The sequence below is a fragment of the Triturus cristatus genome, chromosome 2_2 (assembly GCF_964204655.1).
Source record: "Triturus cristatus chromosome 2_2, aTriCri1.1, whole genome shotgun sequence".
NCBI classification, from domain to species: Eukaryota; Metazoa; Chordata; class Amphibia; order Caudata; family Salamandridae; genus Triturus; species Triturus cristatus.
In genome coordinates, this window is record NC_140582.1 from 983,725,472 (window position 1) to 983,797,560 (window position 72,089).

Consider the following 72,089-nt stretch of genomic DNA (forward strand, 5'->3'; position numbering starts at 1 on the left):
TTATTTATATTCACTAGAATTTGTAGAACTTTGTTGAGCTAGACATTGTTTGCAAAAGATGAGCAGAAGACTAGAATAATAAAAGGATTACAGTGCGTGTTTTAATTATAAACTTGATATCTCACCTTGAAAAAACGTGAGAAAATATTTTATTTTTATCATTGTACTCGTTTGGGTCTAGCTGAGTGCTGCTATACATACAAACTGTTTCAAATTGTGCAATTATATTGCAGATGTGCGAAAAATACAAGCTCTTAAAATTAGACAAGCAGTTCGCCAATTTGAAGTGAAGATGTAAATTTAGAAATACATATCTCACAGAAATTTATTTTAAAAAGCATCACATCATGTAACATCCCATGGTCTAATTTAGGATACAAATTCGTTTTCTGAGGTTTACAGTTGTTTTCGTGATGCCTGCGATTCAACTCAAACTGTTCCACAACTAATTTATCATCAATAATCTATCATTGTAATGTACAATTATGGCTTGACAATTTCATTCTACAGTGGTTTCTTGTGAAGCCCTTTTCCCCAACCAGTCACCTCTGAGCAGTTGGTGAGTGAGTTGCTTTAAAGCTAAAGTACAGCACCACGCCTGGTGCAGTAGTTGCTGTGACTGACTCACTTCTTTACTTCCTCAGACTGAGGAATAGGGCCTGGGCCAGTCAGCTCTGCGCATGTGCAATGCATGAGTGAGTGGGGCGCCCCCTTGTGCATCATCTGATCTCCAGTTGCTAACTTCTTTAGGGGCGCAAGAACACACATGGCTCTACGTTCGTTGCTCATTTGTGTAGCCTAGAAATGCACTCGTTTCCGTCCTGGTAAAAACACTTCTCACTTCCGTAAACAACGTGTTGGAAGTTGTCAAGTATTGGGGTGAGCCGAACTTAACTGTTTCTTAATCTGCCTACTATGAGCTATACCTGCCCCCTACCATGACCAATAAGTAAATAAAAGACATAAATTGCTGCACTCTAATCCGTGCATATGTTCAACACTCACAGGTGTGCAACAGTTGTGGTGCCTGCTCTGGGAGGAGGGAAGCTTGCATAGGTGTCTTGCGGAGGCTGTGGCTATGAAGAAGTTTTAACTGATAATGTCGCGACTGTGTGTGAGCCGATCTTTTACTGCTTGGGCCCGTCCAGTAGTATCTTGCTCGTGAGGAATGTATAGTTGCCACTGAAATGTCAGTCAGTGAGCGATGATTACAGTGCTGATGACGTGCGCAGTCTTGTGGGAGTCATTTGACTATCTGTGCCATTTTGGTTCAAGGATGCACTCCTGCTACCTGGGTAGTGTGCTCTTTCAGTGAATGAAGGGGAGTTGGATTAAAGGTTCCAGCGCAGTGCCCTTCTGTGTCACGTCTGCACTTCTGTGCTCTTCTGTGAGTGGTGAACTCTGTGCTGTTCAGTCTTTGACGGATGTCACGTTGGATGCTTGCTGTCTCAGATCCATGGTGGTGTCTGATCTGTGAGGGATGCTTTAGTGCTGATCTCTTTCACTGCTTTGTTTTCTCTGAGAGATAGCTTCACTTTTGGCGGCAACGCTATTTATTCCAGGAGGAAGTCTTTGAAAGCAGTTCTGTTTGAGCTCTCCTCTTCTTATACAGAGTTTTCTAATTTTGACCGATCCTTGGCCTCCTGCTCCCCGCCTGTTATCTGTGTTGTGTTTAATGTAATCATGTTGCTGCAGCTAGCATCCACGATCTGTCCTGTGCCTGAGGGAAACGTGTGTTACTGCTGGTGACAGTGCAGTTCAGATTCTGTGAAGGAAACCTGCACTGAGGTATCCGTGCTGTGTTCTTTTACTAAGGGAAGCTCAAGATGCTACACGAAATAGACCCGGCCCAACAAGCGGCCATGCAGGTTCTGTTTCTGTGCGGTGCCCTCATTGCTGTTAAGGAAGCTTCTACCACTCCCTCACACTGTCATGAAAAGTCATACATAGAAAATGTGAACACGAGCATGATTGGAGAGATGGTGCCAGTAGATTTGCTAAAAGACATCCAAACTGTAAGTATACATTTTACCACAGCATGCGGGGAAAAATCCACTAGGAAGACGGTCAAAGGTGGCAGCTGAGTGGAACAATGGATTCTTTAAGCTGTGGTTAGTGGAGTAAGAATGTGAACGGCCACATATGTGGGTGTTTATCATCATTCACAAACTCCTCTCTGGAGTAAGTTGGCTTATTTATGTAGTGCACCAATGTAGGGGTATCAGGCACAAAGTCCAGGCGACCCTTTTTGATTTACAGGGGCTTACTTTTTAATCCCAAGTGCTGTATTTGTGGTAAAGGAGAGGAAGGGTTAGAGTCATATGCTGTACGCGGTGGCGCCTACTCGTGTGTACGTCAGTGTAAAGAAGGTCTAAGTGAATTACGGTGCTACAAGCGGGGGGGATAACTCTGAACCCCCAAAATAGACACAAGGTGAACACATTTTTTGTACAAGAGGCCTGTGCACACATAATCGTAGTCTGCGTATCCAAAATTATGAAATATTGGGAAAAACACAACAAAGACAGTAGAAGAGGTAATATATAAGAGCACTCCAAGTGTCACGTGTTCCCTGTATTTAATGTAGATCGATTGCCCAGCCAACACGTGCCTCGTCAGGCAGGGTGGAAAACCCACATCTTCTTCAGGGCTAGTAGGCAAGATAGCTGAGTGGTGTTTGATCTCTCCGCCGTTTGAACTTCCATCCTGGCTGGCCAGGGAAAGGTACTTCAGAGCAGTGGTATATATCTGGATGAATGGAACCGTTTCAGGTCCGGTAGGGTATCACTCCAAAAGGTAGCCTGGAAAATTGCAGCGTAGAAGTTGATAGGAGCCAGGTCAGGCTCAGTTCAGGGTGCGTGGTCCTCCATGGAGTCTGCAAGGAGGCAGCGAGTACGCTGCTGAATCCGTGGACCTGTAGTGATAACCGACTTTCCTGAACTGAGCCTGACCCTAGGCCATAAAATAGTTTATTTCACAATTCTCCTCTCTACTGTGTTGTGTTGAATATTTGGTATATTTTATGTATACTTTCTTTTTTTCATTTCAAGACATCATTTTACCTGCTTATATATTTATTTTCTTTTTCCTTGCAGGTTGCTTGATTTTTTGGTTCAAACTCATTTGAGGTATAAACCAAACTTTTATAACATTTTTTTAAATTTATAATAGGTCTAACACACAAAGGGACCGATTACGATGTCGGTCAGAAAGCCTCCGACCGCTAGTCGGAAGCTTTCCGACCCCAGTGGTAGGCTTTTCTGTGCTCTGACCTCCAAAGTACGGTGTTGGCGTTCGAAGCATGAACCAGCTGTTCATTCTGACGCGGTTCGACCGGCTATCGGAGTCTTCCAGCTAGTCGGACCGGCACTGTAATCCCCTATGGACGATTGTTCTGCTGTCGGGATTACGATGTTGGTTTCCGACAGCCTTTCCGTGCCTGCCTTTCAGGCATGGAAAGGCTGTCGGAAAGTGATTTTGTGGGCCCTGCCACCAGGGCATCCAGTTGGAGGCTGAGGGGGTACCCAGGGTGCCCCCTGTAAATTCCGGCACTCTGTGGCTGCCACAGGCTGCATGGTTTTACACACATATCCATTTCTTTATGGAGCTTGTATTACAGCTGGTTTACGTCCGTAGCACAAGCACCAATAGAGATATGGGAGTATATGGGAGTATGCGACCGAACAGTGTTCGGTCACATCATAATCAGGCGGTCGGAACCGCCGACCAGTGGTCGGTCATTCACTCCTTTTTCTGCTACGGAACATCTGGTCTGCCTGGGCAGACAGCTCCAGTGAGACTCGAGAAGAGATGGAGCAACAACAAAACCCCGAAAACACACACAACCTTCAAAACCGCTGTAAACGCACACCACCTCCTCTTCAAAACCACAAAGAAAAATGGCCTTCTGAGACAGAATCAACACCAATGCACACAATAGCAAAGAACTCTACGCAATCGTCAAGTAGTTCGCCAGTCCCAACAGCTAGACCACAGATGGCTACTCCTCCCTAGACCTCTGTAAAAAACTCAGTACCTTCTTCCACCACAAGATCAGGCAAATCCATGACAGCTTCAACACCCAAAACCCTGCCACAACACCCGTCACCACAGCACGCAACCATGCAGCACCCTGCAAATCCTGTTCTATTGGACTCTTCTCACCACAGATGACACACTCAAGACGCTGAAGAGCATCCACTCCAGAGCCTCATCGGACCCCTGCCAGTATTACATATGGAGCAACCACCTCCACCGCCCGAGAGCTTTGCCACACTATCAACTGCTCCATCAAAACCGCCACCTTCACGGACGACTGGAAACTAGTCGAGATCAACCCCCTGCTGAAGAAGCCATTAGCCAACCCGACAACCTCAAGAACTTCATACCCATCTTCCTCCTCACCTTCCCAGACAAGGTCATCAAGAAGGCCATCAATGTCCAACTCTCAATGTTCATCGAAGAGAACCATATACTGAACATCTCTCAATCCCGCTTCGGAAGTAACCACAGCACCGACACTGCATTCCTAGCTGCCACCAATGATATCTGCTCCCTCCTCAACCATGGCAAAACCACAGCCCTCATCTTACTGGACCTCTCAAGTGCCTTCAATACCACCTCGCCCTGCATCCTAATCAGGGAAGCCACATCACCAGCATCCACGAAAAGGCCCTGGTTTGGATACACCCCTTCCTTACCGGCTAAAAACACAGCGATTCAGACTACCTCTGTTCCTCTCAGAACCCACAGAGATCAGCTCGGGGTGCCCCAGGGCTCCTCCCTTAGCCCCACCCTCATCAACGTCTGCATGGCCCCCCCTCAAGGCCATCGTCAGAAACCATGAACTCAACATTGTCTCCTACGCTGATGACACCCAGTTGATTCTGTCTTTCACCAATGAACCCACAGCTGCCAGAATCAACTTTCACAGCGGGATGAAGGCCATTGCCCCCTGGATGAAGAACAGCTACCTCAAGTTCAACTCGGACAAGACCAAAGTACTCATTCAGGGACCTGCCCCCTTAGCCTGGGATGACTCCTGGTGGCTTGCCACACTGAGAACCCCTCCCACCCCCACAGACCACACACATAACCTTCGCATCATACTGGGCTCCTCGCTCACAATGAACTGCCAGATCAATGGCGTATCCTCTGCCTGCTTCGAAACACTCTGCTTGCTTCAAAAGTCATTCGGATGGATCCCCACAGAATCTAGAATGACAGTCACACATGCACTCATTGCCAGCAGACTCGACAACGGCAACGCACTCTATACTGGTGTCACCCAGAAACAGCTCAGGAAACTATAGAATGTTCAAAATGTCGCAGCCAGACTGGTCCTTGACATCCCCTGCCAGAGCCACATCACAGAACCCCTTCGGCAACTCCACTGGCTCCCAGTCAACAAGAGAATCGCCTTCAAGCTCCTCACACATGCCTGTAAACCTCAATAGGATGTAGGACCAGCATACCTGAACCACTGCCTCTCATTATACGGTCCCGCCAGACAACTTCGCTTCGCCCAACTTGCCCCGGCCACCATCCCACAAATTCACAAGGCTAGAACTGGAGGAAGATCCTTCTCCTACCTTGCTGCCAAGACCAGGAACACCCTGCCCCTCTGCGTCAGGCAGTCCTGGTTGCTGACCCAATTCAGGAAGGATTTCAAGACTTGGCTCTTTGACTGAATCTCCACACCCAGACGGATTAGAAGCCATCCCCCAGTGCCGGATGTATGACGTTACAACGCATGCTATTACAACGCCTACCTTTACAACGCATTTTTTACAACGCAAACACTACTACAACGCTATACTTTACAACGAATTATTTTACAACGCAAAACTTATTAAAATACTTAAAAGTGCTGTTACAACGAAAACCATTACAACCCATACCATTACAACGCGAAAAAAATATTTTTTTAATAAAAAGTTCAATAAGGATGCAGGGAAATTAGGGGTTTTAGGGTGGGGAAGTGTATTAAAATGTGGAGAAAAACTGTACGTAAATTAACTGAAATGCATTACAAAATTAATACTCGAGTATTAAAATTAATACCCGAGTATTAAAATTAATACTCCCATTTCCCCAAAAGATCCGTTTTCACACATTTCAAAGTTTTACACAAATAACGAAAAATTTAACAACAGTTCATACACATTTAAATCATGAATATATCTGAAAATAAGTAAACAGAGTAAAACAGAAGACACATACACATAGTCGCCATTTTATCCATCTCACTTCTAAAACTTGTCCTACAACACTTTCTATGAAAACAATAGCAAACGACATGTTCCAAAATGGATGCCAAAACGGAGCAAATAAATGAAAACAATACATCTTTTAATGCTTTTTTAAATTATCATTTTCCACAACAAAATAAAGTATACTAAAAAACACAACGAACGCTGTTTTTTAAAAAATTAATAATGACACTGACTAAAACTTATAAATACCAGGAAGACACCATTTTGCAATCAGTTGATTATCAACTACCAGAGAGACCAGACGTAAAAACCTGACCCTCTGACACCTAGACTGTGACCTCGACTGAGAGAGCACTGCAATCGTTTGGAGAAGCATTGTTACTTTGCAACTACTAGTAAGTCACTAATATATTTTAACACCTTGTTTTGTCCTAAATCATGTTTTATTTCCATACAAAATATGTTTTAAAAATATTTATAATAATTTATAAAATGTACTGTTTCTAATTTTTTATCACTAAAGAAACTTTAATATATAGCAACTTAAAAGTTGTTTTTCTATCAAAAGCAAGATATCGTTTCCCTAATTTTCCTTCACCTCAACGTAATCGACTCACCTTTGCTATTGTGAAGGTAAATGATTTTTATTTTTTGTTTGTAATTCTTTTAATTTAAAAATATATTTTTAGCATTAGCAAAAGTGTTGTATGGTATAGGGGTTAATATTATTTTTTTTGAACATTCACGCTGCATCATAAACGAAATTATGCGATGGTGCAGGGGTAACAATTACTAATATGACTGCACTTAGGTACAGGATTTGAGAAAGCGTTTCATGGTACTGGGGTAACTATTACTATTCTAAGTCCCAGAATGTGCAGCAGTAGGGAAATTGAGTGATGGTGTAGCGATATCCATTACTACTCCAAGTTCATAATGTATTTTGCTGTACCAATTATTATTCATACTCAAGTGTGATGCAGCACCATGGAAAATATGATATGTCATGTAGTTACAGTGAAATAAAATATCAGATTTACAATCAATTGGTCTCATTTTTGTTTTTTAACCAACGTTGTCAAAGTTGTTTTAACTATTAATTTTTTTTTTCATTTTCACAGACAATCGGTTGCAACTTTGTGGATTAAATCACTAAAACAAATAACTTAAACCTGCAGGCAGCAGAACAATTGCACAGCAGCAGCCAAACCAAGAAAACAATCAGCTAAAGAAAAAGGTATGAAAAAGGTATTTTAAATTTACACTGTTATAAATTCCACAATATAATAGTCCTACCTATTACTATTGTTACTCCAGGAAGGTGCAGAAGTAGGGTAAGTGTTGGATAGTGTAGGGGTACAATTTACTATTCTAACTCCAGGAAGGTGCAGCAGTAGGGAAAGTGTTGGATGGTGTAGGGGTATAATTTACTATTGTTACTCCAGGAAGGTGCAGCAGTAGGGAAAGTGTTGGATGGTGTAGGGGTATAATTTACTATTCTAACTCCAGGAAGGTGTAGCAGTAGGGAAAGTGTTGGATGGTGTAGGGGTGAAATTTACTATTCTAACTCCAGGAAGGTGTAGCAGTAGGGAAAGTGTTGGATGGTGTAGGGGTATAATTTACTATTCTAACTCAAGGAAGGTGTAGCAGTAGGGAAAGTGTTGGATGGTGTAGGGGTGAAATTTACTATTTTAACTCCAGGAAGGTGCAGCAGTAGGGAAAGTGTTGGATGGTGTAGGGGTATAATTTACTATTCTAACTCCAGGAAGGTGTAGCAGTAGGGAAAGTGTTGGATGGTGTAGGGGTTTAGTTAACTATTCTAACTCCAGGAAGGTGCAGCAGTAGGGAAAGTGTTATGTAGTAATAGTTAAATACAATGTCATAATTTCAAAAATTTATTCAAAATTTGCATTTGTCACCAAAGTTCATTTTTTTCTTTTTTTTTTTTTCATTTTTCCAGACAATTGTTTTCAACTTTGTTGTAAAATTCAGTCCAACACATAACTGAAAACTCCAGCCAGCAGGCCAATACCACAGCAGAAGCCTCACCAAGGAAAGGAATCCAAAAAAAACAAGGTATTTTTAAACAACATTATTTTAAAACCATCAATATGTTAGCCAAACCATTTACTTATTAATTTTAAAAATATCCCAAAATGCATAAAATAAGGGTTGTAGTTGGAAGAACTTATTTTTCTAACTCCAGGAAGGTGCAGCAGTAGGGAAAGTGTTGGATGGTGTAGGGGTACAATTTTCTATTCTAACTCCAGGAAGGTGCAGCAGTAGGGAAAGTGTTGGATGGTATAGGGGTTCAATTTACTATTCTAACTCCAGGAAGATGCAGCAGTAGGGAAAGTGTTGGATGGTGTAGGGGTACAATTTACTATTCTAACTCCAGGTAGGTGTAGCAGTAGGGAAAGTGTTGGATGGTGTAGGGGTACAATTTACTATTCTAACTCCAGGAAGGTGCAGCAGTAGGGAAAGTGTTGGATGTTGTAGGGGTGCAATTTACTATTCTAACTCCAGGAAGGTGCAGCAGTAGGGAAAGTGTTGGATGGTGTAGGGGTATAATTTACTATTGTTACGCCAGGAAGGTGCAGAAGTAGGGTAAGTGTTGGATGGTGTAGGGGTACAATTTACTATTCTAACTCCAGGAAGGTGTAGCAGTAGGGAAAGTGTTGGATGGTGTAGGGATACAATTAACTATTCTAACTCCAGGAAGGTGCAGCAGTAGGGAAAGTGTTGGATGTTGTAGGGGTGCAATTTACTATTCTAACTCCAGGAAGGTGCAGCAGTAGGGAAAGTGTTGGATGGTGTAGAGGTATAATTTACTATTGTTACTCCAGGAAGGTGCAGAAGTAGGGTAAATGTTGGATAGTGTAGGGGTACAATTTACTATTCTAACTCCAGGAAGGTGCAGCAGTAGGGAAAGTGTTGGATGTTGTAGGGGTGCAATTTACTATTCTAACTCCAGGAAGGTGTAGCAGTAGGGAAAGTGTTGGATGGTGTAGGGGTTTAATTTACTATTCTAACTCCAGAAAGGTGCAGCAGTAGGGAAAGTGTTGGATGGTGTAGGGGTACAATTTACTATTCTAACTCCAGGAAGGTGCAGCAGTAGGGAAAGTGTTAGATGGTGTAGGGGTAACATTAGAGGTATAGTATTTACTTTTACATCCTAATTTGTTTTTCTTCTCTTCTCTTTTCAGATAATGTCTAGTCTTGAAGCAGCAAAATACATTAAATCGAGGAAAGGAAACAATTTATTAAACCATGGAGGATACATATATAGTAAGGAAAGAATAAGTTTTCCTAGAAATCATTGGAGGTGTGTGCAATACTACACTACCCATTGCAGTGGCAGAGTGGTTACACTTGATAATTTAGTTGTGAAAACAACAGAACATAACCACTCTGCCTCTGCAATGGAGGTAGAAATAAGAGAAACTGTTAATGAAATGAAAGCTATTGCAAGCACCTCCAATGATTCTACAGGATCCATTTTAAGAGAGGTTGCACAGCATGTCCCCAGTCATGTTGCTAGTAACATGCCTATAATTCCTAATTTGAGACGAATTATTCAAAGACAAAAGCAGGCAAGTAACATCCAATTATCTACACCACATTCTTTTTCTGACATTAGAATTCCACATGATCTTTCTATTTCTTTTTCTGATGAACCTTTCCTTTTGCATGACAACCAAAACCCTCAGAAACGAATTCTCATTTTTAGTACCCCACGTAACCTTGCAAAGTTAGAAAATAGTGAAATTTGGATGATGGATGGGACGTTTAAAAGTACACCCCATCCTTTCACTCAAATTTACACTATACATGCAAAAATTAACAATAATGTAATTCCCTTAGTATATAGTTTGCTACCTGATAAGACTTCTGCAACATACTCTGAACTTTTATCAGTTATTAAAAGTAAAACATCTCAAAGTCCTAGGAAAATAATAATTGATTTTGAATTGAGCATGATCAATGTGATCAATAAAACGTACACGGATACCCAAATTCAGGGATGTTTTTTCCATTTTTCCCAGGCTTTTTGGCGTAAATTACAAAAAACATCCCTAGTTGCAGAATATTGTCGTGATAGCAAACTACAGTTTGAACTAAAAAAATTAACAGCACTTTGTTTTGTTCCTCCCGATAGTGTGGACGAGTACTACACTGCTATTATAGAATCTGTTTATTATACAAGTAATGAAGAGAAATTGGCACCCATCCTAAATTATTTCGAGGACACATGGATTGGGCACCTAAGCAGATCGGGTCGCAGGAGGAAGCCACGATTCCATGTGGAGTGGTGGAACTGCTACACGAGCTGTTTAGAGGGAGAAGCAAAAACAAACAATGCCATTGAGGGATGGCATAACTCCTTCAACCATACAATTGGCAAACCTCATCCAAACTTCTACTCTTTCTTGGAAACTTTGAAGAAGGAGCAAAGTTTTCAAGAAATGAGACTAGCCCAAACACTTGCAGGTAGTCTAAACCCACGAGTAACTGTCAAAACTAAGGAAATGTCTGAGAGACTATTGGCTATATTACAACAATTTACGTTGTGTGTGGCTATAGACTACCTGGAAAATCTTTCTAACATTCTTTCTTTCTAAAACTAGTTTTGTACTTACTTTCTTGCTTTGCTTCAAATTTAAATATCCTTTAATTACAATTGGCATACAATTTTTTTTCAATTTTTTTTTCAAATTTAAAAGTCGGGTCTCCTAATTATTTTTTTTTTTCCAATCTTCATTTTCTGCTAAACAACCAATGTTACCAAATCGACTGTTCCATAATATTCGACCAATTTTTCAAAAACCAAACACCAGAAAATAATTATCAGAAAAGTTTATTATTAACTACCACCCTTAAAATCCACAAAAAATCCAACTACTCAAAATTTCAGAAGTCAATCCATTTTCCAAAATGCACATTGCTGCATAAACACCATATTAATAACAATCTTTTTAATCAAAAATTACGAATACGCCTTTTTTTTTTTTTTTTTTTAAATGAAGATATAAATCATTAGTATTGGTTCCAAAGTTATGAAATAAACTTTGTTAGCAGTAACTTAAATTAATTTTACAGTTACTTACATTTTTTAATGAACCAATACATTTTCGCGACCCGACATAGGCATACATTAATGACATAAATGTGGACATGTTTTAAAACATTTTCAACATCAATTAGTTATTCCGCAACCTCTCCTTATTCTTTTCTTACTATACATGTATCTTTATTAAAGGTTTTATCTATAAATAAAAGTGAAATTGTTTCCTACCTGGACGCAGATCAGCTTCCTGCTGCTTCCTCCTCCGATGCTCTTCAAAATGGCGCCTTACGTCTACGTTCACGTCATGACATCATCGCGTGCTTCAATGTTAAAAAAGGACTATTTTATTTACTTTTTCTGTAAATAAATGTTTATAAATGTAAATAAATGATGTATATGTTTTCTAATAAATGTACATTATATAAAAAAAATCAATAAAACTTAAAAGTTTTTTCTATGTTTGTTCTAATAAAGAAATATTTAATAAACCTTATTTGTGTACTGTAATTATTTTTTTAAATTGTTATTTAAACAAGTAAAATGTTAATTTTTTATTGTAAATTTACTAAATGTGTTCCTTACCTCGACTCTATTTTCTTTTTCCTTTCAAACTTGCTTTTTCTTCTCTTTCTGCTCCTTCTTTTCTTGTTCCGCGGGTTGTATATTCTTAAGCTGCCAAAATAAATGAAGGACAAATATGCACATAGACTTCAATGCAAAAGCGTGGGAATATTTTTAAAGTAAGTTCTATATTCTTATTTCTATATTCTTTTTGTATTAATATTATATTAAATTCATTTTTAATAAATCTATGTTTATTTTAGATATTATTTAATTTTTTTTTGTTATCTTTTTTTATATTTTATATTTTAATACTCCAAAAGTATTTTTTTTTTATTACTTTTTTTCATATATTTAATTTAACTTTTGTTGTGTAAAAATACTCAAGTATTAATTCTTTATAATACTACTCAGTTTTCTTATTTTAATACTCCATAAGTTTTTTTCCTTTTTTTAAATTGTTTTTTTCATTACTTTAATTTTAATTTTGTTGTTTAAAAATACTTCAGTATTAATTATTCATAATACTACTCATTTTTTAATATTTGTTTATGTTATTTTTAAATGTTAACATCTCTTTGTGATTTTAAAATTACTCAAGTATTTATCTTTTTTAATACTAATCATATATTTCATTTTTTCAAAAGAAATTTTTTAAATTATACACAATAATTATTTTTTGAATATAGTATTTAATATTATTTTTTAAATATTAATTAATTATTTTTTACATACTTCAAAGGTACTTGTTTTTTTTATTTTATTATATATTTTTCATTTTTATTTTGAAAGATAAAAATACTCAAGTATTAAACTCTCATAATACTACTCATTTTTTATTTATTTTTTAAAATACTCTTATTTTTTTAAAGTACTCCAGTATTAATCTTTTAAAGTTCTACTCATATTTTTAAATGTTTCTTACTATTTTTTTAAGAAAGATAAAAATACTCAAGTATTAAACTCTCATAATACTACTCATTTTTAAATTCTTTTTTAAAATACTATTTTTTTTTAAAGTACTCCAGTATTAATCTTTTAAAGTACTACTCATATTTTTAAATGTTTCTAAAATATTAAATAAGTAATACTCAATAATTAAACTTTAATATGTATCTATTATAGTATTTAATATAAATAATAAAATATTAATTAATTATTTTGCAAACATCATAAATAAAAAATATTTAAAAAAATGCGTTGTAATGGTATATGCGTTGTAAATGTACTTACCATATAACAGCATGCGTTGTAAATGCATGCGTTGTAAAAGTTTTTGCGTTGTAAAAAATGCGTTGTAATAGCATTACGTTGTAAAAGTTGCGTTGTAAAGATTGTTTCCCCCCAGTGCCTTGAGACCATCATGGGTGAGTAGCCACACAATACAAAAAATTCCTGATTGAGTCTTGCTCTGCCCATACCTACACCTCCCACCCCAGCTCTTACCACAACTCAGCCTCTGGATATCTCAATTTCCTGCTCCAGTCTTGTGCCCCCCAGGCCTGGCTGCTGTTTATCAAACACCATGACCACCACTCCCAGTTCATCCAGGACCCAGTGGGATCGGGCTCACTGGGTCAAGGGCACAGAGTAGTGGGGGTAGGGTTTGTGGGTGGGAATCTGTGGGCCAGCAAAGTGAAGCCACTGGGTTCATTGTCACCTAGGCCACCATTGACCAAGGATTCGACCTAAACATCTCATTCATGGTCAAACAACATGGTGACCTGTATTCCTGTGATTGACCCCTGTTTTATAAGAATAGGGCCTGAGGGGGTATGAGTATGGGCTAGAATAGGAGGGTAATCTTATGATAGAAACAATTGGTTTGACGTGTGATATCTATTCATTTACCAAAATGCTAAGAGTATTGATCATCTGTGTTTATGTTTATTTATGGCACGGATTCCGAATGATAACGGGGCGGTACCATATCACAAGGACGGCAAGATGCTTGCAATAATTGAACCGGAGGATCCGGAACAGGCATGGTCTGTGGGCAAAGGATCTCGCAGGACAAGAGTTTGATTCCTGCTATGCTGGCATGTTGTCCTAAGGTGGCAAAAGTTTTAAATACTGCATTTAACAGCCCCAACTGCCACGCAGCGCCATGTAGCAGTACCTACCTGGCTCCTGGGCTCTAGGGTAGAGTCCCCTTGACCTCTTTGCTCCGTCGCTGTTAGTCTCCCTCGCCGCCTCTCGCACCATCGAGGCCGCTGTAGGGGGGGACTACAGCCCCCAGCATTCAACCTGTGACCCGCCCACTTCCGGCGGAAAGCGCGCCCGGAGGCGCTACTTCACCCGAGGCTCCCCCCGCGTCGCGGGACGCGCGCAGGCGTTGCCGGGCTGAGCCCGGGCAGAGGACGGGCCGTCTGTGGCCGTCCGAGGCTGGGCTGGGCCACCCCATTAATTTTTTCCGATAGGACCACTATCGCAAGGTACTGTGACATTTACATCTGTTGGGACTATTAGTGTTGCTGTTGCAAGTTGTGGATTTAAGTTCATTGCACAACATTGTGCACTTCGTACCAGGAATATTGGTGAATTACAGACTTGTGTTGATATACAATCCTTACTAATTTGTGTTGTAAATAAGGGTTGTGCCGTGGTCCATTTTTGTTTTTAGCGCATGTGTCATGTGCAATGTTTAAATAATCGAAATCATTTCATAGCAAGTGCTATTTTAATTCCAATTGGCTGTTTTTGTTTTCATATATTTTATCTATTGTATTCTCAGGCAACATGTCCAAGTCAACTGGGACCTCTCGCCCCACTGTATCTACACTTGAAAATTATTTGGTCAAAGTTGTAGACAAGATTAACAAGGAACGCAGATTATCTCTGGGTCTAACTATTAACGACAGACCGGAGATAACGAGCCAATCAGTTCCTGCTGAGACCCACCCTTCTGATGATATCCCAGTCTCGGCCCCTATAGTCTCTCCAGTGAGGGAGGGTACATGTGTTATTGAGTCAACTCAGGTCTCCCCGCTAGAAGATGATGTCGCTGGGGTATCTGGAACTCTTAGGTCTTCCAACGATATTGTTGTTGTGACCCCCGTGGTTCCTAATATACACAGGGTGTTAAGATCAGGGTCACATATTAATAGACCGTTTTTTTCTAAAAAAGGGGACCGCAAAAGAAAAAAGAACATTGTTTCTGTTTCTAACACAGGCCCCTCTGAGCATATCTGTTCTAATAATGAGGTTCATTCTACCCATTTGACATTAGCTCCTGACCAGCTCGAGATGCTAATTGGTATGATTGACAGTAAGTTAAATAATATTATCATACCTCTTTTAGATAAACTCGAGGCTATATCTAGGGAAGTGAGCAGACTAGGCGAAATGGTGCAATCTGGTTTAAACTCTAACAATAGCCCCCAATTGCCCGTTGTGGCAAACGGGATTGTCGGCTTGACCAGTAAAAGCATGCAACCCCCTAATAAGCAATCTAGTAGTGGCCAGCTATGCGCGGGCACTAATACTGCCACACAGTCAATGAGTAGGATTTCTCCTGCTACTGAACGATTAGGTTGTGTTGGCAATGTAACACGATCTGTTTCTGGGAGTGAACTTAGTGTTATCCCAGCTATATCTGCTTGCCCTATTGGTATCACCCTAAACGTAGATACACATGCCCCGGGAAGTATGACAAGGACATCTGGAAGGGGGATTCTTAATAATCGAAGCCTTTCGCAACCAAATATGCCCCCTGATTGCGCACCATATGTGGCAGTCCTGACTTATGTGCCACCCATCAGAGAGGACAGGCCCTACCACTCTGTGGAATCACATGATTCCCTTAAGAACAAAACTGTGGCATGTCTTAACCACGAATGTGGTTTTCCGGTGGCTATGGTGGATCAGATCTTGGCTACTACTAGAACTAACTGGATTGGAATGTCCCCTAAAAATATTCCTGGGGATTGTGTTATTATAAATTTTAGTTCTCCCAACCTTGCCACGACAGCTTTGATTAGAGCTACGTCCCGCCCTAGTATTGACCAGGGGATTACACTCCGCCCCCTTGGTTTTTTCTATAGACAGCATATAGAACACTTTTCAACGCACCGAGGGGGAGGGAAATTAAGGAGGGAAGGGGTGTCTAGCTTGGTAAACAGTTTTCAGATAGATACTGCTAACCGTTTTCAATGCCTGAGTGGGTTGGACCAAAATGATTGACAGGAGGACAGTGTTGTTTTAGGATTAACAGAAGAGCCTATATTAATGGATAAGATGGACGTCACTGAAGTCTGTTTGGATCCTGAAATAGAGGCGGGTGTGGTACCATCGGTAACCCAGGGGAATCAAGTCCGATTGGATATAGGCTCAACTGTATGTTTGCCTGGGGTGGAAGAGGCAAGACCTGGGTCAAGTATTATTTGTATGACTAAGGGTACAGAAGGAGATCTAGTAGCCCACCCTGAGTTATCCAAGGAGACCCCTATCATCGCTGCTCCCCAACATTATCAGGTGGGGTCAGGTATCCACGGCTCCTCCGGATGTTATATTGTAAGTTGGAATATTGCGGGGAATTAGATCAAAATCGGATAGTCTGGGGTGGACGGAATTCTTAGATCTTTTTGATGTTATCTGTCTACAGGAAACTTGGTGCACCGACTTTAAAGGCTATTGTGGTTTTAATTCATATCAGTTACCCGCTACCGCCTCAGTATCTGGAAGAGCCAAAGGGGGTCTACTCGTTTTGATTTCAGTTAAAGCCCCTTTGTCGGTTATTAAATATGTTCAGGTTGGGGCTCACTCCCAGCTTTGATGGCTGCACATAAGTCGAGGTAGGAACATTCTTTTAATTAATTTTTACAATAATATTTTTAATGATTCTAGGGATCAGCCGGTTAAGGATCTTTTAAGGGCACTGGTAGACTTCTTTAAGGAATCTAATGAAGCCTTTGATCTGTTTTTGGCCGGGGATTTTAATATTACTACCTGTCCTTTCTCAGAGGTTAATGTCTGCGGGTTGGTGGATGACCACGAGGATGGGATTCTTCATTTTCATCATAATCATTACGGAGACGCCCTAAATAACCTTCTTGCTACATATAATATGTGTATTATGGCCAACGAGAAAAATTCAAAGGGGGAGATTTGTCCTACCTTTACAGGGCGGGGAACGAATTCAATAATAGATTTTATTTGTATCTCCCCGGGTCTTGAGGCTTGGATTACGGCCCCTAAAGTAATAGACATCCAACTAAGTGACCATAACTGCCTGGTAGTAAAGGTTATGTTATGGGATAAGAATGATGCCAGTACTCTGGGCCGTACTATCATTAGTATTGAGGCCACACGCCCCAATGGTACAAGACTTAGATGGAAGGGGGACAAGGCCGATATTACGTCTGATTTTATCATTCACAGTTGCCTTGAAGATATTATCGCGATCCTAGAAGATAACTCCGGTTCCCTTGGCTCTATATAGCATTTTATCAATATTAATGCGTCCATCAACTCCAAACTTACAAGTACATGTAAGCACAAGGAGGATCGACCGTGGGGTTGGTTCAACTCAACTTGTACCGTGGCCCTGAGGGAATTGAAATCTGCCCTATCAACCAAACCTAGAGATAGGGGTCTGGTCGTAGATTTAAGAGCCAGATATAAAGAAACCCTCAAACGCAGGAAATTAGAACTCCAGCAGGAGGCATGGGACAACTTGACTAAGGCAGCTGAACTGAATAATTGTTCCCTGTTCTGGAAAACTGTCAATTCTCCATTCCTTAAAGATGACAAAATTCCGGAACAAACCTCGAACGTTATGCAGGCAGAATGGGTCTCGCATTTCTCAAAAAATTTTCAGTCAGATGGTGTTTCCCATGTTTTGGTGAATAGATGGCCGCATCTTTTATTAAATTTTATGGTATCAGAAGTTTTTAGATAGCATACGGGACAGCAAAGGGGGTAAAGCTCAAGGCCCAGATGGGGTACCAATTGATGTATACAAGTTGGTCCCAGAAATATGGGGGCCTTTGCTTACCAACATTTTTAATTCAGCTGTTATCAATGAAATGCCCCCGACTTGGGAAGAATCTATTTTAGTCCCAATTTTTAAGAAAGGTAATCGTGGGGAAGCCAAGAACTACCGACCAATTTCCCTGCTGGATTCCTCTGTAAAAGTTATGAGCCGAGTGCTCTTAGTGAGATTGGAGGAATGGGCGGAGGAAAACAGTATTTTAGCTGGCTGGCACGATTTACCTCTGCTTTGCAGATCTAAGTAGTGCCTTTGATCTGGTGGATCATGGCATTCTTTGGGCAAAGTTGCTAGAAATGGGGGCCCCGGATGGTATTGTCTTCTTTTTAGCACGCCTATATACCAAACTGAGAGCATGTGTCCGTTATGGATCACAAGGCAAATGTACTCCCATGTTTAAGATTGGTCGTGGAATACGACAGGGATGTGTGCTAGCCCCACTGCTTTTTATACTTTTTATTAATGAGATTGATTCCTTTTTGAAATCTTTGTCAGTGGATGCTCCCAAAATTAACAATGAATATATCCCTGTGCTACTTTACGCGGACGACGCGGTTTTAATCTCACGTACACCATACGGTCTCCAACAGCTGTTGGATGGTTTTATGCAATTTATCAAAAGCAGAAAGTTAGTTTTAAACAAATCTAAAACTTATGTAATGGAATATGGTCGCAGGCAAGGAAAGAAACAGCCCTCCTTTTATATAGAGGGCCAAAAGGTCCAGGCTGTGGATAACTTTTCGTATTTGGGGGTTACTTTTTCAAACAAAAATTCTTGGGTAAATGAGCATAAGTGAATTAGGCATTGACTACCTTTCAGATTTGATTTTACTTAGACCATTGACCCTTTGGCGCTCCATATGGACCAAAGAAGAGACCTCTCTGTGTAGAGCTATTATCTCTGATTGTCTTACTTTGGACCACTACACCAAAATCCCATGGCTAAAGTATGTAACCAATAAATTTCGGGAGATCTATAACATTAACATTACTATGGATCACCATGGGGCAGATATGTTGTCTAAATCTGATCTTAAGCGGTGTTTTCTACACCAGGCTTCTACCAAACGACAGCATATTAGCCTTAAGCTTTCATCTTATGCCTATTACCATGAAATGAATGAAGTTATGGGTTATCAACCTTATTTATCTCAAGTTACCTGGAAGGCACACCGGTATGTATTGACCAGGTTTAGAATGGGAGTAGCCCACAACCTGGTTGCCTTCCCGTCTTTGAACTTACCCCCAGCTGGTCCATGTCCATGTGACAACTTAACTCCCCAAAGCACTGTGCACTTTCTTCTGCTTTGTCAGCTGTATAAATATCATCGAATAGCATATTTAAAACCCTTGTTTGTCAAATTTGGGGTCAAATCATTACGTGACTGTATGTGTTTACTTTTTAATTTGGATCATCCAGATGTGTGTTTTTATACGGCTACTTTTCTTCTTAAATCCATTAACGTCAGGAAAAGTATGCTCTTTTAAGTATTTTAAACAATGTTACACTGTCGATTTTTCTACCTCTGTTGTTTTTAATCATGTTGTCTTTTTAATTTGTGCTTTTATGAACTTATCTTATGTTCGAATAAAGCCTTATGAAATGAAATGAATGAACAGAATTTAGTGGCAAATGTTAAACTCTGCTTTTACTCCTGCTCTGCTGTCAGGTTGTCCTGTGGTGGCAAAGGTTCACATATTGCTTTTAAACAAGATTTAGGGGCAATTGTTCAAACACTGTTTTTTAACTGAATTGATCATTAGCAGAAGGTATTTAACAGTCGTCTGCCAATCAGGGTAAATGTCTTGCCTTCATGACCAAACTGGGGGGCTGCGTTCATCTGCAGCATCTCGGCGCCCAGTTGAATGGGAATCTGCCAGATGGCAATATTTTACGGCATGTGTGCACGCAGGTGCGATTAGCAGTTCTCCGTGATCCAGGGGATAGGTCTGGCCGCATTGTCTATACTCAGGCGGCCGCGCAGAGAGGCAGCACACTGTCAGCTTGTTGAACGGGAAGTATTTGTGGCCAAATGGTTAAGGCAATGGACTAGAAATCCATTGGAGTCTCCCTGCGCAGGTTCGATCCTGTTAAATATGGGTTCAGTTAGGTCGGTAGGCTGAAAGTGTGCGGGTGCCAGAGAGTCACTCTTCCAGTGGGCTGGGCGGCCACCCCGCCGCATGTGAGACAGTAGTTTATTGCACTTATGCATGCAGGTGCCATCCAGCAGTCCTCTGCGAACCAGGGAATAGGTCTTGCCAGCGTGCCCAAACTCTGCAATGCTTTTTATAAATTAAGCCATTTTAACAGGGCGATCTGGGTCTTCCTGCACGAATCATTCTCAACAGGAGGATGGGCTCCTAGCTTTCAATGATTGCAGGGGCAGGGATGGGGGCTACAATGCCCCACATCACGTATTAGGTGGTCAGACATAACCCCATATCACAGTAGAAAGAGGGGTGAGTCTGTCTGGGCTCCTGAATCATTCAGTAGCACTATTCAGGATCACAAACTGGGGGCAGTAGGGCAGTGGTGCCTTCACAAAAACTTGTTATGCTACAGCATGGGGTACATCTTCTCATGATGGGGTGACAACGTTTTTTTTTATTGTAAATTTACTAAATGTGTTCCTTACCTCGACTATATTTTCGTTTTCCTTTCAAACTTGCTTTTTCTTCTCTTTCTGCTCCTTCTTTTCTTGTTCCGCGGGTTGTATATTCTTAAGCTGCCAAAATAAATGAAGGACAAATATGCACATAGACTTCAATGCAAAAGCGTGGGAATATTTTTAAAGTAAGTTCTATATTCTTATTTCTATATTCTTTTTGTATTAATATTATATTAAATTCATTTTTAATAAATCTATGTTTATTTTAGATATTATTTAATTTTTTTTTGTTATCTTTTTTTATATTTTATATTTTAATACTCCAAAAGTATTTTTTTTTTATTACTTTTTTTCATATATTTAATTTAACTTTTGTTGTGTAAAAATACTCAAGTATTAATTCTTTATAATACTACTCAGTTTTCTTATTTTAATACTCCATAAGTTTTTTTCCTTTTTTTAAATTGTTTTTTTCATTACTTTAATTTTAATTTTGTTGTTTAAAAATACTTCAGTATTAATTATTCATAATACTACTCATTTTTTAATATTTGTTTATGTTATTTTTAAATGTTAACATCTCTTTGTGATTTTAAAATTACTCAAGTATTTATCTTTTTTAATACTAATCATATATTTCATTTTTTCAAAAGAAATTTTTTAAATTATACACAATAATTATTTTTTGAATATAGTATTTAATATTATTTTTTAAATATTAATTAATTATTTTTTACATACTTCAAAGGTACTTGTTTTTTTTATTTTACTATATATTTTTCATTTTTATTTTGAAAGATAAAAATACTCAAGTATTAAACTCTCATAATACTACTCATGTTTTATTTATTTTTTAAAATACTCTTAGTTTTTTTAAAGTACTCCAGTATTAATCTTTTAAAGTTCTACTCATATTTTTAAATGTTTCTTACTATTTTTTTAAGAAAGATAAAAATACTCAAGTATTAAACTCTCATAATACTACTCATTTTTAAATTCTTTTTTAAAATACTATTTTTTTTTAAAGTACTCCAGTATTAATCTTTTAAAGTACTACTCATATTTTTAAATGTTTCTAAAATATTAAATAAGTAATACTCAATAATTAAACTTTAATATGTATCTATTATAGTATTTAATATAAATAATAAAATATTAATTAATTATTTTGCAAACATCATAAATAAAAAATATTTAAAAAAATGCGTTGTAATGGTATATGCGTTGTAAATGTACTTACCATATAACAGCATGCGTTGTAAATGCATGCGTTGTAAAAGTTTTTGCGTTGTAAAAAATGCGTTGTAATAGCATTACGTTGTAAAAGTTGCGTTGTAAAGGTTGTTTCCCCCCAGTGCCTTGAGACCATCATGGGTGAGTAGCCACACAATACAAAAAATTCCTGATTGAGTCTTGCTCTGCCCATACCTACACCTCCCACCCCAGCTCTTACCACAACTCAGCCTCTGGATATCTCAATTTCCTGCTCCAGTCTTGTGCCCCCCAGGCCTGGCTGCTGTTTATCAAACACCATGACCACCACCCCCAGTTCATCCAGGACCCAGTGGGATCGGGCTCACTGGGTCAAGGGCACAGAGTAGTGTGGGTAGGGTTTGTGGGTGGGAATCTGTGGGCCAGCAAAGTGAAGCCACTGGGTTCATTGTCACCTAGGCCACCATTGACCAAGGATTCGACCTAAACATCTCATTCATGGTCAAACAACATGGTGACCTGTTTTCCTGTGATTGACCCCTGTTTTATAAGAATAGGGCCTGAGGGGGTATGAGTATGGGCTACAATAGGAGGGTAATCTTATGATAGAAACAATTGGTTTGACGTGTGATATCTATTCATTTACCAAAATGCTAAGAGTATTGATCATCTGTGTTTATGTTTATTTATGGCACGGATTCCGAATGATAACGGGGCGGTACCATATCACAAGGACGGCAAGATGCTTGCAATAATTGAACCGGAGGATCCGGAACAGGCATGGTCTGTGGGCAAAGGATCTCGCAGGACAAGAGTTTGACTCCTGCTATGCTGGCATGTTGTCCTAAGGTGGCAAAAGTTTTAAATACTGCATTTAACAGCCCCAACTGCCACGCAGCGCCATGTAGCAGTACCTACCTGGCTCCTGGGCTCTAGGGTAGAGTCCCCTTGACCTCTTTGCTCCGTCGCTGTTAGTCTCCCTCGCCGCCTCTCGCACCATCGAGGCCGCTGTAGGGGGGGACTACAGCCCCCAGCATTCAACCTGTGACCCGCCCACTTCCGGCGGAAAGCGCGCCCGGAGGCGCTACTTCACCCGAGGCTCCCCCCGCGTCGCGGGACGCGCGCAGGCGTTGCCGGGCTGAGCCCGGGCAGAGGACGGGCCGTCTGTGGCCGTCCGAGGCTGGGCTGGGCCACCCCATTAATTTTTTCCGATAGGACCACTATCGCAAGGTACTGTGACATTTACATCTGTTGGGACTATTAGTGTTGCTGTTGCAAGTTGTGGATTTAAGTTCATTGCACAACATTGTGCACTTCGTACCCTATCGTCCCAGGAATATTGGTGAATTACAGACTTGTGTTGATATACAATCCTTACTAATTTGTGTTGTAAATAAGGGTTGTGCCGTGGTCCATTTTTGTTTTTAGCGCATGTGTCATGTGCAATGTTTAAATAATCGAAATCATTTCATAGCAAGTGCTATTTTAATTCCAATTGGCTGTTTTTGTTTTCATATATTTTATCTATTGTATTCTCAGGCAACATGTCCAAGTCAACTGGGACCTCTCGCCCCACTGTATCTACACTTGAAAATTATTTGGTCAAAGTTGTAGACAAGATTAACAAGGAACGCAGATTATCTCTGGGTCTAACTATTAACGACAGACCGGAGATAACGAGCCAATCAGTTCCTGCTGAGACCCACCCTTCTGATGATATCCCAGTCTCGGCCCCTATAGTCTCTCCAGTGAGGGAGGGTACATGTGTTATTGAGTCAACTCAGGTCTCCCCGCTAGAAGATGATGTCGCTGGGGTATCTGGAACTCTTAGGTCTTCCAACGATATTGTTGTTGTGACCCCCGTGGTTCCTAATATACACAGGGTGTTAAGATCAGGGTCACATATTAATAGACCGTTTTTTTCTAAAAAAGGGGACCGCAAAAGAAAAAAGAACATTGTTTCTGTTTCTAACACAGGCCCCTCTGAGCATATCTGTTCTAATAATGAGGTTCATTCTACCCATTTGACATTAGCTCCTGACCAGCTCGAGATGCTAATTGGTATGATTGACAGTAAGTTAAATAATATTATCATACCTCTTTTAGATAAACTCGAGGCTATATCTAGGGAAGTGAGCAGACTAGGCGAAATGGTGCAATCTGGTTTAAACCCTAACAATAGCCCCCAATTGCCCGTTGTGGCAAACGGGATTGTCGGCTTGACCAGTAAAAGCATGCAACCCCCTAATAAGCAATCTAGTAGTGGCCAGCTATGCGCGGGCACTAATACTGCTACACAGTCAATGAGTAGGATTTCTCCTGCTACTGAACGATTAGGTTGTGTTGGCAATGTAACACGATCTGTTTCTGGGAGTGAACTTAGTGTTATCCCAGCTATATCTGCTTGCCCTATTGGTATCACCCTAAACGTAGATACACATGCCCCGGGAAGTATGACAAGGACATCTGGAAGGGGGATTCTTAATAATCGAAGCCTTTCGCAACCAAATATGCCCCCTGATTGCGCACCATATGTGGCAGTCCTGACTTATGTGCCACCCATCAGAGAGGACAGGCCCTACCACTCTGTGGAATCACATGATTCCCTTAAGAACAAAACTGTGGCATGTCTTAACCACGAATGTGGTTTTCCGGTGGCTATGGTGGATCAGATCTTGGCTACTACTAGAACTAACTGGATTGGAATGTCCCCTAAAAATATTCCTGGGGATTGTGTTATTATAAATTTTAGTTCTCCCAACCTTGCCACGACAGCTTTGATTAGAGCTACGTCCCGCCCTAGTATTGACCAGGGGATTACACTCCGCCCCCTTGGTTTTTTCTATAGACAGCATATAGAACACTTTTCAACGCACCGAGGGGGAGGGAAATTAAGGAGGGAAGGGGTGTCTAGCTTGGTAAACAGTTTTCAGATAGATACTGCTAACCGTTTTCAATGCCTGAGTGGGTTGGACCAAAATGATTGACAGGAGGACAGTGTTGTTTTAGGATTAACAGAAGAGCCTATATTAATGGATAAGATGGACGTCACTGAAGTCTGTTTGGATCCTGAAATAGAGGCGGGTGTGGTACCATCGGTAACCCAGGGGAATCAAGTCTGATTGGATATAGGCTCAACTGTATGTTTGCCTGGGGTGGAAGAGGCAAGACCTGGGTCAAGTATTATTTGTATGACTAAGGGTACAGAAGGAGATCTAGTAGCCCACCCTGAGTTATCCAAGGAGACCCCTATCATCGCTGCTCCCCAACATTATCAGGTGGGGTCAGGTATCCACGGCTCCTCCGGATGTTATATTGTAAGTTGGAATATTGCGGGGAATTAGATCAAAATCGGATAGTCTGGGGTGGACGGAATTCTTAGATCTTTTTGATGTTATCTGTCTACAGGAAACTTGGTGCACCGACTTTAAAGGCTATTGTGGTTTTAATTCATATCAGTTACCCGCTACCGCCTCAGTATCTGGAAGAGCCAAAGGGGGTCTACTCGTTTTGATTTCAGTTAAAGCCCCTTTGTCGGTTATTAAATATGTTCAGGTTGGGGCTCACTCCCAGCTTTGATGGCTGCACATAAGTCGAGGTAGGAACATTCTTTTAATTAATTTTTACAATATTATTTTTAATGATTCTAGGGATCAGCCGGTTAAGGATCTTTTAAGGGCACTGGTAGACTTCTTTAAGGAATCTAATGAAGCCTTTGATCTGTTTTTGGCCGGGGATTTTAATATTACTACCTGTCCTTTCTCAGAGGTTAATGTCTGCGGGTTGGTGGATGACCACGAGGATGGGATTCTTCATTTTCAACATAATCATTACGGAGACGCCCTAAATAACCTTCTTGCTACATATAATATGTGTATTATGGCCAACGAGAAAAATTCAAAGGGGGAGATTTGTCCTACCTTTACAGGGCGGGGAACGAATTCAATAATAGATTTTATTTGTATCTCCCCGGGTCTTGAGGCTTGGATTACGGCCCCTAAAGTAATAGACATCCAACTAAGTGACCATAACTGCCTGGTAGTAAAGGTTATGTTATGGGATAAGAATGATGCCAGTACTCTGGGCCGTACTATCATTAGTATTGAGGCCACACGCCCCAATGGTACAAGACTTAGATGGAAGGGGGACAAGGCCGATATTACGTCTGATTTTATCATTCACAGTTGCCTTGAAGATATTATCGCGATCCTAGAAGATAACTCCGGTTCCCTTGGCTCTATAGAGCATTTTATCAATATTAATGCGTCCATCAACTCCAAACTTACAAGTACATGTAAGCACAAGGAGGATCGACCGTGGGGTTGGTTCAACTCAACTTGTACCGTGGCCCTGAGGGAATTGAAATCTGCCCTATCAACCAAACCTAGAGATAGGGGTCTGGTCGTAGATTTAAGAGCCAGATATAAAGAAACCCTCAAACGCAGGAAATTAGAACTCCAGCAGGAGGCATGGGACAACTTGACTAAGGCAGCTGAACTGAATAATTGTTCCCTGTTCTGGAAAACTGTCAATTCTCCATTCCTTAAAGATGACAAAATTCCGGAACAAACCTCGAACGTTATGCAGGCAGAATGGGTCTCGCATTTCTCAAAAAAATTTCAGTCAGATGATGTTTCCCATGTTTTGGTGAATAGATGGCCGCATCTTTTATTACATTTTATGGTATCAGAAGTTTTAGATAGCATACGGGACAGCAAAGGGGGTAAAGCTCAAGGCCCAGATGGGGTACCAATTGATGTATACAAGTTGGTCCCAGAAATATGGGGGCCTTTGCTTATCAACATTTTTAATTCAGCTGTTATCAATGAAATGCCCCCGACTTGGGAAGAATCTATTTTAGTCCCAATTTTTAAGAAAGGTAATCGTGGGGAAGCCAAGAACTACCGACCAATTTCCCTGCTGGATTCCTCTGTAAAAGTTATGAGCCGAGTGCTCTTAGTGAGATTGGAGGAATGGGCGGAGGAAAACAGTATTTTAGCTGAGAGTCAATTTGGTTTTAGGAAAGGTCGTGGCACGATCGAGCAGTGTTTAAATTTAGAGCTGCTCATTAGCAAATATACTTTGGCCAAGACTGGCACGATTTACCTCTGCTTTGCAGATCTAAGTAGTGCCTTTGATCTGGTGGATCATGGCATTCTTTGGGCAAAGTTGCTAGAAATGGGGGCCCCGGATGGTATTGTCTTCTTTTTAGCACGCCTATATACCAAACTGAGAGCATGTGTCCGTTATGGATCACAAGGCGAATGTACTCCCATGTTTAAGATTAGTCGTGGAATACGACAGGGATGTGTGCTAGCCCCACTGCTTTTTATACTTTTTATTAATGAGATTGATTCCTTTTTGAAATCTTTGTCAGTGGATGCTCCCAAAATTAACAATGAATATATCCCTGTGCTACTTTACGCGGACGACGCGGTTTTAATCTCACGTACACCATACGGTCTCCAACAGCTGTTGGATGGTTTTATGCAATTTATCAAAAGCAGAAAGTTAGTTTTAAACAAATCTAAAACTTATGTAATGGAATATGGTCGCAGGCAAGGAAAGAAACAGCCCTCCTTTTATATAGAGGGCCAAAAGGTCCAGGCTGTGGATAACTTTTCGTATTTGGGGGTTACTTTTTCAAACAAAAATTCTTGGGTAAATGAGCATAAGAATGTACGGTCTAAAATGGCCAGGAGCGCGTATGGAATTTTTACCATGGCTACAAAATTGGGAGATAGGCGGGTAAACGACATGCTGAAAATATTCCAATCACGGTGTGTTTCAATTGCCTTATACGGAGCTGGTATATGGGGCTATGCCCCGGCAGGATCTCTCCAGGTAGAGGAAAACGATTTTTTGAAGAAACTTTTGTGCCTACCAACCTCTGTCTCAAACGCCTTAGTGCATAATGAATTAGGCATTGACTACCTTTCAGATTTGATTTTACTTAGACCATTGACCCTTTGGCGCTCCATATGGACCAAAGAAGAGACCTCTCTGTGTAGAGCTATTATCTCTGATTGTCTTACTTTGGACCACTACACCAAAATCCCATGGCTAAAGTATGTAACCAATAAATTTCGGGAGATCTATAACATTAACATTACTATGGATCACCATGGGGCAGATATGTTGTCTAAATCTGATCTTAAGCGGTGTTTTCTACACCAGGCTTCTACCAAACGACACCATATTAGCCTTAAGCTTTCATCTTATGCCTATTACCATGAAATGAATGAAGTTATGGGTTATCAACCTTATTTATCTCAAGTTACCTGGAAGGCACACCGGTATGTATTGACCAGCTTTAGAATGGGAGTAGCCCACAACCTGGTTGCCTTCCCGTCTTTGAACTTACCCCCAGCTGGTCCATGTCCATGTGACAACTTAACTCCCCAAAGCACTGTGCACTTTCTTCTGCTTTGTCAGCTGTATAAATATCATCGAATAGCATATTTAAAACCCTTGTTTGTCAAATTTGGGGTCAAATCATTACGTGACTGTATGTGTTTACTTTTTAATTTGGATCATCCAGATGTGTGTTTTTATACGGCTACTTTTCTTCTTAAATCCATTAACGTCAGGAAAAGTATGCTCTTTTAAGTATTTTAAACAATGTTACACTGTCGATTTTTCTACCTCTGTTGTTTTTAATCATGTTGTCTTTTTAATTTGTGCTTTTATGAACTTATCTTATGTTCGAATAAAGCCTTATGAAATGAAATGAATGAACAGAATTTAGTGGCAAATGTTAAACTCTGCTTTTACTCCTGCTCTGCTGTCAGGTTGTCCTGTGGTGGCAAAGGTTCACATATTGCTTTTAAACAAGATTTAGGGGCAATTGTTCAAACACTGTTTTTTAACTGAATTGATCATTAGCAGAAGGTATTTAACAGTCGTCTGCCAATCAGGGTAAATGTCTTGCCTTCATGACCAAACTGGGGGGCTGCGTTCATCTGCAGCATCTCGGCGCCCAGTTGAATGGGAATCTGCCAGATGGCAATATTTTACGGCATGTGTGCACGCAGGTGCGATTAGCAGTTCTCCGTGATCCAGGGGATAGGTCTGGCCGCATTGTCTATACTCAGGCGGCCGCGCAGAGAGGCAGCACACTGTCAGCTTGTTGAACGGGAAGTATTTGTGGCCAAATGGTTAAGGCAATGGACTAGAAATCCATTGGAGTCTCCCTGCGCAGGTTCGATCCTGTTAAATATGGGTTCAGTTAGGTCGGTAGGCTGAAAGTGTGCGGGTGCCAGAGAGTCACTCTTCCAGTGGGCTGGGCGGCCACCCCGCCGCATGTGAGACAGTAGTTTATTGCACTTATGCATGCAGGTGCCATCCAGCAGTCCTCTGCGAACCAGGGAATAGGTCTTGCCAGCGTGCCCAAACTCTGCAATGCTTTTTATAAATTAAGCCATTTTAACAGGGCGATCTGGGTCTTCCTGCACGAATCATTCTCAACAGGAGGATGGGCTCCTAGCTTTCAATGATTGCAGGGGCAGGGATGGGGGCTACAATGCCCCACATCACGTATTAGGTGGTCAGACATAACCCCATATCACAGTAGAAAGAGGGGTGAGTCTGTCTGGGCTCCTGAATCATTCAGTAGCACTATTCAGGATCACAAACTGGGGCAGTAGGGCAGTGGTGCCTTCACAAAAAATTGTTATGCTACAGCATGGGGTACATCTTCTCATGATGGGGTGACAACGTTTTTTTTAAAAGAACATTTTTTACATGGTTTACAAGCAGCAAGGGTGTAGGCATGACCTTTCTAGTAGGCAGTAGGGGGAGGCAAGATAGTCGGGCAACTATACTGGCCTGTGGCGGTAAGGTCATGATTGGTAAGCATAGTTTCGGTTCATAGCGGGCATCACTATTTATCAAATTGGGGACGCCTGAGAGGGAGACAGAGGGTCTCACATAGAACCCCAGGGGCAGTTACAGCCGGTCGGTAGGCTGAATGGGCGCAGGGGCCAGGAAGTCACTCTTTGTCACTCTTCCGGTAGGCTGCCGCACGCGAATGAGCACAAGGGCGCAAGAATGCAGAATTTCAGCACCCCTTTATGGCGTTAAGGCTCAGGGCATGGGGGGGCCCAGGGGGAGACATCCGTTTAGTAAGCTGGACCCCCTACGCAACGTTTACAACTCCAGGGGCAGTGACAGCCGGTCAGTAGGCTGTCAGGGTGCGGGGGCCAGGGGAGTCACTCTTTCCAGTAGGCCTGTGGCCAACCTCGCAGGCGTATGCGCATCAGGGCGCAAATATGCAGAATTGCAGCCCCCGTTATGTAGTTAAGGCTCAGGGCGTAGGGGGGCCTGGGGGAAAATATCCGTCTGAAAAGCTGTGCCCCCTATGCAGGCCTACTCCAATGGAGTCTTTGTCGTCTTACCGGGATCTGGGGCTACCAGACATTGACCTTGCCGTAGGCTCTAGCGGGGACACGCAGAAAGTAATGTTTATACATGTTTTGATTATGATAGCAATGTGATGTATTAGAAACATGTTAAGGTTAGCCAAGTAACCTCGTGTATCGATCAAGGTATCCGGACTTTCTGCTTAAGTGTACATAATGTAAATAATATCAATTTTTTAATTATGTAATTATGTAATAAATATGGCCGGCGGGTTACTTATCCTAATCCAAAAGAGTGTGGTCTGAAATGCTTGCCTTGGAGGAGGGAGGGAGTCCTCAGCAAAGGGTGGTCTTGGGTCTTAAAGAAAAGGGGACTTAGGCAGTATCAGGCCATACTACGGGGCAGTGGTTACAGACGTATACGTGAATGGCAGTGGTGTTGGGATTTTGATATTTTTTTTTGACAGCCTTTTCATGGTGAGAAAACTGCTAAGAAGAGGCTGGTAGAAAGTAATATGTGGGCCCCAAACTGGGCCACCGTCCGTCGTGGCCCACTGTAAAGGGCCCCCACTCACCTCCATGCACTGTGTGCCATGCACGACGGCTTGTGCTGCAGCCCTTTTCGCAGCACAAGCCACCATGATAGGGAGCACTTTCCTCCCGTCAGCACTGTGGTCATATCGAAATGCAGTGGTGGGACCAATGCCTGCTTGTCAGGCGGTCTCCCGACCGCCACAATAGCGTCATGCGGTCCGACTGATCAGCCTCTATGTCAATATTTATAAGGGTTTCTGGTATATGCCTACTTCATCTTATCAGACATTTCCGTTTCTCTTTTCTCCTGTATGGAATTGGATTTAAAAATATCAAAGCAAGATATATACACCACCCTTCACAAGGAAGGATGAACATAGTGTACATATTTCCAGTTTCAAGGGCGTGGGCATATATCATGATATGTATACGGCACCTTTTATCATGGAAATTAAAGAATGAAGTCATCCATCAAGCAGAGTTCTCCACTAGCTCTACATTATAGTTAGTCTGCGCTAACGTGTATCTGAGCACTGAATTTATTTTCCTCCTCTATTTAGGGCTAACTAGGTGGTGGTGTATTCACTACCTTCTTAATCACATGTATACTGTGGTCCAAGCTCTACCTGTGCTGCTTCTGAATAACTGGAGACTTACCACCAAAACAATGCAATCCATTGACTTTAACCCCTTCGATGCTCATGACGGAACGGTTCCGTCATGAGCATCGGTTGGGCTGTGCTCATGACGGAACCGTTCCGTCATGAGGACAGCCCCCGGGGGAAGCGCTGGCGCTCCCCCCCTTGTGCAGCGATCTTGCCCCCCTTTACGGGGGTGGCAGCGGAAGAGCTGCCACCCCCGAGCCCCCCTGAGGCCCCCCACGCTTTCTGATGACGTCAGCGCGCACAGCGCGCGCCGGCGTCATCAGGAAGCGTTGGACGCGCTGGAATCCATTTCTTCCAGCGTGTCCAAGGGGGTAGAGGTAGGTTTTCTTGTCCGGTGGGGGCCGCGGCGGTGAAATTTGTAGTATTGAGGCATCGGGGGAGAGGAAAGAGTATTTCCTCTCCCCCGATGTCTCAATACAGGGCATTCCTGCTCCACGATCGCGCACAGCGTCGCGATCGTGGAGTAGGGATGCCCCACTAGACACCAGGGATTTGTTTTTTCGAATTTGGGAAGCGACCCCTTAGGCAAGGGTCGCTTCCTTGGGGGAAAAATTTGTCGAAGTCTTTTCTGCCCCCCCTGGGGGCAGATCGGTCCGCTTTCTGCGCGTTTCTGCCCCCAGGTGGGGCAGAAAAGCCCACTAGACACCAGGGATGTCGTTTATGCTATGTAGGAAGCGACCCCTTAGGCAAGGGTCGCTTCCTTGGGGGCAAAATTTTTGGAAGTCTTTTCTGCCCCCCCTGGGGGCAGATCGGTCCGCTTTCTGCGCGTTTCTGCCCCCAGGGGGGGCAGAAAAGCCCACTAGACACCAGGGATGTCGTTTATGCTATGTAGGAAGCGACCCCTTAGGCAAGGGTCGCTTCCTTGGGGGGCCCAATAATTTGAAGACTTTTCTGCCCCCCCTGGGGGCAGATCGGTCTTCTTTCTGCCCGTTTCTGCCCCCAGGGGGGGCAGAAAAGCCCACTAGACACCAGGGATGTCTTTTATGTTATGTAGGAAGTGACCCCTTGGGCAAGGGTCACTTCCTAGGGTGGTAAAATAATTAGAAGACTTTTCTGCCCCCCCTGGGGGCAGATCGGTCGTCTTTCTGCCCGTTTCTGCCCCCAGGGGGGGCAGAAAAGCCCACTAGACACCAGGGATGTCTTTTTCTTTATGTAGGAAGCGACCGCTTGGCCAAGGGTCGCTTCCTTTGCGGCCTAATTATTTAGAATACTTTTCTGCCCCCCCTGGGGGCAGATTGGTCGTCTTTCTGTCCGTTTCTGCTCCTAGGGGGGGGGCAGAAAAGCCCACTAGACACCAGGGATATAAATATTATTGTAGGAAGCGACCCCTTGGGCAAGGGTCGCTTCCTTGGGCCCCTAAATGTTTTGAAGACTTTTCTGCCCCCTCTGGGGGCAGATCGGTTTTATTTTTTTGCCGTTTCTGCTCCCATTGGGGGCAGAAAAGCCCACTAGACACCAGGGAATTAGTTCAATTAGAAATAGAAGTGACCCCTCGCTTCCAGGGTGCAATTTGTTATATGTATTTGGCTCACCCACCCCGGGACTGAGTAGCCTTTTTTTTCCTGCTGTTTTCTGCCCCACCTGGCACACAAACCGATTGACCATTTGGGTAGTGACATGGCATGTTATAATGTTTATTGTTATATTTTTTGTGATTTCCAATTGTAATGTTTTTTTTGTTTACTTTTTTGTTCTAGGTGAAGGCTTTTCTTCTGTTCACGTTGACGTTTTGGTACTGGTGGTTCTGCTGTTTGTGTAGTTTGGTAAGAGACTGTTTTTTTGTACAATGCAAATGTGTTTGATTTCTCTGCCTGTTTTTTTTGCAAATGGTGTAATAATAGCAGTATGTTTGGTTTTTGAGTGTCAAAAACTTTTTGCATTGGTGCTCGATGTGTATTTTGTTGTCTTGTGAGTAATTTTTTTTTTTTCTTCTTTCTAGTTTGATATCGTTGGTCTTTGCTGTGTCACTGCAGAGTTTGTTTCTGGTGAGTGCAGCTGTCTCTTGTAATTGGATTGTATAGTTTTTGAGTACATTGATCTTTGTGATAAAAGGTACACATTTCTTTACTTACTTGGTTTGCACATTGTTGGTTGTTGTTGACTTGTTTGTGCAGTCTTCTATCTTAGTAAGTATAATGGCTAGCCGCAGGATGACTGCTCAGCAGGTTGTTGGTTTGCTGTTTGAGTCTTCCTCTGATATTGGGTCAGAGACTGACTCTGCTTCTGAGGGAGAGGAGGCAGGGGACGATTCTGGCAGTGAGTTTTCTCTCCGTATGGGGTCATCGGATGATGAAGATACTCTTAGTGCGGATGAAGTGCCTGTGTTAGAGGAGGAGACTGATGTGCCGATAGTGCGGCAAGAAGCATCTGGGCTGCAGCCTGCGGCTGCAAGGCTTCCCGTTGGTGTAGTGCGGCAAGAGACATCTGGGCTGCAGGCTGGGACTGCAAGGCTTCCCGTTGGTGTAGTGCGGCAAGAGGCATCTGGGCTGCAGGCTGGGGCTGCAAGCCTTTCCGTTGGTGTAGTGCGGCAAGAGACATCTGGGCTGCAGGCTGGGGCTGCAAGGCTTCCCGTTGGTGTAGTGCGGCAAGAGGCATCTGGGCTGCAGGCTGGGGCTGCAAGCCTTTCCGTTGGTGTAGTGCGGCAAGAGACATCTGGGCTGCAGGCTGGGGCTGCAAGTCTTCCCGTTGAAAGTGATGACCTCTGGGTTGCCCCTGGCATGGTGCAGCCGGAATTTCCAGAGTTTACTGGTGTTCCAGGGTCTAGAGTGAATACTGAGAACTTTTTGCCTGTAAATTTTTTTCAGTTGTTTATGGACGATGTGTTTTTGGCAGAGTTTGTTGAGCAGACTAATTTGTATGCCGAACAGTTTTTGAGGGACAACAGTGCCAGTCTTAAGCCACACTCTAGAGCTACCCGGTGGACTCCCACAAATGTTGAAGAGATGAAGAAGTTCTTGGGTTTAACTTTTTTGATGGGCTTGCTAAGGAAGCCATCATTGGCTTCATATTGGTCTAGCAGTCCCTTGATGGCAACGTCTTTTTTTCCGGCAGTCATGACTCGTGACAGGTATTTGCTTCTGCTTCGGATGATGCACTTTGTTGATAATGGTTTAGCGTTGCCACGAGATCACCCTGATTGTGACCGTCTTTTTAAGATTAGGCCTGTCCTTGATCACTTTGTTGATAGATTTTCTGAGATTTATGCCCCTGGTAGAGAAATTGCAGTGGATGAGTCTTTGGTGTTGTTCAAGGGCCGCTTGGTTTTTAGGCAATACATTCCTAGTAAGAGGGCACGCTATGGAATAAAGCTGTATATGCTGTGTGACAGTAGGACTGGATATGTCTCTAATTTCAGGGTGTACACCGGTAAGGAATCTAGGTTTAACCTCCCTGGTTGTCCGTCCACTTTTGGAGTGACTGAGAAAATTGTTTGGGAACTTGGTAGAGGATTTTTTAACAAAGGCCACCATTTATATGTAGATAACTTCTACACTGGTGTGCGGTTGTTCAGGGAATTGGCCAAAGTGGACACTTTTGCTTGTGGCACAATCCGCTGTAACCGTAAAGGTTTTCCAAAAGAACTTGTTTGTCAAAAGCTTGTGCGGGGACAGTGCAGTGAGTTGCGTTGCCAGGAGCTTCTTGCTGTGAAGTTTACAGACAGGAGAGATGTCTACATGCTGACTTCCATCCATGATGAAAGCACTGCACCTGTGACTGTTTGGGGTCAGGTCGCTGAAGTGCGCAAACCTGTGTGCGTTTTAGACTATAATAGGCACATGGGTGGTGTTGACAGAGTAGATCAGAGGTTGGAACCTTACGCTGCTCTTCGTAAGGCTTACATTTGGTACAAGAAGTTGGCTATCCATCTTTTCCACTTGGCAATGTTTAATGCTTTTGTTGTGTTCCAGGATTCTTGCCCTGAGTCAAAGATGACTTTTGCTAAGTTTCAGGAGTCTGTAATAGGCAGCCTTGTTGTAGTGGAACAGGCAAGTGTTCCTAGAGTTGGACTGGTGGAGGATGTTGCTAGATTGAAAGAACGCCACTTTCCAGATCACATTCCTCCCACACCCGCAAAAAATTTTCCCAGTAGGAGATGTAGAGTCTGTTGGCGAAGAGGTTTGCGGAAGGAGAGTCGTATGTACTGCCCCGATTGTCCCTCTCATCCTGCACTGTGTCTCCCTGCTTGTTTCAGAGCGTACCACACGCGAAAAAACTTTTGGGAACATTCATGAGTGGTAAAGTGAACTGGCTGGTCTGTATTCTTTGGAAAATATGATTCTGTTTCAAGGTTGGTGTTAGTGCAATGTATTTAGTTGCTGATTTTCTGTTAGAAGATTTGTATCTATTTGCAATTTGTTTGTGTTTTTATTTTTTTCTAAAAAAATCCAAAATGTGATGGCGGTGTGTGTAGGCTTGCGCTTGGCTGTTGGTGTGTGTGGACTGGCACTTGGTTGGTGGTGTGCGTGGAATGGTGCTTGGCTGACGGTGTGCGTGGACTGGCGGTGTGCATGGACTGGCGGTGTGCGTGGACTGGTGCGTGGCTGGTGGTGTGCGTGGAATGGTGCTTGGCTGGCGGTGTGCGTGGAATGGTGCTTGGCTGGCGGTGTGCGTGGAATGGTGCTTGGCTGGCGGTGTGCGTGGACTGGTACTTGGCTGGCGGTGTGTGTGGACTGGTGGTGTGTGCGGACTGGTGTTTGGCTGGTGGTGTCCGTGGACTGGAGCTTGGCTGGTGGTGTCCGTGGACTGGAGCTTGTCTGGTGGTGTGTGTGGACTGGAGCTTGGCTGGCGGTGTGCGTGGAATGGTGCTTGGCTGGCGGTGTGCGTGGACTGGTACTTGGCTGGCGGTGTGCGTGGACTGGTGGTGTGTGCGGACTGGTGCTTGTCCGGTGGTGTCCGTGGACTGGAGCTTGGCTGGCGGTGTAGGTGGATTGGCAATTGGCTGCCGGTGTGCCTGGACTGGCGATTGGATGGCGGTGTGCCTGGACTGGCGCTTGGCTAGCGGTGTGCGTGGACTGGCGTTTGGCTAGCGGTGTGTGTCGACTGGTGCTTGGCTGGCTGTGTGTGAGTAGTGACTTTCTGCTGGTCACTACACACACTGCTAGCTGAGTGCCACTCCACGCAATCCTTCAGCCTGTGTAGTTGCTGTGTCTGGATTGTGGGCGTGTGAAAGTGATGGGCCCTTGAATGGCGCTGTGTGCTGGTGTGAGTTTTGTTATGTGATGGGCCCGCGGCTGGCGGTGTGAATGGTTTTGTATGTCTCACACGTATGAAAGGTGTATGAATGGCCTGTAAAGAGGTTGGTGCCTTGTCGTGGTTTTACAGCTCACGAGCTGTGAGTCAATGGTTCAGTTTCTTGCCCTTTCAATTATTACCAGTGCATTTCATGTTTTGTGAAATCACTTGGTAATACAATTTTATCTACTGAACCATCACTCACCCTCGTGCCAAATCCAACCAGTATGTGTGTGTGCTTGCGGGTTAGATGGCTGTGCAGTAATATTTTTCTTTCTGAAGCAGGGTGTACCTTGTCCCTTTTTGGTGATTTTTGTACTGTGTTGCTTTTGTACCTGGTGGTGCGAATGGTCTTGTTTGTATCACGTATGAAAGGTGTGTGAATGGCCTGTAAAGTGGTTGGTGCCTTGACGTGGCTTTACAGCTCACGAGCTGCAAGTCATTGGTTTGGTTTTTTGTGAATTTAATTATTGACAGTGCATTTCATTTTTGTGAAATCTCTTGTTAATAAAATTTAATACACTGAACCATGACTCGCCCTCGTGCCAAATCCAACCAGTATGTGTGTGTGTTTGAGGAATAGATGGTTGTGCAGGAATCTTTGTCTTTAGTTTCTCTGCCAAGGTACACTTTCCATGTAAGAATAACCCACCAACTGTAGATATTGTCAAAAACCCTTGGGAGTTCATGGTGATGTCTCTCTAGTGATTTGAACAATATTTTTTATCCCCATTGTCCTGTAAACCTCAAACTGTCTGCCACATTTTCTTTGCAGTATTATTCCTAAATTCTCACGCTGTAGTAACAATAGTTAATCTGGTTTTGCAAGGGGGGTTACTTTGGTTTTTTGCCCAGGGCTCGGCGGCCATCTAGGGAAACCTTTCAAACCCACGCATTTCTGAAAACTAGACACCCGGCGGCTTCCAGGGAGGTATGGCTTGTGTGGATCCCCCAACGTTTCCTTACCCAGAATCCCCTGCAAACCTAAATTTTTGCCCAAAAAATCACTTTTTTCACACATTTTGGGGTGGGAAAGTAGTGGCATCACCGGGCTCACACAAATTTACCACCACCCAGCGTTCCCCCAGGTCTCCCGGTAAAAATGGTGCCTCACTTGTGTGGGAGGCCCAAGTACCCGCGGCAGGCAAGGGCCTAAAACGCAGTGAGGCGACATCAAGATGGCCTATCGCCAAACCACCTGGTTTTTCAAGGGGGGTCTCTTTGGTTTTTGGCCTGGTGCGCGGCGGCCATCTAGGGAAACCTAGCAAACCCACGCATTTCTGAAAACTAGACACCCGGCGGCTTCCAGGGAGGTATGGCTTGCGTGGATCCCCCAACGTTTCCTTACCCAGAATCCCCTGCAAACCTCAATGTTTGCTCAAAAAATCACTTTTTTCACACATTTTGGGGTGGGAAAGTAGTGGCATCACCGGGCTCACACAAATTTACCACCACCCAGCGTTCCCCCAGGTCTCCCGGTAAAAATGGTGCCTCACTTGTGTGAGAGGCCCAAGTACCCGCGGCAGGCAAGGGCCCCAAACGTAGTGAGGCGACATCAAAATGGCCTATCGCCAAACCACCTGGTTTTGCAAGGGGGGTCACTTTGGTTTTTGGCCGGTGCGCGGCGGCCATCTAGGGAAACCTACCAAACCCAGGCATTTTTGAAAACTAGACACCCGGCGGCTTCCAGGGAGGTATGGCTTGCGTGGATCCCCCAACGTTTCCTTACCCAGAATCCCCTGCAAACCTCATTTTTTGCTCAAAAAATCACTTTTTTCACACATTTTGGGGTGGGAAAGTAGTGGCATCACCGGGCTCACACAAATTTACCACCACCCAGCGTTCCCCCAGGTCTCCCGGTAAAAATGGTGCCTCACTTGTGTGGGAGGCCCAAGTACCTGCGGCAGGCAAGGACAACAAACGTAGTGAGGCGACATCAAGATGGCCTATCGCCAAACCACCTGGTTTTTCAAGGGGGGTCTCTTTGGTTTTTGGCCTGGTGCGCGGCGGCCATCTAGGGAAACCTACCAAACCCAGGCATTTTTGAAAACTAGACACCCGGCGGCTTCCAGGGAGGTATGGCTTGCGTGGATCCCCCAACGTTTCCTTACCCAGAATCCCCTGCAAACCTCATTTTTTGCTCAAAAAATCACTTTTTTTACACATTTTGGGGTGGGAAAGTAGTGGCATCACCGGGCTCACACAAATTTACCACCACCCAGCGTTCCCCCAGGTCTCCCGGTAAAAATGGTGCCTCACTTGTGTGGGAGGCCCAAGTACCCGCGGCAGGCAAGGGCCCCAAACGTAGTGAGGCGACATCAAAATGGCCTTTCGCCAAACCACCTGGTTTTGCAAGGGGGGTCACTTTGGTTTTTGGCCCGGTGCGCGGCGGCCATCTAGGGAAACCTACCAAACCCAGGCATTTTTGAAAACTAGACACCCGGCGGCTTCCAGGGAGGTATGGCTTGCGTGGATCCCCCAACGTTTCCTTACCCAGAATCCCCTGCAAACCTCATTTTTTGCTCAAAAAATCACTTTTTTCACACATTTTGGGGTGGGAAAGTAGTGGCATCACCGGGCTCACACAAATTTACCACCACCCAGCGTTCCCCCAGGTCTCCCGGTAAAAATGGTGCCTCACTTGTGTGGGAGGCCCAAGTACCCGCGGCAGGCAAGGGCCCCAAACGTAGTGAGGCGACATCAAAATGGCCTATCGCCAAACCACCTGGTTTTGCAAGGGGGGTCACTTTGGTTTTTGGTCCGGTGCGCGGCGGCCATCTAGGGAAACCTACCAAACCCAGGCATTTTTGAAAACTAGACACCCGGCGGCTTCCAGGGAGGTGTGGCTTGCATGGATCCCCCAACGTTTCCTTACCCAGAATCCCCTGCAAACCTCATTTTTTGCTCAAAAAATCACTTTTTTCACACATTTTGGGGTGGGAAAGTAGTGGCATCACCGGGCTCACACAAATTTACCACCACCCAGCGTTCCCCCAGGTCTCCCGGTAAAAATGGTGCCTCACTTGTGTGGGAGGCCCAAGTACCCGCGGCAGGCAAGGGCCCCAAACGTAGTGAGGCGACATCAAAATGGCCTATCGCCAAACCACCTGGTTTTGCAAGGGGGGTCACTTTGGTTTTTGGCCTGGTGCGCGGCGGCCATCTAGGGAAACCTACCAAACCCAGGCATTTTTGAAAACTAGACACCCGGCGGCTTCCAGGGAGGTATGGCTTGCGTGGATCCCCCAACGTTTCCTTACCCAGAATCCCCTGCAAACCTCATTTTTTGCTCAAAAAATCACTTTTTTCACACATTTTGGGGTGGGAAAGTAGTGGCATCACCGGGCTCACACAAATTTACCACCACCCAGCGTTCCCCCAGGTCTCCCGGTAAAAATGGTGCCTCACTTGTGTGAGAGGCCCAAGTACCCGCGGCAGGCAAGGGCCCCAAACGTAGTGAGGCGACATCAAAATGGCCTATCGCCAAACCACCTGGTTTTGCAAGGGGGGTCACTTTGGTTTTTGGCCCGGTGCGCCGCGGCCATCTAGGGAAACCTACCAAACCCAGGCATTTTTGAAAACTAGACACCCGGCGGCTTCCAGGGAGGTATGGCTTGCGTGGATCCCCCAACGTTTCCTTACCAAGAATCCCCTGCAAACCTCATTTTTTGCTCAAAAAATCACTTTTTTCACACATTTTGGGGTGGGAAAGTAGTGGCATCACCGGGCTCACACAAATTTACCACCACCCAGCGTTCCCCCAGGTCTCCCGGTAAAAATGGTGCCTCACTTGTGTGGGAGGCCCAAGTACCCGCGGCAGGCAAGGACAACAAACGTAGTGAGGCGACATCAAGATGGCCTATCGCCAAACCACCTGGTTTTTCAAGGGGGGTCTCTTTGGTTTTTGGCCTGGTGCGCGGCGGCCATCTAGGGAAACCTACCAAACCCAGGCATTTTTGAAAACTAGACACCCGGCGGCTTCCAGGGAGGTATGGCTTGCATGGATCCCCCAACGTTTCCTTACCCAGAATCCCCTGCAAACCTCATTTTTTGCTCAAAAAATCACTTTTTTTACACATTTTGGGGTGGGAAAGTAGTGGCATCACCGGGCTCACACAAATTTACCACCACCCAGCGTTCCCCCAGGTCTCCCGGTAAAAATGGTGCCTCACTTGTGTGGGAGGCCCAAGTACCCGCGGCAGGCAAGGGCCCCAAACGTAGTGAGGCGACATCAAAATGGCCTTTCGCCAAACCACCTGGTTTTGCAAGGGGGGTCACTTTGGTTTTTGGCCCGGTGCGCGGCGGCCATCTAGGGAAACCTACCAAACCCAGGCATTTTTGAAAACTAGACACCCGGCGGCTTCCAGGGAGGTATGGCTTGCGTGGATCCCCCAACGTTTCCTTACCCAGAATCCCCTGCAAACCTCATTTTTTGCTCAAAAAATCACTTTTTTCACACATTTTGGGGTGGGAAAGTAGTGGCATCACCGGGCTCACACAAATTTACCACCACCCAGCGTTCCCCCAGGTCTCCCGGTAAAAATGGTGCCTCACTTGTGTGGGAGGCCCAAGTACCCGCGGCAGGCAAGGGCCCCAAACGTAGTGAGGCGACATCAAAATGGCCTATCGCCAAACCACCTGGTTTTGCAAGGGGGGTCACTTTGGTTTTTGGTCCGGTGCGCGGCGGCCATCTAGGGAAACCTACCAAACCCAGGCATTTTTGAAAACTAGACACCCGGCGGCTTCCAGGGAGGTGTGGCTTGCGTGGATCCCCCAACGTTTCCTTACCCAGAATCCCCTGCAAACCTCATTTTTTGCTCAAAAAATCACTTTTTTCACACATTTTGGGGTGGGAAAGTAGTGGCATCACCGGGCTCACACAAATTTACCACCACCCAGCGTTCCCCCAGGTCTCCCGGTAAAAATGGTGCCTCACTTGTGTGGGAGGCCCAAGTACCCGCGGCAGGCAAGGGCCCCAAACGTAGTGAGGCGACATCAAAATGGCCTATCGCCAAACCACCTGGTTTTGCAAGGGGGGTCACTTTGGTTTTTGGCCCGGTGCGCGGCGGCCATCTAGGGAAACCTACCAAACCCAGGCATTTTTGAAAACTAGACACCCGGCGGCTTCCAGGGAGGTATGGCTTGCGTGGATCCCCCAACGTTTCCTTACCCAGAATCCCCTGCAAACCTCATTTTTTGCTCAAAAAATCACTTTTTTCACACATTTTGGGGTGGGAAAGTAGTGGCATCACCGGGCTCACACAAATTTACCACCACCCAGCGTTCCCCCAGGTCTCCCGGTAAAAATGGTGCCTCACTTGTGTGGGAGGCCCAAGTACCCGCGGCAGGCAAGGACAACAAACGTAGTGAGGCGACATCAACATTGCCTATCCCAAATGTCACCAGGTGGTTTGGCGATAGGCCATTTTGATGTCGCCTCACTACGTTTGTTGTCCTTGCCTGCCGCGGGTACTTGGGCCTCCCACACAAGTAAGGCACCATTTTTACCGGGAGACCTGGGGGAACGCTGGGTGGTGGTAAATTTGTGTGAGCCCGGTGATGCCACTACTTTCCCACCCCAAAATGTGTGAAAAAAGTGATTTTTTGAGCAAAAAATGAGGTTTGCAGGGGATTCTGGGTAAGGAAACGTTGGGGGATCCACGCAAGCCATACCTCCCTGGAAGCCGCCGGGTGTCTAGTTTTCAGAAATGCCTGGGTTTGGTAGGTTTCCCTAGATGGCCGCCACGCACCGGGCCAAAAACCAAAGTGACCCCCCTTGCAAAACCAGGTGGTTTGGCGATAGGCCATTTTGATGTCGCCTCACTACGTTTGTTGTCCTTGCCTGCCGCGGGTACTTGGGCCTCCCACACAAGTAAGGCACCATTTTTACCGGGAGACCTGGGGGAACGCTGGGTGGTGGTAAATTTGTGTGAGCCCGGTGATGCCACTACTTTCCCACCCCAAAATGTGTGAAAAAAGTGATTTTTTGAGCAAAAAATGAGGTTTGCAGGGGATTCTGGGTAAGGAAACGTTGGGGGATCCATGCAAGCCATACCTCCCTGGAAGCCGCCGGGTGTCTAGTTTTCAAAAATGCCTGGGTTTGGTAGGTTTCCCTAGATGGCCGCCGCGCACCGGGCCAAAAACCAAAGTGACCCCCCTTGCAAAACCAGGTGGTTTGGCGATAGGCCATTTTGATGTCGCCTCACTACGTTTGGGGCCCTTGCCTGCCGCGGGTACTTGGGCCTCCCACACAAGTGAGGCACCATTTTTACCGGGAGACCTGGGGGAACGCTGGGTGGTGGTAAATTTGTGTGAGCCCGGTGATGCCACTACTTTCCCACCCCAAAATGTGTGAAAAAAGTGATTTTTTGAGCAAAAAATGAGGTTTGCAGGGGATTCTGGGTAAGGAAACGTTGGGGGATCCATGCAAGCCATACCTCCCTGGAAGCCGCCGGGTGTCTAGTTTTCAGAAATGCCTGGGTTTGGTAGGTTTCCCTAGAAGGCCGCCGCGCACCGGGCCAAAAACCAAAGTGACCCCCCTTGCAAAACCTGGTGGTTTGGCGATAGGCCATTTTGATGTCGCCTCACTACGTTTGGGGCCCTTGCCTGCCGCGGGTACTTGGGCCTCCCACACAAGTGAGGCACCATTTTTACCGGGAGACCTGGGGGAACGCTGGGTGGTGGTAAATTTGTGTGAGCCCGGTGATGCCACTACTTTCCCACCCCAAAATGTGTGAAAAAAGTGATTTTTTGAGCAAAAAATGAGGTTTGCAGGGGATTCTGGGTAAGGAAACGTTGGGGGATCCACGCAAGCCATACCTCCCTGGAAGCCGCCGGGTGTCTAGTTTTCAAAAATGCCTGGGTTTGGTAGGTTTCCCTAGATGGCCGCCGCGCACCGGGCCAAAAACCAAAGTGACCCCCCTTGCAAAACCAGGTGGTTTGACGATAGGCCATTTTGATGTCGCCTCACTACGTTTGGGGCCCTTGCCTGTCGCGGGTACTTGGGCCTCCCACACAAGTGAGGCACCATTTTTACCGGGAGACCTGGGGCAACGCTGGGTGGTGGTAAATTTGTGTGAGCCCGGTGATGCCACTACTTTCCCACCCCAAAATGTGTGAAAAAAGTGATTTTTTGAGCAAAAAATGAGGTTTGCAGGGGATTCTGGGTAAGGAAACGTTGGGGGATCCACGCAAGCCATACCTCCCTGGAAGCCGCCGGGTGCCTAGTTTTCAGAAATGCCTGGGTTTGGTGGGTTTCCCTAGATGGCCGCCGCGCACCGGGCCAAAAACCAAAGTGACCCCCTTGCAAAACCAGGTGGTTTGGCGATAGGCCATTTTGATGTCGCCTCACTACGTTTGGGGCCCTTGCCTGCCGCGGGTACTTGGGCCTCCCACACAAGTGAGGCACCATTTTTACCGGGAGACCTGGGGGAACGCTGGGTGGTGGTAAATTTGTGTGAGCCCGGTGATGCCACTACTTTCCCACCCCAAAATGTGTGAAAAAAGTGATTTTTTGAGCAAACATTGAGGTTTGCAGGGGATTCTGGGTAAGGAAACGTTGGGGGATCCACGCAAGCCATACCTCCCTGGAAGCCGCCGGGTGTCTAGTTTTCAGAAATGCATGGGTTTGCTAGGTTTCCCTAGGTGCCGGCAGGGCTAGGGTTCAAAATCTACAGCTAGTCACTTTGCCAAAAAAAGGGTCATTTTTCGCTACAAAACCACGTTGCGTTTTGCGCCGTTTCCTGTCGCAGGCACTAGGCGGACCCGCACAAGTGAGGTACCATTTTTCTCGTAGGACTTTGGGGAACGCGGGGTGGGTGGAAATTTGTGGATCCACGCAGATTCCAGAACTTTCCATCACAGAAATGTGGGGAAAATGTGTTTTTTTTGTCAATTTTTTACGTTTGCAAGGGATTCTGGGTAACAGACCATGGTGGGAGGCAGTCAAGTCACCCCATCCTGGATTCCCCTGAGTGTCTAGTTTTCAAAAATGTATAGGTTTGCTAGGTTTCCCTAGGTGCCGGCAGGGCTAGGGTACAAAATCTACAGCTAGTCACTTTGCCAAAAAAAGGGTCATTTTTCACTGCAAAACCACGTTGCGTTTTGCGCCGTTTCCTGTCGCGGGCACTAGGCCAACCCGCACAAGTGAGGTACCATTTTTCTCGTAGGACTTTGGGGAACGCGGGGTGGGTGGAAATTTGTGGATCCACGCAGATTCCAGAACTTTCCATCACAGAAATGTGGGGAAAATGTGTTTTTTTTGTCAATTTTTTACGTTTGCAAGGGATTCTGGGTAACAGACCATGGTGGGAGGCAGTCAAGCCACCCCATCCTGGATTCCCCTGGGTGTCTAGTTTTGAAAAATGTATAGGTTTGCTAGGTTTCCCTAGGTGCCTGCAGGGCTAGGGTACAAAATCTACAGCTAGTCACTTTGCCAAAAAAAGGGTCAATTTTCACTGCAAAACCACGTTGCGTTTTGCGCCGTTTCCTGTCGCGGGCACTAGGCCGACCCGCACAAGTGAGGTACCATTTTTCTTGTAGGACTTTGGGGAGCGCGGGGTGGGTGGAAATTTGTGGATCCACGCAGATTCCAGAACTTTCCATCACAGAAATGTGGGGAAAATGTGTTTTTTTTGTCAATTTTTTACGTTTGCAAGGGATTCTGGGTAACAGACCATGGTGGGAGGCAGTCAAGTCACCCCATCCTGGATTCCCCTGGGTGTCTAGTTTTCAAAAATGTATAGGTTTGCTAGGTTTCCCTAGGTGCCGGCAGGGCTAGGGTACAAAATCTACAGCTAGTCACTTTGCCAAAAAAAGGGTCATTTTTCACTGCAAAACCACGTTGCGTTTTGCGCCGTTTCCTGTCGCGGGCACTAGGCCGACCCGCACAAGTGAGGTACCATTTTTCTCGTAGGACTTTGGGGAACGCGGGGTGGGTGGAAATTTGTGGATCCACGCAGATTCCAGAACTTTCCATCACAGAAATGTGGGGAAAATGTGTTTTTTTTGTCAATTTTTTACGTTTGCAAGGGATTCTGGGTAACAGACCATGGTGGGAGGCAGTCAAGTCACCCCATCCTGGATTCCCCTGGGTGTCTAGTTTTCAAAAATGTATAGGTTTGCTAGGTTTCCCTAGGTGCCGGCAGGGCTAGGGTACAAAATCTACAGCTAGTGTAACTTTGCCAAAAAAAGGGTCATTTTTCACTGCAAAACCACGTTGCGTTTTGCGCCGTTTCCTGTCGCGGGCACTAGGCCGACCCTCACAAGTGAGGTACCATTTTTCTTGTAGGACTTTGGGGAACGCGGGGTATGTGGAAATTTGTGGATCCACGCAGATTCCAGAACTTTCCATCACAGAAATGTGGGGAAAATGTGGTTTTTTTGTCAATTTTTTACGTTTGCAAGGGATTCTGGGTAACAGACCATGGTGGGAGGCAGTCAAGTCACCCCATCCTGGATTCCCCTGGGTGTCTAGTTTTGAAAAATGTATAGGTTTGCTAGGTTTCCCTAGGTGCCGGCAGGGCTAGGGTACAAAATCTACAGCTAGTCACTTTGCCAAAAAAAGGGTCATTTTTCACTGCAAAACCACGTTGCGTTTTGCGCCGTTTCCTGTCACGGGCACTAGGCCGACCCGCACAAGTGAGGTACCATTTTTCTCGTAGGACTTTGGGGAACGCGGGGTGGGTGGAAATTTGTGGATCCACGCAGATTCCAGAACTTTCCATCACAGAAATGTGGGGAAAATGTGTTTTTTTTGTCAATTGTTTACGTTTGCAAGGGATTCTGGGTAACAGACCATGGTGGGAGGCAGTCAAGCCACCCCATCCTGGATTCCCCTGGGTGTCTAGTTTTCAAAAATGTATAGGTTTGCTAGGTTTCCCTAGGTGCCGGCAGGGCTAGGGTTCAAAATCTACAGCTAGTCACTTTGCCAAAAAAAGGGTCATTTTTCACTGCAAAACCACGTTGCGTTTTGCGCCGTTTCCTGTCGCGGGCACTAGGCCGACCCGCACAAGTGAGGTACCATTTTTCTCGTAGGACTTTGGGGAACGCGGGGTGGGTGGAAATTTGTGGATCCACGCAGATTCCAGAACTTTCCATCACAGAAATGTGGGGAAAATGTGTTTTTTTTGTCAATTTTTTACGTTTGCAAGGGATTCTGGGTAACAGACCATGGTGGGAGGCAGTCAAGCCACCCCATCCTGGATTCCCCTGGGTGTCTAGTTTTCAAAAATGTATAGGTTTGCTAGGTTTCCCTAGGTGCCGGCAGGGCTAGGGTTCAAAATCTACAGCTAGTCACTTTGCCAAAAAAAGGGTCATTTTGCACTGCAAAACCACGTTGCGTTTTGCACCGTTTCCTGTCGCGGGCACTATGCCGACCCGCACAAGTGAGGTACCATTTTTCTCGTAGGACTTTGGGGAACGCGGGGTGGGTGGAAATTTGTGGATCCACGCAGATTCCAGAACTTTCCATCACAGAAATGTGGGGAAAATGTGGTTTTTTTGTCAATTTTTTATGTTTGCAAGGGATTCTGGGTAACAGACCATGGTGGGAGGCAGTCAAGTCACCCCATCCTGGATTCCCCTGGGTGTCTAGTTTTCAAAAATGTATAGGTTTGCTAGTTTTCCCTAGGTGCTTGCAGGGCTAGGGTTCAAAATCTACAGCTAGTCACTTTGCCAAAAAAAGGGTCATTTTTCACCGCAAAACCACGTTGCGTTTTGCGCCGTTTCCTGTCGCAGGCACTAGGCCGACCCGCACAAGTGAGGTACCATTTTTCTCGTAGGACTTTGGGGAACGCGGGGTGGGTGGAAATTTGTGGATCCACGCAGATTCCAGAACTTTCCATCACAGAAATGTGGGGAAAATGTGTTTTTTTTGTCAATGTTTTATGTTTGCAAGGGATTCTGGGTAACAGACCATGGTGGGAGGCAGTCAAGTCACCCCATCCTGGATTCCCCTGGGTGTCTAGTTTTCAAAAATGTATAGGTTTGCTAGGTTTCCCTAGGTGCCGGCAGGGCTAGGGTTCAAAAACTACAGCTAGACTCTTTGCAAAAAAAGTGTAAATTTTCAGTGTGAAAATGTGGTGTGTTCACCTTAGGTTTTGAGCCACTTCCTGTCGTGGGCACTATGCCTACCCACACAAGTGAGGTACCATTTTTATCGGGAGACTTAGGGTAGTTCAAATTTGTAAAGCAACTGTTATTACCTATTGATTTTTGATGCATTTCTCCCTTCCAAATGAAAGACATTGTGTAAAAAAAAAGTCATTTTGAAAAATGACCAATAATTGTCATGCAAATATGAGTATTCCCAATTTCGAAAATGTGCAAATATGCACTGTTTCTGAACTCTGTAATTTGTTCCCATTTCAGAAATACATAGGTGACTTTCATACCGATTTTTCCATGTATACATTTTCCCACAATAATTGCTATATACCCGGACCAAAAAAAAAAAACATTACAAAATGCTGCTCATTTTTCTACTCTGGGTTCGTTGGGCTCTTGGTGAACCTACAAGTCCTATATGTCCCCACAACCAGAAAGGTCTACCGGATGTAACGGTACATTGCTTTCAAAGAGATGTCATAATTCGAAGAAGTTACAGGTAAAAACGTTGACTCAAAAGGCTGCTTTTTTCAACAAATTTTTAATTTTTCCTATATTTGCCTGTAAATTTCTATAAAGAAACCTTCATGGATCTACACAAATGACCCCTTGCTGAATTCAGAATTTTGTCTACTTTTCAAAAATGTATAGCTTTCCAGGATCCATTATTGTTTTTGTACCCATTTCTACCGTTAACTGGAAGGAGGTTGAAAGCACAAAAAATAGCAAAAATAGGGTATGTCCCAGAAAAATGCCAAAACTGTGTAAAAAATGTTGGTTTTCTAACAAAATTCTGTCATTCCCTAAAAGCTGGAGAAATTGTGATTTCAGCCCCACAAACCCTTTTTTGATACCATTTGCAGAGAAAAACCCAGAAGCTTTCATTTGCAGCCCGTTTTTCACATTTTTCACAAAAAAAAAAAAAAATTGCTGTATTTTGACTAATTTCTGGGAACCCTCTAGGAGAATCCACAAACCCTGGGTACCTTTAGAATCCCCAAGATGTTGGAAGAAAAGGACGCAAATTTGGCGTGGATACCTAATGTGGTCAAAAAGTTACAGGGGCCTAAGCGCGCACTACCTCAAATAGCCCAAAAAAGGCTTAGCACAGGAGGGGAAAAGGCCTAGCAGCGAAGGGGTTAATGTAAGAATGAAAAATTACTCAGCAGAATTATGTTGATAGCCTGGCAGTTATTTAGGGAGTAGAGAAAATATTTAAGATGAATCATCATGTTTCTCTTCTTCCTCTTGTAGATGTTTTAAAGACATATGCTGACTCTGAAGGAGGAAGCAGGAAATATGTTTGCTTGGTTTGGTAGGCAGGTGGGAATGGAAGGGCATCTACATCTCTCTTGAAGAGTTATGAGTACAGGACCGAAATATATTGATTAGAAGGAGCCATATACTCCATAACAGTGAAAAACAATTGTTATATCCTGTTAATGTTAATCCAATGTTATTCTACCACAATTGGAATGTTAAGGTGATGATGCTATCAGAACGTTGGGGAGTCTGTCAGAGTAGGGACAGTTGACTGGGCTGAGCTGCCTGCTGGCTGCTCCTGGTGGGATCTTGATCTAGTCTTGAACTAGACTTGATCCAATCTACTTATAATCTACCTGTGATCTTTTACCAACATGAAATAAACCTCTTTGAATCATCTCAACTGAGTGGATTTGATCACTACAGAATTTTGGCGACGATTTGAACTTAAAAAACCTGCTACTTCCACCGCATCAATTTTCAATTATCTCAAGCTGGCACCGCTTTCAACTCATGCTCTTGACCCCACCAGTGACCTCCCATCGGTCGCCCTGAATGCTAAGTGCCAGTTCCTGTCTGCACAGCACAGATTGTCTTCATATCAAAGTACCAGTTCCTGTCTGCACAGCACAGAGTGCCTTCAAATCAAAGTGCCAGTTCCAGTTTCCACTGAACAGAGTGCCTTCAAAGCTAAGTGCCAGTTCAAGTCTATTAGCAGCTCCTGTCACTACTTGCTTTTCAACAACATCACAAGTGCCAGTTCAATTTTCAAAGTAACTCATGCCTCTACCTGGTTCCTAGCGTAGCACCTCAACATGCAAGAAAAGGTGTTCTAAGCGTCTTTTGTGCTCTGTGAAGTGTTCCCTCAATGCTGCCTTTTCACACTGGGTTCGTCATCTTTGTGTTGAGCATCTCTGGAGTCTACCATTTTATGCAGCCTTTTCAGATACAACTCAGAGACGCAGTTGGCCTGATCACCCTGCTGTTTTCTCTGGTTGTTTGGATTTTGACGGCGGGCTTTGTTTTTATTCAGAGATAGAGGCGTCAGTGTTTGTCGATGGGCAATGTGTTTGGAACTGTGATGGTGTTTATTTTCAACAGCCCTGGGGCCTTCTTAGAGGTACTGGCCATGCAACTGGTTGCAGGAGGACCGGCACTTTGGGTGAGCATATGTGCATATTTGTGAGGTCAATATTTGTGAGGGCAAGGACTGTACCTTTTTCTGTGAGTCTCCACATTTTATTTTATTTATCTAAAGATTTGAGGCGGATCTCCACTACAACAAACGGCAGCGCATTTTTCAAATTTAAAGTACATGTGCGCGCGCCTCACCTGACTTCTTGTGTCGCATGCAGGAAGCGTGGCTTGGTTGCGCTTTGCTCTCCTCAGTTTTCGATGACGCCCGTCACTCCGTGTCCTGTTCTGCTGTCATTTCACGTCCGCATGCTCCAGCGTGCCTTGAGCCACCCTGCATGGCGTCAAAAACGTACCGCCATCTTGCGTTTAGCAACCACTATGTTGTATTCTGTCTCCCGCTTTTGCCAACCATGTTTACTCAGAACGCGCCTGGTTTTCATTTTGTTTCGTGCTCATCGATGCTCAACTCCTAATGTGGTGCAAAGAAGCAAGCTGCAATTTTGTGGAATACAAACTTTCTGGCTCTCAATTTTCATGTGTTAAGGAGCCTAACTCGTCACTATGGGAAAAATGCAGCGTGTCAATGCCAGCTGCACCGGACTGGCTCTTCATCATTTATGATTCAACGTTAGTTACATCGAGCATGATTTCAGGTGCATGTTTCAGCTGCCCATATATTGACATTGTACTTGTTTTCCAGGTTGTGTGGTTTTCGAAACTGTAAAAGTACATTGTGCAAGCCCTGGTATCCATGACTTCTGATGCCAAGATTTTGTTTCTTCAATCAAATTTTTAGACTGAGCGTGTCATCACACCACTTGTACATGTTTTTTTTTGGTAACATTTTCTCACACACAATAACATCTACGTTTGTAGCAATGTTATCTCTATATACACCTGATTTATACAAGCTACAACGTTTGTTTATTTCTAATGTACCTCTTTACAGGGTGTGTCTATGCAAAGGTTACAGTCCTTTCGCATAAATCAATTTGCGGGTTCTTACCTGTACACTTTCAAATGTTCTTCAAATGTACCTGTCTACAGGGTGTGTGTATGCAAAGGCTACAGTCCTTTCGCGTTAATCAATTTGCGGGTTCTCACCCCTACGCTATCTAATGTACCTGCCTACAGGGTGCGTCTATGCAAAGGTTACAGTCCTTTCGCATGAATCAATTTGCGGGTTCTTACCCGTACGCTATTCTAATGTACCTGTCTACAGGGTGCGTCTATGCAAAGGTTACAGTACTTTCGCATTAATCAATTTGCGGGTTCTTACTCGTTTGTTTTCTAATGTACCGGTCTACATTGTGTGTCTATGCGTAGGTTCTTTCACATTAATCAATTTGCAGGTTCTTACTCGTATGTTTTTTTAATGTACCGGTCTACATTGTGTGTCTATGCCTAGGTTATTTCGCATTAGTCATTTTGCGGGTTTCTACCGCTACGGTTTAAAATGTACCCGTCTACAGGGTGTACCCATTCAAAGGTTACAGTCCTGTTGCATTAATGTGGGTTTTTCAAACATTTACATCTAGTTAAGAATTTTATTATACACTGTTGTCTTTAGATTGTATTTTAAAATTTTTATTGATGATGGTGTTTCTTGTAGGTGAGGATTATCCTTAATTGTTTTTTCCTCATCTTCCTTGTCTTTCTCTAATGTTGTTGTTTTTTCTTCGCTGTTGTGTAAGAAGGGAGGATGGTTTCCATGTTTGATTTCTTTCTTCTCTGTTTCTTGTCTTTCTCTAATGCTGTTGCTTTTTCTTCGCTGTTGTGTAAGAAGGGAGGATGGTTTCTATGTTTGATTTCTTTCTTCTCTGTTTCTGGATTTCTCTCTTGGTTGCTTTTATTTCTATGCTTGTTCTCACACAGTGCTTCTTTTGATGGATGTTTATTATTGTTGTTTCTTTTGCTTTTCTATTATCACTCTGTTTTCACTTTCTCAGGTTTTTCTATTATGCTTTTAGTTTGTTTGTTTCCCGTATAAGAAAAGGAGATATGTTATATCCTGTTAATGTTAATCCAATGTTATTCTACCACAATTGGAATGTTAAGGTGATGATGCTATCAGAACGTTGGGGAGTCTGTCAGAGAAGGGACAGTTGACTGGGCTGAGCTGCCTGCTGGCTGCTCCTGGTGGGGTCTTGATATAATCTTGAACTAGACTTGATCCAATCTACTTATAATCTACCTGTGATCTTTTACCACCATGAAATAAACCTCTTTGAATCATCTCAACTGAGTGGACTTGATCACTACAACAATGTATATATATTGTGTGGTGACTGACGATGACGTGGGTTATGAGGGAACTCCTTATCACTAGAAAATCATGTTTCCAATCTTGGGCTTTTTCACAATGTGTGCATTTTTGTGGTCTCTATTAGGTTTAATTGAACTAGTTACAATGATGTGCCTGATATCGATGATTGTAAACCAAATAGTCTTCACCAACAAAATGCCAACTTTTGATTGGCTCTCCGCCAATGATTATCTATTCAGGAGATTCAAAGTTAATGCCTGAGACATACCTAATTATAGTATGATCCCTTATAACAATACCACCTTTTCCCTTACCAGCTGCTTGTGAAGATCACAGAGTTTGAATAAGGAACTAGACTGTCAACAAATCTTAGAGAATGTGCCTACACTTGAAGACATATTTACTGAAGAAGAAAACTTTACAACCATTCACTTTCCTGTGCAGAGGCTGATTATGTATTTGAAAATGGTTTCCATCATTGTCCTTCAACAGAGTGTTTAAAGAAATTAAACGTTTGTGCTATATTTTAAATTGGTTTACAGTTTATGAAAATGATGTAGTCCATTACAGTTTTAACATAGCTGCCTGATCGTTGGGTCTGATTTTCAATATCAATTATTTGAAAATGATTTCATTCGCTTGGAATTTCGTCATTTACAAGCTGAGCAGAGAGGCGTTTTATGGGCAATAAATAATTATTTTTAATCTTGCAATATTTATTTCTCATATTTAACTCGCAATAAAAAATATTTTGAAGGCAGTGCATGTTGATTTGTGGAAATGTAACAACTATCAAATTAAAGTGGGAAAAGTAAAATGAAATGTCAAACGTGGAACTTATTCAATGAGTGTCCCTAGCCCTACAAACATAAATGCATTTATTTTAAATAAGAGATATATGTACCAATAACTTTCTGCACCTCTAAAAAGTCTACTCACATACATTTAAAAGGAAGCTAAATTAATATCAACATGGCATTCTTTTACAATTATGATGGTATTATGTGACAGAGAGGGTTGATAGTTTGGGCGAACAGATGTGGAAATGGGATGGTGGATATAGGTAGCGATCTGTCAATAATGAAGTTTTACCCTTTGCAGTATATTATGCACTAAATGACAACAAACCAAAACTTACCTTTTGAGGCATATGGGGGTATATTTACAAGCCCCTATCGCCACCACAACGTCACTTTTAGTGGCCTTGTGGTGGCTTCACCTTATTCACAAGTTAGCACTTAAAGTGGCTTAAAGCTGCCTTGTAAATAAGGCACCCTTTCACGCTGTACTTAGCGTGAGAGAGAAGGGCAATGGGTGGTGTGCTGGGTGTTCCACCACAACAGCCATTGATTTTGACGCTGACCCCTATTCACAAGGGTGGTGTAAATAGGAGGCAGCGCCAAAATTAAGATCAGGGAAAACCTGGTCTTAAACAGGCGAAATGAGGAGAAATGCTTTATTTCTCCTTGGTTTTGCTGTTTCTATGTGTGCTGTATTGTACAGCACACATGGAACATCAAAACGCTATTGATTGTTTATGTGCAGGAAGGGCATATTGTTGTATATATGGTGCAGCCCTGCATATCTGATGTGGCGGAGCGCATCGTTAAGCCAAGGAGGCCAACGCCACACTTCGCCACTTCGTTGTATATATGTCCCTTGATGTCATATTTCATATTTGTTTTAAACCCTCAATGTGCTTTTACTTCTGCCTGCTACATAGTAAAGGATTTCAATCTAGCAGCTTGCATTTCAGCAATATGTCGGTCAGGAGTGCCTCGCGTTTATCATGAACTTAGAATGTTAGCACGCTAGTTGATCAATAGAATTCTGTGGTAGATCTATAGTTGTACACTGGGAACCAACTTTTGGAAGTGCATATTGCACTCTGCATCTCAGGCTTTTTTGTCACATGGAAAAGATAGGTATTTGAAAATTTCAAGAAAATTCATCCTCATTTTACCTTCCTGGAGCACTCACAATAATTTCCAGGGCAAAATAACCCCTCCCCCATTTTGTTCATTTAGTGCAGTCCCCTTCAAAGGAAATGTATTCAGTTCTACAGTCAGTAACAAGGTGTCCAGGGGACGTTAACATCTGCCATTACTGCAGACATTAGTGGCCTAGTTCTTCACTAGAACTCAGTGTTGGAGCTACGGTAGAGCGCTAGGGAATCATCTGACAGACTGCTGCTCATGCTGTACTCAGCATCTGAAAGGTATTCCTCACATGGAAGAGGAAGATATTTATTAGTTTATAGAAAGTGTGCCCCCATTCTAGCTCTGGAGCACTAATCCTAATTTCCATGGGATAATAGTGAGAGAAATCCGTTTTCTTTCAGAGGTGGTTTCAATTCGCTGTACAGCGGCAGCATTGTTCACAGGGTGAAACCCCCTTACAACATCGTACAATTCTATAAAATGATTAAGGCAGTACCAATAAGAAATATATTGTGAGTAATTATCACCTTTCTACATACTCCTTTTTGAGACCCTCTAACTCAGCACTTCCCCAATACAAAATTAGTATATATTTATTTTACATGAACCTAAATCGTAATGTTCTGATTTACGAATCTATATTGATGATGAATAATCCTAGGTGGTTATTTACCAGACCTGAGAAGGGCCCCTGGAAAGTTGCGCCCCAGTAATGTATATGAAAACATATAACATGGGTTAGAAAAAAGAAATCCACGATTAAAAATAGACACACAAGAAAGAAATAGGCACACAGAGAGAAACATCCCGGGACCAGCATTGTTATGGGAGAATTGCAAAACTCACACTTAGGGCACGGAAAAGAGGCGATCCCATGCCGAGGAGCAGACAGATGTGTGTGTGTGCCTGCATCAAAAAGTGCAATTTATCAGCAATTGCACTTATTTATATTCACTAGACTCTGTAGAACTTTGTAGAGCTAGACATTGTTTGCAAAAGATGAGCAGAAGACTAGAATAATAAAAGGATTACAGTGCGTGTTTTAATTATAAACGTGATATCTCACCTTGAAAACACGTGAGAAAATCTTTTATTTTTATCATTGTACTCGTTTGTGTCCAGCTGAGTGCTGCTGTACGTACAAACTGTTTCAAATTGTGAAATTATATTGCAGATGTGTGAAAAATACAAGCTCTTAAAATTAGACAAACAGTTCCACAATTTAAAGAGAATATGTAAATTAAGAAATACATATTTCACAGGAATTTATTTTAAAAAGCAGCACATCATGTACATCGCATAGTCTAATTTTGGATACAAATTCGTTTTCTGAGCTTTACAGTTGTTTTCGTGATGCCTGCGATTCAACTCAAACTGTTCCACAACTAATTTATCATCAATAATCTATCATTGTAATGTGCAATTATGGCTTGACAATTTCATGGTACAGTGGTTTCTTGTGAAGCCCTTTTCCCCAACCAGTCACCTCTGAGCAGTTGGTGAGTGGGTTGCTTTAAAGTTAAGTACAGCACCACGCCTGGTGCAGTAGTTGCTGTGACTGACTCACTTCTTTACTTCCTCAGACTGAGGAATAGGGCCTGGGCCAGTCAGCTCTGCGCATGTGCAATGCATGAGTGAGTGGGGCGCCCCCTTGTGCATCATCTGATCTCCAGTTGCTAACTTCTTTAGGGGCGCAAGAACACACATGGCTCTACGTTCGTTGCTCATTTGTGTAGCCTAGAAATGCACTAGTTTCCGTCCTGGTAAAAACACTTCTCACTTCCGTAAACAACGTGTTGTAAGTTGTCAAGTATTGGGGTGAGCCGAACTTAACTGTTTCTTAATCTGCCTACTATGAGCTATACCTGCCCCCTACCATGACCAATAAGTAAATAAAAGACATAATTTGCTGCACTCTAATCCGTGCATATGTTCAACACTCACAGGTGTGCAACAGTTGTGGTGCCTGCTCTGGGAGGAGGGAAGCTTGCATAGGTGTCTTGCGGAGGCTGTGGCTATGAAGAAGTTTTAACTGATAATGTCGCGACTGTGTGTGAGCCGATCTTTTACTGCTTGGGCCCGTGCAGTAGTATCTTGCTCGTGAGGAATGTATAGTTGCCACTGAAATGTCAGTCAGTGAGCGATGATTACAGTGCTGATGACGTGCGCAGTCTTGTGGGAGTCATTTGACTATCTGTGCCATTTTGGTTCAAGGATGCACTCCTGCTACCTGGGTAGTGTGCTCTTTCAGTGAATGAAGGGGAGTTGGATTAAAGGTTCCAGCGCAGTGCCCTTCTGTGTCACGTCTGCACTTCTGTGCTCTTCTGTGAGTGGTGAACTCTGTGCTGTTCAGTCTTTGAAGGATGTCACGTTGGATGCTTGCTGTCTCAGATCCATGGTGGTGTCTGATCTGTGAGGGATGCTTTAGTGCTGATCTCTTTCTCTGCTTTGTTTTCTCTGAGAGATAGCTTCACTTTTGGCGGCAACGCTATTTATTGCAGGAGGAAGTCTTTGAAAGCAGTTCTGTTTGAGCTCTCCTCTTCCTATACAGAGTTTTGGGAAAGGCGGGGCCGGTATCGGCCCTGCCGCAGATATGGCGGGGCACCGACCCCCTCCCCTTCGCCTGCCCCCCCGCCCCGGCGTGTTCCACAGCGTCAGTATGACGCGGTGGGCGCGCCGCGGCGGGTATTGGCTGGTGGGGGCGATCCCTCGGCCCAGAATCGATTAAGGCGCTTCTGGGTCGAGGGGGGGCAGGGGGCAGGCCAGTTAGAACTGGCCTGCCCCCAGTAAGAATAATAAAAGGCCGGGGAGCGCGGGACACAGACTCTTTGTCCCGTGCTCTCAGGCATACTGCACGCAGCCTCTGAGAGGCTGCTAACTTTTGTTTTCATTTTTTATTTCAGGCCTTCGTTTGCGGTGCGGCAGATTCGGCGATACGGAGGCGTTCTTTATCCCCCTCCCAATGCGGTTTGCAGAGATCGTATGCGACAAGGACTCCCTGCATCTACGGGAGCATCGGCGGGCAGCGGCGTGAGGCAAACCAGAGCGGATCGCCGGTGCGAGGAATCCCTGCATCTACAAGGCATCGGCGGGCAGTGGCGTGAGCGGAGCATTGGCCAGAGAGCCTCGGGGGCTTTGTGTAAGGCGCGCGCATGCGCCGATAAGGTATTGAGAAAAGGTGGGGCCGGGGGTAGGTGCAGCGAGTCACTGTGGCCTTCTGAGACGCTTGGGCTGTTTTTTGTGAGAGCGCTCGACAGAGTCACTGTGGCCTAATGGTTAAGATCTGAGACTCATACTCTCAAGGATACAGGTTCAATTCCCATTGACTCTGTTCAGGTAGATTTATAAAGGATTGCTAATGTGTATTGTGGCCTAACGCTGAAGCGTTGAAAAGGGGGAACCATGCTTAATCAAGTTCATGGGTCCTATTATTTTTAACAGTTAGCTGTAGTGTTTTGAGAGACTGTTTATCCATCAGCTTGAGCGCAGGCACTTATAAAAATAATAGGGAAGCACTGTGGATAGGGGTTAAGGTCTGACACTATTCTTAAGCAAGGCTACGGTTACAATTTTCGTTTTCAGTGATTCTGTGCAGTTTGCTTTTTTATTCACAGGGTTACAGATTCTCTCCATTGATTCTGTCTAGGGTGATAGGTTGTAAGGTGTGGGAATAACACTGTGGTTTAATATTGCAACAAAGGCTATGCTAACTTGTTTTTTACAGTAGGAATACTGTCGGAGTGCGCATCACGCTAGACAAAGGGGGTGTGAGTGACGGTGTCGCAGCGAGGGTGCACAGGCAGGCCTGCACTTCACTGCTTCTGTGGGCCGCGGGGCTCAGAGTTCGCTCGCCTTACCGCCCAGGTTAGCTGGTGTGGTGCAGTCCCAGTTGCGTGGTGCTTGTGGCCAGCTTGTGTACTCCCAACGTCAGGTAAGGGCCCGTTGGGTCGTGGTAAAGGAGCGAGTAGCATTGTATTCGCAGGATATTTAGTGATCAGTGTGTGGGTTATCTGATATTTTGGCATGTCGGGTAAACGGGTAGCCAAGCGTTCCCGCATGGAGCATATGCTGGAGGCCATGATGCGCAGGATGGCGACAATGGACAGGAGATGGGGTAAGGTAGAACAAATGGGGCACAGCTTAGCAGGGCTCAGGCAGAAAGTGGAGGATCAGGGCGGGCCGTCAGGCAGGCCCACGCAGACAATAGTGCCCCCAAAGCCCAGGGGGGAATTGGAAGCTCCCCCCAAGCGGGTTGGAAACAAGAAAGGGAAGAATCAGGACCCAAAAACAGTGCAACCTTTAGAGACACCTGATGGGGGCGGTCCCTCCAGGCTTCCTGTAGCGCCAGAGACCCCTCAAGGAATTCCTGATTTAGCGCCCAATGTTCCAGGGAAACCTGTGCCAGTATCTGCACCAATTCCGGTGCCTCCAGCAGCCGAACCGGTGGTACCAAGTGTTATACCAGTTTTGCCCACACCATGCCCAAGTGTCCCGGTCCTGAACCCTGTTGTCCCGGTCCCGGTGTTAGCGCCAGCGGGGGGTGGGCAGGTGCCGCTGGAATTAGCTTCTCAGATAGCGGCAGTCCTTCCTTGGTTAGGTAAGGGGGGGATGTTACCACTGTCCGTGGGTGCCAAAGAAGTAGGGGAGGGCCCACTGGCAGAGGCACAACGAATGGTGGCAAGGATTTTGGCGGCTCGAGCGGGGAGCCGAGCCCGGGCGCGGATAAGGCCAGTCAACCCCAACCAGTGCTGCAGGAGAGCGACAGTGGAAAAGACAATACGGCGGAGCCAGCGGGAGTTGGGGCAATTGGTAAGGAGCTGGCTTTGCCATTGTTGTGCGCAAGGGTGTTACCCTCCAGGAAGGAATATTTATCACGACATGTAGCATGCGACGTGAAGGAATTGATTTGGTCTGGTGCGTATGTCAACATGTTTTCTTTACTGGTTGACAACAGGGAAATGGAGTATGCTAGGAGGCAACAAGATTGGCAGCTTCCCAGTGAGTGGCGGGTAGAAATGTCAAGATTCAGGGTAGAGGAGACATTGACCAATTGGATAAGGGAGTTTTCAGTCTTTATGGCCATAATAGCGGAACGTTCACCTAATCTGCAAGCGGAAATGGCATGTTATCAGAGCAGGGTAACGATGACACATGATAAATATGGTGGCGTGGGTTGGAAAGAATACGACATGAATTTCAGGAAGGCGAAAGAATTTGACCCTTCACTCACATGGAATTGGGTGGATTCTATCTCATGGTTTGACCAGTTTGGCCCAGGACAGCCGGGCAATGCAGGCCAAAATTGGGGCATGGGTCACACTTCTCAGCCTCCTCAGTCCTTTCGGCCAACGCAAGCCGGGGGCACGGCCCCGGGTACAGGGAATGGGGGAGGGCGAAAAGGAGTATGCTGGGATTTTAATAGAAAGTCATGTACCAGAGCCCAAGGCAGCTGTAAATTCAGGCATGCATGCTCCATATGTAACCACCCCTCTCACCCAGAGTCAAAATGCCTTAAAAAAGGGAATGCCTTTTCAGAAAATAGAGGGAGGAAGAAGCAAGAATAAAGGAAAAGGAGAAAATGTAACGCATTCACCCATTGACGTATTTGCTATGACGCCCTGGTTAAATAGGTACCCAGACCATGCCACAGCTAGGATGTTACAGGAGGGTTTTTTATATGGTTTCAGTATACCAGTTGGGAATTACACAGGGACATCAGGGTGCAAAAATCAGTTGTCGGTAGGATCAAACCCAGGGGTGGCAGCGCAAAAAATTAATAAGGAATTGCGCTTAGGTAGAATAGCGGGTCCATTTGACTTCGTCCCTGTGCCAAACTTTGTCTGCTCCCCCCTGGGGGTGGTCCCAAAGAAGGAAGAAGGGGAGTTCAGGTTGATTCATAATCTATCAGCCCCTCGAGGCAATTCATTGAATGACGCCATCAATGAGGAACTTTGCAGTGTGAAATATGCTTCCTTTGATCAGGCGGTGGAGATGTTAAAGATTTTAGGACCAGGGGCCTTGCTGGCTAAATCGGATGTTGAATCTGCATTCCAGCTGCTGCCGGTTCATCCTTTAGATCATCACCTGCTAGGCTTTTCATTTCAGGGGGAATTCTACATGGATAGGTGAATGCCCATGGGTTGTTCGGTTTCCTGTGCTTACTTTGAAAAATTTAGTTCATTTTTGTAATGGGTTTTCAGGCAGGTGACGGGACACCAATTTGTCATGCATTATCTTGATGACTTTCTCTTTCTGGGGTCGGCGGGCTCCCAGGAATGTTCAGGGGCATTGGAGGAATTCTGTGTGCTCATGCGTACATTTGGGGTCCCCCTGGCACCGGGGAAGACAGTAGGGCCAACAACCACAATTGAATTTTTAGGCATTGAAGTGGATTCAGTACAAGGGTGTTTTAGGTTACCTGAACAAAAAATAATGAAATTTCGTGCAGCTTTGCAAAAGTGTCTGTCAAAGAATAAAGTGACCTTACACCAGCTGCAGAAGGCTGTAGGACAGTTGAACTTTGCACTACGGGTGATACCTATGGCTCGACCATTTTCCCGTTCCATCTCACAGGCCATGACAGGCCTGCACGAAAAACACCATCACACATGACTGTCATCTGAGGTTCGCCAGGACATGCGGATTTGGATCGCATTTCTGGAGGGTTTTAATGGGAGGGTAGTGTGGCCCGGTCCCCCCACTACTACTGCTGAGTTGGGTTTATGGACTGACGCAGCGGGCAGTGTGGGATTCGGGAACCAGTGGGTGGCCCAACAGTGGCCGGCTTGGTGGGTCGAGAGTGGTTTAACAGCCAACATAGGTTTTTTGGAACTATTCCCCATTTGGGTGGCATTGACAGTGTGGCCCCATGATCTGCAGAATCAGTCTGTAATTTTCTGGTCTGATAAAATGACAGTGGTCGAATCCATCAATCAACAGGCAGCAAGGTGTAAGATGATTCTCCGCCTGTTGAAAGAGATAGTGCTGTTATGTATGAAGCTGAACATACAGTTTAAGGCTAAACATGTCCCGGGGGTGCGGAATAATGCTGCTGACGCACTCTCTCGCTTCAAGATGCAGGTTTTCAGGGAACATCTACCATCCACAGAGACAGCATCAGCACACTTCCCCGAAGTACTTTGGCAGATTGGTGCCCCCAACTACAGAACCTCATGGCTGCTAGCCTAGCACCCAGGACCAGGAAAGCTTACGAAGGGGCGTTTTGGTCTTACTGCACTTTTTTGGGACAGGACTGGGAAGATAGATGGCATACGTCGAGTGCATTCCTCTTGTTTTTAGACAACTTGCATAGGGAGGGTCGCTCTGCGGTGGCAGCCAGGCGACATGTAGCAGCAGTTTCTTTCTTTGCACAGATCAGGGACACAAAAGATCCCACGAACAGTTTCATTGTAAGGAAGGCATTGAAGGGGTGGCGACGCATCCAGGGAGCGGCTCCTGACACCAGGCAGCCGAAAGGGTTGGAGCGGCTGAGTGCGTTGCTTACGGCATTGGGCGTCATCTGCAGTTCAATTGGGGAGACATTACTATTCAGAGCTGCCTTTGCATTGGCTTTCTATGGGGCATTCAGGGTAGGTGAATTAGTGGCACGCAACAAGTTGGATGGGCAGGGTGGGCTCCTATTGGAGCACGTGAAGATACAGGGTAAAACTTTGCTATTAACTATCAAAAAATCAAAAACCGATCAGGAAGCTTGGGGAGAAGGGGTGGTACTTCATAGGGCGCAAAACAACCCATGTTGCCCGGGGATGCACCTAGAAACTTACCTCAGACAGAGGAGCACTGCGTTAGGTGGGACATTGTTACTACATGCGGACGGTACCCCACTTACCATGTTCCAGTTTAAAAAGGTATTGGCGATGGCGATCAGCAAAGCAGGTCTGAATCCAAAGGTTTTTGGGACACATTCATTCAGCATAGGGGCTGCCACTGAGGCAATGGATAGGGGGTTGCATTGCAGTAGTGAACAGAGGATTAGACGATGGGCTTCCAATAGTTATAAGCGGTATGTGCGGCTGCACATGTTGTGAATACACAATACAATTGTGGACTGATGCCTGCCTTGTTTGTCTGTTTGCTTACAGTTTCTCGAACCTGTCACGCAGGAGGGAAACTGCCGTCGCCACAACAGCAAGACTCTTCTCAACGGCGGTCAAAACTACAGGGCAAAGGAACACGGAATGTGTGGGTCGTGGGTCATTCTTATATACGGCGTATGAAATCTCTTTTCCTTTCAGGTAATTACAGACAAAGAGCTGAGCAGGGTGGTTTCTCAGTATCTTTTCATGGAAAAGGGGGCCTTTGCCTTAGTCAGATTAGGGGTTTTATTACTGATCTTCTGAAGAGACACAGTCCTCCGCCCACAATAGTTATTTTGCATTTGGGTGGGAATGACTTGGTAACATTAGGCAGAAGGGTCTTGATGGAGGACATAATGTCCGAGGTCGGCTGGTTAGCTAAGGCGTGACAGGGCTGCACCATAGTTTGGTCGCAGATGATACCCAGATTTAAATGGGGGGGGGGACTCTGTGAGAGCTTTGAATCACTCGGTAAAGAGGGTCAACAATAAAATAGGGAAACTGTTCAGATCCCCTCAATTACAGAACATTGCACATGGGTGTATCAGCGGGGAACCATGCTTCTTAAAAGACGGGGTCCACTTGACTAGGTTAGGTAATGAAATAATGTTAGAAAATTTCATAGCTTGGCTAGGGAGTTTAAGGGTGGGGCATGACCTTTCAGAGTGACAGGATGGGGGGCAAGATAGTCGGGCAACTATGCTGGCCTGTGGCGGTGAGGTCATAACTGGTGAGCAGTAAATTTAAGGTCCTTAGGGGGCGGCGCCATTCTCGGATGGGGTCAACCAGGGGGAGGGACAAGGGGTCTCTCCTATAACTCCAGGGGCGGTACATCCGGTTGGCTGGATGGGTGCGGGGAAAGGGGGGAGTCACGCTTTCTTTAGGCTGGTTGGCCACCCCGCACTGGCATGGACGTCACTAAATGGCGCAGAGTGCAAGAGCCCCCAAATTTTAATGGAGTTCAGGGAACATATGGGGGTAACCGGGGGGGGGAAGTACCCTCTCGGTAAGCGGGCCCTCTGCGCATGCGCAACTCCTATGGGAGGGCGTGGCTAATTGATAAGGATCTGACACCGGTTAGCGACCTTGCCGTAGGCCCAAATAGGATACGCAGAAAGTAATTAATGTATGATTATGATCCAGATGTTAGATTCGGATAGGAAAAACTATGGATTAGAAATATGTTAAGGTTAGCCATCTGATATCTGTGCATATGAATTGTAATCAAATGTTGCGTTATGTTTCTGCGTATAATTGTGTAAATATTGTTTATTTCCATTTTTAATTTTGTTTTCATATTTTAATAAATACGGCTGGGGGTTGTGCGACCCCCGCCTCCAAAGAAACTCCCTTCTCATGTCCATCATTAGAAATGTGGTTATGCGCAGGGGGGAGGGGGAAGTTCGGTAGTCTCAGACCATAGGGAAAGGCGGGGCCGGTATCGGCCCTACCGCAGATATGGCGGGGCACCGACCCCCTCCCCCCCTTGCCTGCTCGCCCGGCCCGGCGCATTCAACCGTGTCAGTATGACGCGGTGGGCGCGCCGCAGCCGGGATTGGCTGGTGGGGGCGATCCCTCGGCCCGGAAGCGATTAAGGTGCTTCCGGGTCGAGGGGGGCAGGGGGCAGGCCAGTTAGAACTGGCCTGCCCCCAGTAAGAATAATAAAAGGCTGGGGAGCGCGGGACACGGACTCTTTGTCCCGCGCTCTCAGTCATACTGCACGCAGCCTCTGGGAGGCTGCTAACTTTTGTTTACCCACCCACCATCCCCTGTAGCAATATGGTCATTGGGCAATGAAGTTGACGGTATGGTTTTGTTCCTTAGGCGTTTTCCCGTTTACAGGTCATCAATCGTCGTATTTATTGCTATTCCTTGGTCAGGCGGTAAGGTCATTACTAGTGAGCAGTAAATTTAAGGTCCTTAGGGGGCGGCGCCATTCTCGGATGGGGTCGCCCAGGGGGAGGGACAAGGGGTCTCTCCTATAACTCCAGGGGCGGTACATCCGGTTGGCTGGATGGGTGCGGGGAAAGGGGGGAGTCACGCTTTCTTTAGGCTGGTTGGCCACCCCGCACTGGCATGGACGTCACTAAATGGCGCAGAGTGCAAGAGCCCCCAAATTTGAATGGAGTTCAGGGAACGTATGGGGGTAACCGGGGGGGGGAAGTACCCTCTCGGTAAGTTCGGTAGTCCCAGACCATACTAATTTTGACCGATCTTTGGCCTCCTGTTATCTGTGTTATGTTTAATGTAATCATGTTGCTGCAGCTAGCATCCACTATCTGTCCTGTGCCTGAGGGAAACGTGTGTTACTGCTGCTGACAGTGCAGTTCAGATTCTGTAGTGAAGATCGTAATCTATATATGAACATTGCTAAGTTAGCACAACCGCGTTAGATGTTAGAAAGCCATCTTGCCGCTTTTGCTGCTTTTGCACACGACACTGTAGTCAACTGTTATTAAATTGAGAAATGCTTACTCGACTTTGCCTTACATGAGAACTGTCTGTTGTTAACATCCCAAACAGTGAGCAGCGACCTTGGTCTGTACACAGTGTAAAAGAAACAGTCTGGGTCGCTAGATGGTGCATGTTGTTGAGTTCAGGTTGATCGGCCCACTAGTTTAGCCATAACACGCACGCAGCTACAAATACCTGAAAGTCGAGTGCTTTTAATATTGCAGTGTTACATGTTTTCATTACATTCGGAAGAAGAGCGTTCCTAGGAGCAGAGCATAGCTGATCCTGTGATGTGAACTCTCTGAGCTGATCTTTACGTATAGGGTTCCCCATTCAAGCCTAGAGACCTTCTGTTAGTCTAATAATACTATTAGTGTGTTAGAGAAAGGAAGGTGGCTTAGAGCCACTGTCATTTTAGTATGATTACTCCTTTCATTTTCTATGGTATTGTAACTATGCTGATGATTTTGATTTTAATCGTTTGCCTGCTTATGTTAGCCAAACTGCTGCATCTTAGGACACGAGGTTTATAAAATAAACTCTTTAAACTTTTACAGTGTCTCTGTTTATTCTGTTGTGGACTGGTACGAGAATAATTATGAAAAGGTGTTTCTGATTCCCACCATTCCTGAGAAATATACTAAGTCGCTTGTTCTGGGTTGTCTATACATTGGGAACGCCGAGCTAAACCTCGGATAACGAATGGGACACTGATGCTGGCCGGATAAGGGGTTCTGGGTTCTGAGGTGAGTTTTTGGTACACCATAATTCACTGAGGGCCTGGGTTCCTGCGCATAGTTCTGCGCATAAGCAGAATCCCTGCAACATGGCGCACCTAACGTTTGGTCTATTGATTTGAGACGCCTTAGTAGTGCTTGTATTAGTCCACGACACCCTCACTCTGGTTTCTGGATAACGGGAGTGACGGTTCAACCCACCTGTGTTTTGACTAATAGGTTCCTTCAAGCTTGATCATTAAAAAGGTTATTTATTCTGAACCCTTGTGCTACTGATAGACTACAGTGTAGATTTACTGTTTGAGTCCTAATGGCGGTCGATATTCCGGCACATAGCCGTGCACCCCTGAAACGTCATTTGACGCAGTATGGGGTGCCGGACGATGGTATGGCTGTGATTTTTGTGGTAAGTGCCGATGCGTTGTTTCCGTTTGAGTTGTTCTACTCTTGGGTTACTTTGCCGGCGGTGAGTGAAGACGATGATACGTTCCACTCCTATACTGCCCCGCAGCTACCAGCCAACTATACGCCATATAGGACTCAGGAAATTCCTATTTCTGCCTGGCAGCATAGCATTTGGTTAAATGGCGCCCTTCCCCATGCAGTTATACCGGCGAGAATGGGCCCTTTGTCGATTGCACGGGCCACATGGCCGGTACTGGCCGGATATACGCCTCATGCCCGCTATGTACATGTGACGGTGGCTGAGCTGCGTGTACTTCACACTGCCCTTATTACAGTACATAGGGTTTTAGTGCAGTACGTGTCACGCAACGTGCAGGTGGGGGCTACTGCTGTTGCAGGACAACCGACGGACCACCACGCGGTGGTTATTAGTCCTGTTATGGTTAATTCGGTTGTGGGAAAGTGCCCCCAGAATAGGGATGATTTCCCTTATTGGCTTGCTGAGAAATTTGACCAATTGGAGGCGGTTTATCCGAATACGACTCCTGTGGAAAAACACAGGATCCTTACCATTACTTTGCCGAAAGACTTAGTCCCAGATATGGCCGATTGTGAGAACTGGGGTAAGGTCTTTGCTGCGACGTACTCGAAGTGCTTTGGCACCCCATCTCTGTCGGTACTGCCATCCGTTATTAAACGTGTTCAGGAGAATCACGGTGCGGAGGCTGCCGTAGAATTGGGAATGCGGCTTGTCGGAGTGTTCGATGTGGTTGCTACCATGATACTGGGCAACCTCAAAGGAGATGCTATGCAATTCCAAGTGCTTAATAAATTAGACGCAGTGAACGAAGACGACAAGCCGAGGGAATTCACGAAAATTATCACGAATGCCTATAAACAAGTTCGTCGTAGCGCTTTAGGGGTTAAACCAACTGTGAAGAATCCTGATTTAATACAGCAAACAAAGGCAAACTCGTCTGGTAAGGACAAACGCCCTAATTTTCCAAAACAAAGTTGGCGGGCGAAAAAACAGGAGAAGCAGCAACAGAAACAGGGGTCTCGTCCTGCCTCTCCAGTACAGTCAGGTAGTGATCGCACTTATGATCTGCCTGATCGTGCTACTATTAAGTCACCTGATCGATTTCAGGTTTCTGAACAACGTTCTCCTCGTTCTTCACAGGAAACACCGGCTTTACAGTCCGGTGGCGGAGGCGCTGGAAAAAGTCGGGATGCCCCGCAAGCACGTGAGCAGTCCCGACAGACTGACGGCAAAGGCAAGCAAGAGGACTCTGCACGTCAACGACCCCTGTTTCAGAAGAAGAAAGTTGCTGCACCGACAGTGAGGTATGCCTCAGATGGTACGGACGCAGCTTCAGAACCTGACATGAGCGCTAACGCTGCTAGACAGCGCGGCGGAAGTTACAGTAGTGCGACAAGCACTGCGTCCATATCTGGTGGCGACAGCAACTGATATATTCGTCAATATTGAAACTGCTGACACTCGGGTGTCTCCCCCGATGGACTGTATAATATAGTCATTCAAATTGAAGGTGACATACAACGTACAATTCACGGTTTTTTTGGGGATAATCTGACCACTTCCTATGATATTCTATTGGCGGAGGCAGATTGGCCCCCGGCTTTCGTTTTAGATGCTCCTAGAGGGGAGGAGGTAATCCTCCCGTCCTTTGTGCACACAGTGCCTAAGGTTCTAGCTAAAAAGTACGCAGAGGAATGGGCTCAGGTGCAAGCTCCTGCGTTATATCGAAATCAAGTTGGCTGGGATAAAATGTCTCCCGGCAATGAGATTCCGTTGCGGACTACGCCCCAACCTCAACCCCAATACCCCAAGCGTCGCAAAGCTAGACCTCACGTCGCGTCGATCCTTTAACAATTGGAATATCAAGGAGTTATCGAAACATGTGTGTCACCTATGAATAATCCTTTGTTCACTGTGACGAAGCCTGATGGGTCGTACCGCCTAGTTTTGGATTACCGGCACCTAAACTCTCATTGCCGGACCTGTGCCGTACAGAACACCCACAGTTCGGCTCTCGTCGATAGTCTCGTGAGAAAAAGGTTTAAAACCACACTTGACATTTCTAATGGCTTTTACAGCCATAACCTGTCCTCTCTTAGTAGTGAGTGGACGGCGTTCACCTCAGGTGGCAAACAAAAACAATTCAAAAAATTAGCAATGGGCTATAAGAACAGCCCGGGAGTCTTTGCCGCTCGCGTGGTCTCCCTCTTGGAGGGTGTAGACCCTGATGCGTACTCGTATGTGGATGACATTTATCTCACAGATGACGAGTTGGACCCGCATCTCCATCGCGTTGATCGCATTATTGTTTTGTTTGCAGACTTCGGTTACAAATTCAACTTTGCGAAGTCACACATTGCGGAATATACAGTGTTGTTCTTGGGGTACAAACTCAACAATGAAGGTCGAGGATTGGCTCCGCACTTTCTAGAGAAGTGCGCATGCCTCCGTGCTCCTACTTCACTGAAGAAATTACAATCTCTGCTGGGTTTTCTGAATTTCGGTCGAATTTACATCCCGGATCATACCCAGCGTATCAAGCCGCTTTATGCCTTGGTACAACCTACTTTTTCCAAATCTTGTTGGCTGCCAGAGCATTCAGCTATATTGCAGTTGTTGCAAGCGGATCTTCTTGCTTCTAAATACTTACTGGCGCGTGATAACCACACTAACCTGGTCATAAGAATAGTGCCTGGCGCAGTTGGTTTCACATACTTAACGTTCAATGAGGGCGACCCCGTCCCCATTGCTTACAAATCTCACTTGTACACTTCAGCTGAACTGCATTTTTCCGCTGTAGAGAAGGTTCTGACGGCGGTGCAGATGGCGATTCTGAAGCGCTGTCGCAAGGAAAACGCATGTTGGTGGTAACACCCTACCCTGCCCTTGAGGCGGTGACGAAAGCAAGTGTACCGAATTCCAAAGCTTTGCATCCGAGGTGGATACAATGGGCCACTTCCTTGACCACGCCGGACATCACTTTTATCTTTGACGCGGCACTTCAGACTCAGGAGTTTTTACAGTATGAATTCGTTCATCCGGCTCCTCTGTCCTTGCGCCCGCTCGAGGATTACCATTGTGTCATATACACTGACGGTTCTGCGCAACCCGCAACTGGATCAAAGCACGCCTATTCAGCGGCTTGCGCAATTGTAGTTGGTACTTTCGTAAATGGTGACTTCCAGCCAATCTCGTGCATACGCAGTCATTGGGTGATTGTACCGCGCAGTTGGCGGAGCTTCGTGCTCTGGTGCTAGCGCTAGAGTTTGCTGATCCCCGAGTCAGTACCCTTATAGTGAGTGACTCCTTTTATTGTGTTCAATCTTACAACGACAATCTACATTTTTGGTCTCAGAATGACTTCCATGATTCCAAAGGTAGCACAATTAAGCATAAACTGCTTTGGGTTCGAGGGGCAGATCTTAAAGAACGTCTGCCTCTCGTGAATGTAATTCACACTCTTGGTCACCAACGAGTTGGTGTCCATGCTGTCGGCAACAGCCTAGCTGACGAGGCAGCAAAAACAGCAGTGGCGACATATTTAGTAGCAGCAGTTACAAGATCCAGAAGTAAGATCGATGATGACATCTTGGCAGCTATTGCTGCAACAGAGCAGGGAACGAAGCCACCAAGAGGTTTCCCTGCTCGTTGCCATTATCGCTTAAGTCCTGATAAAGTCCCATCGGTGCAGATTAATGACGTTGGTGACAGGTTGATTCCCAACGCGGACTGCAGACCTTCTTTGATATTAGCGGCTCACGAGGGCATGGCGTCCGCGCATGCCGCCGTTGCAGCTACTGTATCTCTGTTACAACAACGTTACTGGTGGTCGGTTTGTATAAACAAGCCAAAGCTTATGTTCTTAATTGTGACATTTGCCAGCAGATTAAACCTTCGACTGCGGCGCGCCCACCACAAACTCAGTTGTACATATCTAATAAACCGTTGGGTTATGTTTATTTAGATCACTGCAGTCCTTTTACCTCTGATACTGCGTACAAATACATCTTGGTTGCAGTTGATTCGTGCACACGTTTTCTGTGGGTGTGGCCACAAAGGAGTGCTGATTCTCGCACTGTCATAAAAGATTTGCGTGTCTTTGTTGGGAATTTTGCATGTGGTACCTTTCATTCTGATCAGGGCCCGGCGTTCGCCTCTAAGGCGTACAAAGAGGCCATGAGAAATTTGGGGGTCCAAGTCAAATTTTCGTCTCCATACCGGACTAAGGGTAATAGTGTAGTGGAGTGAATGAACCGTGACTTAAAGCAATCTTTGACAGCCAGAGTTTTGGATACTGGCCGGAACTGGCTAGCCCACTTGTATGACGTACAACGTGCACGTAATAATCTCCCTAGAAGGTCTCTGGGTGGGCGGACCCCATACATGATGCTCTTTGGTGTACGAATGTTTGTTCCAGACCTTGATGGTCTAGACATGGCGGGGTCAGCCGCACCCTTTGACATAGATGAACACTGTGCTGTCTTGCAGAATCTTCAAGAAGCCAGAGACAGTCTAGCGAAAGAACACGTACCCTCCTCATCTGATGCTGAACTTCAGATTCCGGTAGTCGGCTGGCTACCTCGAGTTGGTGATCTGGTCCGTGAGAAGGTGGAGAACAAGAAGGAGTTTGGCCCCTCTTATCGTGCACCGGTTCCAGTGCTTGGAGTACAGGGTACTAGAACAGTCATTTTACCTCCACTTCCTGGTCGAAATGATAACAGGTACATATCGATTGACAATGTCAAACTACAGCGAGTGGCCGATTCTTCTTAGTATGACTCCGGCAGTTTCCTGCCCTTCGATGCTAAGAAATTCTGTTGTGGCCCGAGCTTCTGACATAGTGCCTGATGTTGCCATCGAGATGCATACCGTTACTGGTCCCTTGTTGCCACCAACACCTAGTGGTATACTTGAAGAGGTTGAGTATGCTTATCATACGGATGTTACCTTGCCTGTTTTACAATCCACCACAGTTGCCCACTCACAAGACTCTTTTGATTCTCATTCAATGACTTCCATTGCCCCGTCCAAAGTTTCAAGTTTTTGTGGCCTGAATCAAAAGACATTTTTTAATTCCCCCTTGGACTTACATTGGGCTGGTGCTCATATGTGTTTTCTTGTTTATGTCCATTGGCTTTGTGGTAGTGTTTTTTAGACTTATCAATGGACACTACCTGAAAGAAAGATCTACCATTCGACTAATTAATGGAACTTTGGCCCCCCCACTCCTCATCACACATTATGAAGAGGGACCAGACTTTTGTGAACATTACTGCCTGGCCTGTACATGATGGGATCGCTTGGGATGCCGTAAAATTTCAAATTCATGGCCCCACGGAAGTGATTAATGTGCCAAATGTATTTTGTGTTTCTATGGGTGATGTCGTTAAGCAGAACATCCACTCAGATGACTGGGATGTTCAGGCCATAGAAGCACTGTTTTCTGATTTGAAATACTATGCTGTGTTTGATTTTGAGGATTTGTATTTAGATACTGCTAATTATGATGAACAATTTTGTTATCAACATTATGGCACGCATTTCCTACACAAAGCAAATACGTTTAGAAATTTTGTAAATTATACACAATGGGAACACTGCTCCGCCCCTAGGATGGGCAGCTCTACCACGTTAGTGGAAAAGTTCACCTATTTTTCTGATTTTAGTGTGTCAAATCCGGCCTCCTTTTATTTTAAAGTTGCGCCTGAGTCTGCTTCCAAAGTTAGACTGACACACACCAAATTGTTGTATTCCAAGTCCTTTATGGACGAGTTGGCAATTGGCGGGTATGATCTGTGGAAAGCTACAGTCGATCTTAAATCGGTTTGGGGCTCCAAACGATGGCAAGTACAGGGAACAGAAGCTTTGCATCGTGCCTGTCTTATCCCGAATCACATGTTATTTTTAAATTCGTCCATTTTTCAGACAACCTGTTTTGGATTGGCTACTTCTAAAAGATTAAATTCTCCCTCCGTTCCAGGTCTGGGTGCTTTTCCCAATTGGGGTAATCATACGGATCTATCACTTGCTATGTTGCAGACACAGGTTTCCAACACGTCCTTCAATATTTCTGAATTGAATCCGGAAGGGTGGTTGGTGTGGCAAACGAATTCAGACTCCTGTCAACATCGGTTTCTGGATCTAAGGCAGGGGTATACACAGGTTCGTGTAGACCCCCGTTTTGAATGTTCTCACACTGTAAC